Here is a 72,089-nt window from a genome sequence, read left to right on the forward strand (position 1 = left end):
TACATACCTCGTCTGGAACGAGGATCAGGGCGATGTAGTTCCCCTGAAAGGGACTAAATTGCTAACCAGAAACCGAGGGAAAACACGACACTAGGGAGCTGAGACTCGAGCCTAATGTTGTCATGCATCGCTTACCCTAAGTTCGGTTTTCTATCCTACTTGCATAAGCAAACTAACCTAACCAGGAAAGAAGCTAGCACACAAGCATACAACATATATCAAATGAGAACAGGCATCTCAAACAAGCATGTCAATCAGAGATTCACAGAGCACGCACTATAGCCAAAACAAGGGCTCACACAATAGGTTTGACTGCCTCAGCAAGTCGTCTGTACGGGCTGTGTTTGCTCTTAACCTTGCCATTACGAGGCTAAGGTGAAGCAGATGAAAGGATGAAGTGAGGATCAGACCTCACAGCTCTTATCCCTAACCAGGGAGAGCTGACAAATGAGCATGGGTCCAGAATAGGGGGACCCTTCTATACTCGATGACTCTGACTCAATGTGCACTGCACAGGATCTTGGGCTTTTGATCTCAATGCTACAACCATGTAACGGGAGCAAGGAGAAGACTCACTGAATAGTGGGGGACAGGTTGCTTGTCCCTACCTTCCACCAATTGCCTTACTTGAAGGACTTTTCCTGCTTGGGCTTAAAAATAAACATACACAAGCATTGCCTCTTAAGGAGGACTTCAGACAATTTGCCCGGCCGGTAACAGCCGGGTCTCCAGACTACATGAAGTAAGAAGGTTATACCTCAAATGCAAGTTGCTTAAGCAAAGCAAAGCAATAGTTCACAAGGAACTGAGCAACTAAAGTACCTGGAAACAATCAAACTCAGTCAGTACTCAAGCAGACAAACTGTAAACAACAAGTGTACAATCAATCAGTTTAAACAAACTATGCACAACACAAGGCAAGCTCAAAGCTCAAGCCTAAAGCTCCACAACCTACAAAACAATGTTATATTAGTGTACAAACATCAACAACACCAATTAAAATTGATTTGGATCATTCTCCATGTGCATTATGCTTTTGGTCCTGAAAAATCAAGCAAATATTAGCAACTAGACCACTAGGCCAAGCCTAGGGTCCAAAAGCAAGAAAAAACTTAAAACAGCAAGGTATCCACCATCCAACATCAAATTATCATCAAACAAAAGCAAACATCATTGGTCTCATGTTTATATCATCCATTATGTTCAATTCATGCACAAAACAATCCAAATGGGCTCAAATGAAGCACCAAGCATACAAACAGAACTATTGCATTCAATTCCATATCAAAACACATCCAAAAATTCTCAAATTAATTACACCTAAACAGGGGTCAATCAAATAAAACCCTAGGCTTGCACTTTGACTTCCTTCTTCTGATCAAGACTTGGGAAGATGGCTTGCACTATGTAACCACATGTTATGCAATATGAAGTGCCTAATGCCCTAAAATGATATGCAATATATGTTAATGCTAGTCCCAAGAGAGGAGGGCAATTTTGAGGTGTTACAGCTGCCCCTATTCAATCCACTGTGAACCTGTCGATACGAATAGCCTCGGCTTCCGGATGATCAGGATGAAGAGTGATTGAATACAAGAACAGACGAACAATTTGCACTCCGATGGGATGAATAATTAAACACGCCTGTCAGCAGCAGCGAAGGAACAAACTCTTGAAACGTCGACCTGGATACCAAAATAAATGGTAACACAGGGATAACCATGGCCTGATCACCACACATCCACTCGGGATTATCATCCTCTCCCTTTTTTTCTCTGCTTTTCTTGGACCCCGAAATTTCTCTATTTTTTTCATTTTCTTGAACCCCGAAAATTTTCTCTGCGCAAACGATCCTCAGATCTCTGCATTTGAACCCCGCTCTCCTGTTTGCCAAATAATGAACCCCAATCTCCAGTTTGAACCCCAGTCGCCTGACGATAACTCTCGATCGCCAGAATGAACCCCGTTCTCCAGAAAATGTATCCACATTTCCTTTTCTCCATTTGAACCCCGGAACATGCCTCAGCATTTCTTTTCTCCATTTGAACCCCAGAACATGCCTCAGCATATCCTTTTCTCCAATCTCTCGTGATAATTCCGCTGGCAACATCGGAAATTACACCACACCACTCTGAGGGCGACATGTCAGAGGGTAAACCTTCACAAAGGAAGGTAGCATGTGTATCTCTTCCTCAGAAGACACCTATAACGACCTCCATTGGCATCCGCCAAAGCCTAAGGTGACACATGAACAGAAGACGCTCCTAAGGACCTCATCCCGGATACAATCTTCAACTCCAATCTCCATTTGAACCCCAGAAAATACCTCAGCATTTCTTTTCTCCGATTGAACCCCGCTCTCCAGAAAATGTCGCAACATCTCCTTTTCTCCATTTGAACCCCGGAATCGCGCTGATCGCGTAACGTCTTCTGATATCATTTCCATCTCTGTCCGACGGAAACATTTCCTCCAATATCGCACTACTGGGGAACATCGTTGATCTGACGTCATGGTACCACACTCCTCAGAATAACACTTTCAACCAGACACTGACTGATGACTGGGAGAAAACTCGACGTTTACTGGACATCGAACAATGATGTTGACAGGACATCAAACAATGATGTTGACAGGACATCGAACAATGATGTTGACAGGACATCGAACAATGATGTTGACAGGACATCGAACAATGATGTTGACAGGACATCGAACAATGATGTTGACAGGACATCAAACAATGATGTTGACAGGACATCGAACAAGGATGTTGACAGGACATCGAACAATGATGTTGACAGGACATCAAACAATGATGTTGACAGGCATCACACAATGATGTTGACAGGACATCAAACAATGATGTTGACAGGACATCAAACAATGACCGACCAGACATTAAACAATGACTGGGAAATAACTCGACGTTTACTGGACATCGAATGATGATGTTTACTGACACCAAACAATGGTCGACCAGACATTAAACAATGACTGGGAAATAACTCGACGTTTACTGGACATCGAATGATGATGTTTACAGGACACCAAAGAAAGCTCGACCAGACACTTACTGATGACTGGGAAATACTGTTGTTCCAAAATCCCGATGCTGAACTCCTCGGAGTATCGTCTTCACTGTCCGGCAAACCAATCCCAAGCGGTAACCACGGCTTGAATCGCGCTAATCGCGTAACCTTTCCATCTCTGCCCGACGGAAGAATTCTTCTCCAGTGTCGTACCACTGGGACAATACCTTTGATCAAATCATGAGGCTATACTACTCGGAGTAACACCTTCACTTTCTGGCAAAACACCTCTCAAACAGTAACCACAGCTTGAGACCAGCTTATGCTTGCAATATGATGCATGATTGATTTTTTCTGCGTAATGCTCCATAATTATGGAAATGCTACGCGATTTATTATTTTCTATGCAATATGCTATGCTTATTTACATGATGAATGCATAAAAAGCATCCCCCTCAAGGGACTCTGCTGAGGAGCACGAGACACTCTGCTGAGGAACTCGTCATTACTCCGATCTCCACCCCGCTGGGGAATAAGCACTGCTGCTGGGAAATAGGCAACCCTTGCTGGGGAAGAACTTCCTTTGCACCCAATCCACTCGAGAAACTGCGGGGATAAGCACCACCAACACTCTGTGGGGATACAACAGTCTTTGACTTGCTGGGGATATCAATCCCGACTCTGCTCCAGGAAAACCCTCATAGATACCTGCTGACTTCACTGGGGAAACAGCAACCTCCAGTCGTGACGACTGGGAAAGCATCGATCTGAAACCTGTTGGGGATAACCATCCTGACCCTGCTAGGAAACCGCATACTACTCCGCTGGGACAACCCATGCAATCCATATGTAGGATCAACTCAGCTGGTGATGCAAAAATCCGTCCGCTACGGGAACTGGTTCAATCCACTGGTAGGATGAACACTGCTGGAGATATATTTCATTGAAAAAGACCCGCTCCACTCGGGGAACTGCTGGAGATATATTTCTTTGAAACCCGCTCCACTCGGGGAACTGCTGGAGATATATTTCTTTGAACCCGCTCCACTCGGGGAACTGCTGGAGATATATTTCTTTGAAACCCGCTCCACTCGGGGAGTAGCAACCTTCTGGCCTGGCTGCTGAGGAAACACCGTTTACCTCTGCCGGGGATAACCATCCTGACTCGGCTGGGAAAGTCACAGATCTGGAATCCGCTGGGGAGTTAGTCCTCACCGCTCTGCTTGGGGACCTAGCTGGGAAATGAGAAAAGTTGGTACAGAACACCCGTCGACTTATCGAACCATGGTATCACCTCCCAATCTCGTATCGACTTTCCATTTTTGAGAATTTCCAGACTCGTCTGGACCTTTTCTGCTCCATCATCTTGTATTCCCAATCGCCCCGCGCTCGACGAGAAACGTACTCCTGGGATTTATACAGAAATTTCAATTTTCCGACTTTGAAGAGTCTTCTTGGTTAATTTCAAAGGTCGTCGACCGTCTCAACGTCGTCTCTCCGTTCCTCCTTCACACACTCGTCCCTGAGCGGACTCTGCGGGGAATTACACACTTTCCAATCTTCCGATTTTGAAGAGTCTTCTTGGTTACCACCAAGGATCGTCGTACGTCTCAACGTCTTCGCCATTTCTTTCATTCCTGAGCCAACTCTCTGGGGATCTTGTTACAAAGCTTCCACATCACAACCTGCAAGCGAGTGAAAATATCTAACAGTTCCTGCAAAACAGACCGTTAGATAAAACCGTGCCCCAGGCGTGTCAAGATTTCAACACTTGGGTCACTCAACCTTCCAAATAAGATTTCAAGCTTTCAATCTTATAAACATGCATTGGAAGGAAACCTGTATGTGTTAAAAATGCAAGATTCTTTATCAAAAATATCCGGATGTTTTTGCAATCAAAGCGGTAATGAAAAACAAAAACAAAATTATTTGACTGAATATGCATTTTATTGATTTGAAAAGTGTGTGGCTCAAATTGAGCAATACAAAAGGAAGCAATTCCTGAAAAGAGGTAATTGCGCTCAAAAGGAAAAATCTATCCTAATGGCAATGTGAAACCCGTGATCTCATCGAGTTCCAACTCGGTTACACCCCATATGTCCTCAGACTCTCCATGCTTTCCGCCTTCTGAACAAGACGCTTCTGACTGATCCCTACCGGGTATTATCCGTGATGCTTTAACCAAAGCGCAAACGATCATGCTAGACGCAGTTGTTCGTTTCAATCCCTCTTTTGCCTGGACCGCCCTTTCGGGTTTTCAGTCCACCGGGATACCCATTTTTGCCCAAGTCGCCTTTGTGGGGTTTTCGACTTGCCGGGTGTACAATTTTCTCATTTTATCCCTAATTTTTGCCCGAACCTTTTTCTATTTTTGGTTCGCCGGGATGCCCATTTTTGCCTGGACTATTTTGTTCTTTTCGTCCAGCGGGTCTCTTTATACGAAGTATTTTTTTAACTGCGTCCGCATTCACAGGGGATGGAAAATCTTCGCCATCCATGGTCGTTAACAACAAGGCTCCGCCAGAGAAAACCTTCTTGACCACGAATGGACCTTCATAATTCGGTGTCCATTTGCCCCTTCTATCGTTTTGAGGAGGAAGGATCCTTTTCAACACCATATCACCCATGTGATACACCCGAGGTCGCACCTTCTTGTCAAAAGCACGCTTCATCCTTTGCTGGTACAACTGCCCATGACAGATGGCTGCTAGCCTCTTTTCTTCGATTAGGCTCAACTCTTCATACCGGGTCCTTACCCATTCAGCCTCTTACAACTTCATGTCCCTCAGGACTCTTAAAGAGGGAATCTGAACCTCAACAGGTAACACCGCCTCCATCCCATACACCAATGAGAAAGGAGTTGCCCCAGTAGATGTACGCACCGAGGTTCGATACCCATGCAATGCAAACGGCAACATCTCATGCCAGTCTCTGTAGGTTACCACCATTTTCTGCACAATCGCACCGTCGGTGCATTCAAACGTTATCCGGGCAACAAAATCTTATTCTCCTTAACCTCCCCATCAGACATCAGAATCCGTTCGGATTTGGGGTCAGGCCCCTCCTCCGGGATCGGTTACTCTCAATCTTTCGATTAGAGCACCTCGAGATGTCCTCATCAGGGAACTCAAACTTCATCGGTTGATCATCCTCAATGGGTTGCGGAGCGATGTAATCAGACAATACGCTCCTCCCTTGATTGCTTTCTGAGAGTATCCAAAATCAGTTAACATTCTTTTGCTCTTCTCGCAACCCGTCCGGTCAATGCTAGATTCTCAAACCCATACTCGATCGGATCCATCTCGGAAATCCACAAAGTGGCATGAATCAGCATATACTGTCTCAGTCGGCGAGCAGCCTATGCCAAAGTACATCAAGTTTTCTCGAACAGTGAATGTATTGTTTCACAGTCGATAAACTTTTTGCTAAGGTAAATTGCATGCTCTTTTCGACAAGACGCGTCATGCTGACCCAATACACCTCGTAGACCCCTCGAAGGCCGTCAAGTACAGATTAACAGTCTCTCTCCATAGGAGACATCGGAATCAGAGGTTCCTGCAACTTTCCTTTTATTCTTTCAATGCCCCTTGGCAATCATTATTCCGCCTGACCGCTTGATCTTTTCAATGGCTTGAATATAGGTTCGCACGTGGCTATTAGATGAGATGTGAACCATGACAGGTAGTTCAATCTATCTAAGAAACCACGAATCTCTTTTTTCTTCTCGGTTCAGGCATTTTTTTTTTTTTTACTTTTTTTTTTTTTTTTTTTTTTTAGCGGGAACCTCGATTCCTCCCTTACAATAAACCCCCACAGCTTACCGGATCGCACTCTGATAGTGCACTTATCTGAATTCAACCTCAGTTTGAATTATCTCCACCAGATGCCCCACTCCCGTTTGGGACTTTGCTATCATGTCATAGCATCCAACTCCACGATGAATCATATCCTGAAACAAATTCACCATGGCTCTCTGATACAGGCACTGGCGTTCTGCTTCTTTAGAGGACAGTCTCCTTCCCATGGTAGCTTGTGCACCATGACACCAATATTCGACCCTGGCATATCCTGACCTGACCAGGTGAAGGCATCCACATGCTCTTTCAACAAGGCTACCATTCTGCTCTCGATTCGCCTCTGAAGCGGCCCCAATTTTTTCCTTTCTGACCTCGGTGCTTGGAATAACAACCTCAATCCGCTCCTCATGCGGCCGAATCACCTTCTCCCCTGGTTTTAACATCCTGGTTAATTCCAGCAGTTCACAGTCTTCTTCGCCCTTTTCTTCAGCCTGATTGCTCGGATTGTCGAAGTCATATGAGGGGTAACCAAATCGTTATCAATGAGATCCGGAGAATTATTTTTGAAGTTGGGACGAGACAAATCAAAAAGGAAAAATGAAAATAAACATTGCCATTTTTATTTGTTTTTAAACTGCAAAAATAAGTGAAAAACAGGGAACACCGCTTTGTGACTGAAAAACATCCATTTATTAATGATGCAGAAATGCAAATTATGAACATGAGGTGGCCCTTACAATGGACCATTACGTGTCGGGCAACACGTATGGCTTTCATGCAAATAAAACTGAAAACAAGAAATATTACTCTTCCGGACGAGTGACAGTGATGATCCTTTCAGGCCTTGCAGTTCTGGATTCCCATCCCTGATACGCACGGCTTTATCCAACCACTGAACTTGCAGTCACTGTTGTTCTCTCCACCCATTGCACAGGCGTGATCCGAATCTTCACCAATTGCACTCACCATCGCCTGACCATGTGCCGGCATGGGATTGGCATTAACATTCGGAGATGGTGCGAAGTTAATAGCCTTGGAATCCACCAGGTCTTGGACTACGTGCTTAAAAGCTTTGCAGTCCTCTACACTGTGCCCGGGAGCACCCGAATGGAATTCACATTTGACATTTTCATCAAAATTGGCTGGCCTCTGATCAGGTTTCAACGGAGTCAACATCCTTGGCCGTACCAATCCAAGGTCCATCAACTTTTTAAATAGAGAGGCGTAAGTCACGGGCGGCTTGTCAAAGTGGCGATCAATCCCTCTTCCCCTTACTTGATACCCAGCTCTCTGTTGAGGTGGCCGACGTTGCTGTCAGACTGATTGATTACCAGCAGGAATGGTTACAGCAGCAGTGTGCTGGTAGTAACGATCCCTACCGTGTCCTCCTTGGGCGTACACAACACTTGATTCGCCCTCATTCTTGCGCTGACCATTCCCGAATGGCTTCTTCGATCCTGATGATGAAGCAATACCACCCTGGATTTTCCCCATTTTCAGCCAACTTTCAATTCTCTCCCCTGCCACCACAATGTCAGCAAAGTTGGTTACCGGACAACCCACCATCCTTTCAGCAAAAACCCCTTGCAGGGTACCCATGAAGAGATCGGACATCTCTCTGTCCACTAGCGGAGGTTGAACTCGGGCAGCCAACTCCCTCCATCTCTGAGCATACTCTTTAAACCCCTCGTTGTTTTTCTGAGACATACCCTGCAGCTGGGTACGACTCGGAGCCATATCAGCATTGAACTGATACTGTTTAAAGAATGCATCTCCCAGATCCTGCCAACTCTTGATGTCAGCAGATTTCAACTTGGTGTACCACTCCAAGGATCCTCCAGACAGACTGTCCTGGAAAAAGTATATCCACAGTTTCTGATCAGTCGTGTATGCAGAGATCTTGCGGACGAAAGCTTGAAGATGAGTCTCTGGGCAAGAACTTCCGTTGTACTTGTCAAATGCGGGCGCTTTGAACTTCTGTGGGATCACAATCCCCTCAACTAACCCCATGTTGGACATATTGACAAACCCCGGAGTAGCATGGCTTTCCAGAGCCCTTACCTTCTCTGCCAGCAACTGAATTTCTTTGCTCTGTGGCTGGACACCATATTGACCGAATGGCTCATTGTGCATGGAGAATTGATCAGCTTCTCGATCCTCCTCTTTATCGTCATCAGCCCCAAAAAGGGAGGGAACAGACTATCCTTCAGATTATGCCCCAGACCAGGTTGACCACCTGTAGCAGTACCGAAACCAGCAGCATTGTCATTCACCAAACCCACAGTCGCTCTTTTACCACCATCCCTGGATCCACCCAGCCCCTGATTGGAGACACCATCCAGGTTCACACCGCTGTTAGCAGCCGAAGCTCGCTCGAGCTTTTCAACTTTGTCTGCTAGAGCCTTCTGACCAACTGCAAAGCCCTGCATGATGTTGATCAACTCAGTCATCTTGTCCTTCAGCTCAAGGAGATCAGTACTCGGAAGATCCATCAGCCTAGGAGTGTTGCGTCTGGTGAAGTATCTGTGAGGACGGGTTGAGTGCAAAGGGATGACTCTACGAGCGCGAGCAATGATTCCTGCAAAACAGCAAACAGGTTAATATGCATGAATGCAACGTCTATCCATATGAGGAAGCTTCTGTCCTTTGATTCTGACTTCATCGAGACAGACAACATTTTGACATCCATATTCTGAAATTCAAGATGTCTCTCAACCAGATTCTCAATCCATAATTCTCCCCACATGGCTAGACATAGGTTAGGTGCAGATGAATGCAAAATGAGAATGATGCAGATGTATGCAATGCACTGGGCCGTCCTCCAAGTCCTCTGATCATTTGTTGCTCTGAGTCACAGCCTTGATTTCTGAACTGATCATAACCATCTGAGGGAATATGTAACCACCAATCTGACCCACGGGTTCCGAAATAAACGGAAGACAGATACATCATCATCATCATCTGACAATCTCTGAGCAGACATTCTCAACCATCTGAATCGGCCCGGGGAATCCTGAAATAAACGGATCCCCACTGATAAATATCTCGGCCCGGGGAATCCTGAAATAAACGGATCCCCACTGATAAATCACGGACAGCACTCCGGCGTCTCTGAAATAAACGGCCATAAATCCGACTTATAAATATGACTCGGATCCACGGAACCAAAAGTCACCATCTGAGTCACCATCAATCACCAACAGTCACCATCTGTACCTGTTAAAATGATCATTCCCTCCCCACTCACGGGTGTCATCTAGGCCAGGGTAAGGTCAAGAGAAACGCAGCATAAATAACCTTTCGCAGAATACCATCATATACACACCCGAAGTATGTAACGACAGTATCCCACCAGGGTCTGAACTGCTCGTGATATCAATGTTCCGCTAAGTGGCGCCATACCACCCGCTTCCCATGAATCACTCTATTCCTAGGTCTCCTAGATTTCACTCATAGCCTGGGTGTTGGGCCTTTTACCTCAACTGACTCCCACCCCAAAACAGAGGAACCACCTGTACAGAGGACGGCAACAACATGATAGTATGATGCATGCAGACATTAATGCAAATATATACACACTGGTTAGAATAATAAATGCAATAAATAACACAACACAAGCAACCTAAACTAATCCTAGAACGCTAGGAAGGACTCGCTTAGGAACGATGGACCAGCATAGGTCTACATCAGAATTTCCCCAGCAGAGTCGCCAGCTGTCGCATCCTGCGAAAAATCAACCGGCGAACTAAAAAATAAAACACACAGAGCCGCCACTAAACGTTATTTATCCCAAGATAGGGAAAGGAAACGCTCAGAGAAACCTGGAAAGACATGGTCTCGCGACCAGAGAGAAAGGGTAAGGGAGTCGGTTACGCAAGGGGAAGGTATTAGCACCCCTCACGTCCTAGGTACTCCTAGGGATCCACGTCCTAGAATAAAGAAAAGGTTGCTAAACATCACACACACACACAGGGAACGCAGGTGGGGTTAAGAGAAGGGAGCTCGATAAGGTATCGCACCTTATGCCTACATATCTTGTCTGGAACAAGAATCAGAGCCACTGTAGTTCGGCTTACGCACGCCAAACAACACAAAACAATCAAACAAGCAAGGGTGGCAAACATGGAGCCCGACAACCACTGGATGGAATTACGTCGGCATCCGAACCAAAACACACTCAAAAGGGCAAACGTGGAGCCCGACTGCCAATCACTGGACTTACGTCGGCATCCGAGCCAAAACACACAGTCAGATAACAAGTAAACACACACAAAAAAGAAAAAGGTTGCCCGGAGTGGTCTCGCACGACCACCTGCCTACATACCTTGTCTGGAACAAGGATCAGGGCGATGTAGTTCCCCTGAAAGGGAAGAAATAACATGCAAACTAGTAGGGAGTCTGGAACTCGAGCCTACAAGTCATCAAGCAATCCAGAAGAGACGCTGAGACGTCAGAAGAAACGGCACACACAGACTAACAGGGAGTCGGGAACTCGAGCCTGATAGCTGCCAAACAAAACACACGCAAAAAAGAAAAGGGTGCCCGGAGTGGTCTCGCACGACCACCTGCCTACATACCTCGTCTGGAACGAGGATCAGGGCGATGTAGTTCCCCTGAAAGGGACTAAATTGCTAACCAGAAACCGAGGGGAAAACACGACACTAGGGAGCTGAGACTCGAGCCTAATGTTGTCATGCATCGCTTACCCTAAGTTCGGTTTTCTATCCTACTTGCATAAGCAAACTAACCTAACCAGGAAAGAAGCTAGCACACAAGCATACAACATATATCAAATGAGAACAGGCATCTCAAACAAGCATGTCAATCAGAGATTCACAGAGCACGCACTATAGCCAAAACAAAGGGCTCACACAATAGGTTTGACTGCCTCAGCAAGTCGTCTGTACGGGCTGTGTTTGCTCTTAACCTTGCCATTACGAGGCTAAGGTGAAGCAGATGAAAGGATGAAGTGAGGATCAGACCTCACAGCTCTTATCCCTAACCAGGGAGAGCTGACAAATGAGCATGGGTCTAGAATAGGGGGACCCTTCTATACTCGATGACTCTGACTCAATGTGCACTGCACAGGATCTTGGGCTTTTGATCTCAATGCTACAACCATGTAACGGGAGCAAGGAGAAGACTCACTGAATAGTGGGGGACAGGTTGCTTGTCCCTACCTTCCACCAATTGCCTTACTTGAAGGACTTTTCCTGCTTGGGCTTAAAAATAAACATACACAAGCATTGCCTCTTAAGGAGGACTTCAGACAATTTGCCCCGCCCGGTAACAGCCGGGTCTCCAGACTACATGAAGTAAGAAGGTTATACCTCAAATGCAAGTTGCTTAAGCAAAGCAAAGCAATAGTTCACAAGGAACTGAGCAACTAAAGTACCTGGAAACAATCAAACTCAGTCAGTACTCAAGCAGACAAACTGTAAACAACAAGTGTACAATCAATCAGTTTAAACAAACTATGCACAACACAAGGCAAGCTCAAAGCTCAAGCCTAAAGCTCCACAACCTACAAAACAATGTTATATTAGTGTACAAACATCAACAACACCAATTAAAATTGATTTGGATCATTCTCCATGTGCATTATGCTTTTGGTCCTGAAAAATCAAGCAAATATTAGCAACTAGACCACTAGGCCAAGCCTAGGGTCCAAAAGCAAGAAAAAACTTAAAACAGCAAGGTATCCACCATCCAACATCAAATTATCATCAAACAAAAGCAAACATCATTGGTCTCATGTTTATATCATCCATTATGTTCAATTCATGCACAAAACAATCCAAATGGGCTCAAATGAAGCACCAAGCATACAAACAGAACTATTGCATTCAATTCCATATCAAAACACATCCAAAAATTCTCAAATTAATTACACCTAAACAGGGGTCAATCAAGGTCTACCATGTCAAATTTGAGCTTAATTGGGAAAATGGAACCATGTCAATGAAAATCAACAAAAACAGTCACAATTATAGGCTCCAAATCACAACATCAATGCATACATCCACTTCAAAAATTCATATCTCATTGAAAACAACAAAGAAATGGATGAGACCAAAACAGGAATGTCACATTATGTGTCTAGTTCATGCATATCAAATTTCATGACCATACCATACCACATGAAGATTTCACATCAAAACTACAAACCTAGGTCACATGGACTTGCACATTCAACAACCAGAAATGAAAAATAGCAATCAATTTGAAAATGCCACATAAATTTCCACAAAAATTCACATAGCATCTTAACATGTTAATCAACCATCATGCAAAATTTCACATTAATCCAACAAGTATAGGTCACTCAAAAAAATCCAGCAAGTTGACATAATGAGGTGTGACACAAATTGTCACACCTAAGTTCCAGAATTTGCTGCTCATTGACCAGGTATCAAAAATGCATGAAATTTACATATAAATGAACATCAATGAGTCTACAATCATCACAAAAATTTTCAAGAATTTATTTTACATTTTGTGCATTTCATGAATCAAATGGTGAAATGTATCAAAAATGGACACATATGAAAGAAGCCTAGGTCAAACAATATTTTTGCCATGCACAACTTTGACCAACAGGTCAAACAAATTCTACACACATCAAGGAAGCCATAGAAAAAAACTCCATATTTTTCTGAATTTTTTACTATTTTTTATGAATTTTTTAAGGTGTTAGCAATTTTTTAAGATTTTTTAATGAATTAACTAAATTAAATAAATTAAGTCCAGTGGCAGAAACGTAATTAATTTGGCGCGGGAGGGAAACACGGAATTTGAATTTTCAAACAGTTTTTTGGATCAAACTCATCTCTCTCATCGTCTTCAACACACACATTTCCAGAATTTCAAAAAAAATGATGAACAACCAAACTTCACTAAAATGGACATGGCCATAGTCAAACGAACCGTCTAAACTCCTACAATCCGAATATGAAACTCATTTGTCCTAATTGTTCCTCTATCAAACAAATCGATTGAGTTAGGGTTTATGTTCATACTTTCAATTCACGATTTCTCCCTACACAGTCCACTATTCTCAAAACCACAAACATATCCATGACCTACGTGAAACACTCTTTCTAACGCACATAATTATTGAACAAATGGTGAGAGTCGATTTTCACTCAAACCTGGAAGTTGCAGTGTAATGCGCGCGGCTTTGAGCTCCAATTCTCCAAAACAGTTGCACTAGAAGGATATAGAAGGTGATAGGAGATGCTAGCTTCAATTGCCACGGCTTCTAGTATCCACAATTTGCATTTGCCATTGATGATGAGCTTTGGAACAGTCGTGATTCAGCGCCCAATTCCTCTCAATCTCCCAAAACAGATGCGCAAGATGATGATTATGAGTGAATGCAACAAAAATCGTGTGAATTGGTTAAGGAATGATGAAGAATTTTGAGATTGAAGGAGTTTGTGTTCTTGAGGGTTTTGAGAGAATGTGGAAGTTTCAGATCTGGTTCTTGGAGATTGTGAATTCTGTTAGGATTAGGAAGTGATTTGGAATTTATATGGATGCTTAATTATCCCTTAATCCACTTGATTAGTTAAATGGCATTGTTAATGAAAATGGTCATTTTGCAAATAAGGGCAAAATTGTAATTCCACTATGCCAGCTCATGCCAGCTGTTTTGACAGCTCATGCAAACCCCAAATGTCATATGTGAACCATAGAAACTTGTCCCATTCCCATTGGTAGTGTATTTCTCAAATTCACATGTGTGTGGTAATTGTCCAATTTTCACCATTCCATTTTCCAAACCAAAACTCAAACCATATGCTTTGGCCACAAAGTGATGATTCAAACAAGCTCAAAATGCCATTTATGAGGTGTAGAAAAAAGTCCCATTCAAAAATTCCAATTATTTTGAGAGTTGGACAATTTTGCCCCTGGTCCAATTCAGCTGTCCAGTTGAAAAGTGACTTTTTGCCTTGGCCATTTTTTGAAAAATCCAATGATGCACCCTTGAAGTACATGTCAAATGGAGTTTGTGCATATAAAGAACTTGCAATTTGGACAAAGTATGTGGAAATTATGGCCTCCTGATTACGGGTCATTTTTGAATTTCACTGAGCCATAACTTTCCAACCATACATTGGATTTTCAAGTTCTTGGACTTTTTGGAAAGGTGAGAACAAGATCTACAACTTTCATGTTGAACAAATTTTCATTTGAAGCTTCCTTGGACACGTGGCCTTGAGGTCCAAAACTTTCCACTTTTGGAAACTTCAATTACAAGTCACTGTCTATTTTTGGCAGTTTTTGTCCTGACTTGATTTTCTTCATTTTTAAGCTTTGAGATGTCATTTAACACTTGTTCCAACATGTATGAAGTGTCTCCAACTCATTTCCACCTCCAAATCCATCAGATCATGTACAGTTGACCACAGTTGACTTTTCATCTGATAGATGAATTTGGCAATGCATAGATCAAATTGAGCCCCAATCTCCAACTGAAATGGCTCAAGGGTGAAACCCTAGCCTCAATTAGCACAATATAATCAAAGAATGCACCTCATAACCATCATAAACCCCATCTCCTGATTATGCCCTGATTGGCCCAATGCAACTGATTAGGGTTGACCAGTGGTCAAAACCCTAATCTCAAGGAATCTTCTTCAATCTCCTGATGACATCCAACCATGATGATGATGATGTATCACTTCAATCAAGATGAAGACCAATATCCACTGAGAATCATGAAACCCTAATTCACAACCCAACCCTCAGATGGTCCATGATCAGTCAATAAAACCCTAGGCTTGCACTTTGACTTCCTTTCTTCTGATCAAGACTTGGGAAGATGGCTTGCACTATGTAACCACATGTTATGCAATATGAAGTGCCTAATGCCCTAAAATGATATGCAATATATGTTAATGCTAGTCCCAAGAGAGGAGGGCAAATTTTGAGGTGTTACAGTCATCAATAACCTGATGCTCAAGAAACTCAATCAACGCATCCTTCTCCTTAATCTGCTGAAGCAACTCTTCACGTTCACGGATCCAGGCACGTGAACGGTCTTCGTCTCTCAACTCCTCTACTCCTTGATTAGGGAGGGTTGAAGGCCCAGCCATAATCATAGGTGTAGGTCTCGGATACTCGTAAGGCATGAGATACTCATATGCCCTCTTCCTAACCCAAACAGTGTAAGGCTCCAAAGCGATGCAATTCTTAGGACCCAACTCTTTCCTTCCTTTCTTATGAATCTTGCGCCAAGCGCGGGCCATCCTAGCTTTCAAGCCTTGGGGATCTTTACCATTCTGAAAGAATACACCCTCTACCAGAATGTTATTGGGTTTATCCTTTAAGGGGAACCCAAGCTGCCGACGTGCCAAAATAGGATTGTAGTTAATCCCACCACATGTACCAAGAAGAGGTACATTGGAGAATTCGCCACAAGAGTCAATAATCCACACACCATCATACACATGGTTATACCAAGAGATATCATCATTAGTGAGAGACATAAGTCTCGTGGACCACCGTAGACATTCCTTGTTCTCCTTGAAAGCGACCTGTAACACGGTGGGAGAACTGACTTTAGTTAAATGTTGCGGATAGCAAGAGTCGCCACCGACTTTTATTTTATCCAAAAGGAAAGGACATAAAAGAACAGGAAAGACCTTAAAAAGATTTTGAGTTCGGGGGGTAGGTTATACAAAGGGAAGGTATTAACACCCTTTATATCCATGGTTATCCATGGGCTCTTAGTTACTTAGCTCACTTTGTTTGTTTGCAAGAGTGTAGTGTGTGATTAGAAAAATTTCTTTAAGTACCTTGTAATGACCCTCGTATGGGTGTATACAAAGCCTAGTTTAGAAATTGTGAGGTGTAAAAGTAATTATGAAAAGTGTGAGCAAGTAACTATGAGATACCTACCCTAGATTAAGTCTTTCGTGTTCTCGTATATTCTTTCAATGGTAAGACTGTCCCTATTATTAAGGAATAGGTAGTCATTACCTTGGAGGTGTTTAAGGGACGGGCATAGGGTCATCGTATGGTCAATGAAGGCAACATAAGGGGTGTCTTTAGCAACTCGTAGGGACTATCATCATATTTACCGAAGGGACAAGATCATTATATCGTAGGCAACCTCGTAGGGACTTGATCTTTTAAGTTTATAGGGACTTGATGATTTTTCTGTTTGAAGGGACTTTGCTTAAGACACCCCTATTTTCGAGGGACTTGACCATTTAAAGAAGGCAACCAAGAGGAATACCCTAGGAAGTACAGATGGCGATCAAAGATCGACCTACGTGTGTGAGTGTTATTTTTCAGATATTTGTCTTGAATTTAATTTTCTAAGTTCAATTATTTACAGTTAGTTTTTTGCACTCCCTAAATTACTAACCACGCAATAAATATTTACAAAAATAAAAGCAAGAAAAATAAATTCCTAAACTATTACATGGCTATGGGACAGATACATAATAATCAGGCGAGAAAGAATAAATTTACAACCTATACATTTGTTCCTAATATTATAAATAAAACAAAATTAAAATAAGGAAAATAATGAAGCAAAAATAGAATAGATAAAAGCAAATAATAATAAAATAATAAATAAACAATGGTAATAAAGCAATAATAAAATAACAATAATAATAAAGTGATAATAAAAAGGTTAGAATTTTAAAAGAAATTATTTTAGGTTAAACAAGTTAGATTTTTTTAGAAGTTATTAGAAAAATATGAGTTTAAAATAAATTAGTAATAATAAAAGAATTTAAAATACATTAATGTACAAATTATAAAATAAAAGAGTTATATGAAAAATATTAAGTTAGTTATTTACAAAATAAATAAAGATTATAGAAAATATCAAATTATTAGATTAATAGGTTTATTATTATTATTCAATTAGAAAAATGGTCAATTAGATTTTATTTACAAAATATATAAGGATTTATTATTATAAGTAAGTAATAAAAAAAAAGTTATTAAAATAGTTAGTATTTATTATTTATTTACAAAAAATATAAAGGTTATAGAAAAATATTAAATAATTAATTTAGTAGGTTTTCACGCCCTACATTACTAAACCACGCAGTTAATATAGGATCAATGGCAGGAATTTAAATGGCAGAAAAATAAATGGCAGAAAAATAAAATGGCAGAAAATAAATGGCAGAAAAATAAAATGGCAGAAAATAAAATCCTAATTATTACAACGCTTTGGTGCAGTTACATAATAAAGATGGCGAAAAGTAAAACTGAAAATATTACAAGTTAAAACTTAAAATATTACAAGGGCGAAGCAGTTACAGTGTATGAATAACATAAATATGAGCGAAAATAGGAAATAATAATAAGGTTTGTTAAGGTTTAAGAAAAGGTTTATGGTTTAGAGGAAATAACACGGTTAAAGTTTTAGGTTTGAAATTTAGAGTTTGTGGCGAAATTGTCAGGGTTTAGGAAAAATCAGGGTAGTTAGTTATGAAAAAAAATGTGCAGATCTAAATATATGTATATATAAAAAAAATATGAATTAAAAAAAACAACGGCGTTGCTAGCGCAAAATTGCGATCATCGCAACTGGATCGGATAACACAAATGTCACGCCTCATACACGTATATGTGAAAACGGCGTATTGACACGATCCGATCCGAAAACACAATCAAATTATAACATAAAATAGAAATATATTTAACACACTAGTTACATATTATAAATTATATATTATATGATCCATATGCATTTTTATTAACAACAAAATTATTATTATATTATATTATATATTATGAGACATGTAAAACTTATATAAAAACAAACACATCAAATACATAATACAATGAACCAAATTATTATACATGTTATACTTATGTGCATAAAAAAAGCAAAACGGCGATATCCTGATATATTTAACCAAACCGCATGTATCTGGAATACATAACACAGTCACACATATGAACATGTATTTGAAACACAGTAACAAATATATCAACAAAATAGATAAAGTATATATCATATATAAACTATTACTAAACTGTGTGTACGATAGTATAGATCAGCCACTCTCAGTTTCTCTTTTTTGTTCTGTCTTTTTGCCTCCCTCTATCAGTCATGCTAGTAAATATATATAGGAACAAATTAGGTTAATGATAATGGGCCTAAGTTTATTTTGAAACCCAATATTAAATTAAAAACTGAATAAAGTTAAATAATTAAAATAGTTAAAATTAAAATAAAAACTAATTAAACTATTTATTTATTCTAGACCCAATATAAAAATAAATAGACTCAAAAAAAAAAAAGTCGGGCACCAAAATGCTCGAAAAAATTAAATGAACACGTCAAAATAATCAGCGCGAAATAAATGACTCGGAAAAAATACAGCGTTTGGTCGGATTTTGAAATAAAAATTATGACCGTTTAAACTGCTCAGACTGATCAACATATGACCAAAAATAGTCGTAAAAATATTTTTAGCATGTCAAATTAAACCACGCATACCGCAAATTAATGTTACCGACATTTGCAAACTTAAACTTGACATTTTTTCGTTGACTAATTTTAGGCACAGTTAAAAAGTTAATTTGACCAGTCTGTTTGTAAATTCCGAGAAATTATTCCGGCTAATATTAAGACAGAAAAAAATGTTATGCTATGAAGATGATGCAAATGAATGTGAAACAAAAAATTGGTTAGAGTTAAAAATAGAGGGTAAATTTTGGGGTGCAACAGCTGCCCCTGTTCAATTTTCTGAAACCTGAGGAGTTAGATTGGCCTGTGTGCCATTCGTGACTTGGAAGGTTGAAGGGGATTGAACACAAAAGCCCAAAAATTTGCACTCGCCGGTGCGTAAAGTAACACTGATGACTGGTTGTATATGCTTAAGTGGGCTTGAAGATGCCACTTGGAAGAACTGGAGATGGGCTTATAGATGCCATCCATAATATCAGAAGGTGATAATATCTTGATGTTGATACTGGATATCAGTACTAGGTCTTCGTATAGGCCGTCTCTGAATCGTATCTAAGAACATACTTTTAATTTAAGTGTCAGAACCAAATCTTCGTGGCGATTTCTTTCTGAATTAAGTATCAGCACTAGACCTTCGTATAGATCGTCTCTGAACTGTTTTGAATTGTTGAATAAACCGGTAGAAATAAATCTTCGTGATGATTATCTCTTCTGGAAATATCCTGGGTTAGGGAATAGATCTTCGTATAGACCGTTTGCCTAATATCCAAGAACAAAAGAGTGTCAGGATGAAATCTCCTAAAAATATCCTGGACTAGGGAATAGATCTTCGTATAGACCGTTTGCCTACTATCCAAGAACAAAAGAATATCAGGATGAAATCTCCTGAAAATATCATGGACTAGGGAATAGATCTTCGTATAGACCGTTTGCCTACTATCCGAGGACAAAAGAGTATCAGGATTAACTCTCCTGAAAACATCCTGGACTAGGGAATAGATTTTCGTATAGACCGTTTGCCTACTATCCAAGGACACCTTGAGTAATGATTAAGTATCAGCACTAGATCTTCGTATAGATCGTTTCTGACCTGTTGTGAATTGTTGATAGTATTTTATCTGTATATAACCATCCTGCAAGGAAAAGGTTAGTTTATGCAATATGTATGCATGCATGGCATGGTGCATCTAAGTAAATGTATTATGCACTTATGGATATGCCATGGTATGATGTAAATGATGTATGTATGAATCATGCGGCCTGAAGCGTCCGGATATCTTTGTATAACAACTGCTGGCTAGGGAAAATAAATCCCGAAACGTTGCTGAAGAATATGAGGAACTCGTTCCCGTCTTGTTTGATAGTATAGTATTTGTCACTTCCCGTATTCGTTCGTCGTACTTCTATTGAAGGAATAAGTTCCTGAGTATCCCGACTAAGGATAAAAGAGATGGACATAAATTCAAGGGGAGACGTAATTCGAAGCATCTATAAAGATAGATTTGCTCTACTGGGGATTTGTAGTAGGGATGAACCGGCGAAGCTTCGTTGAACTACTACCCTCGTTCGTCCTTAGTAAATACTATTACTGTATTTTATGCATTTTTGGTAAACATCAATCGTATTCAAAAGCATACATACATTCAAACACAACCAATGGACGTTTTCGCTTATGTAAATAGAGTAAAAGTAAATCTGGATTCAAAGATGAAATTTTATTTATATCACAAAGTGACCTATACATAGGCAAGTTTGTACAAGGAGACAGAAATCCTAGTAAGAGGAATTCGTCGTAAATCTTTTATAAAACAAAGAAAACAGCTATGTGAAAAATGATCCTATTGAGTTTCAATTCTACTATTGCCATTATCTTCAAATATCTCATCTTCTGCTGTTGAGACAGAAACGATTGGATTGATCTTTATCTGTTTGAACTTGATTTAGGTAGCACCATCAGTTGAAGTTACATGAGTGATCCAAACGAGACATAGTCATACGCTTTAATCCCTAACTTTTGCCTGGATTGCCCTTTCAGGTTTTCAATCCACCGGGATACCCTTTTTTGCCCAAGCCGCCTTTTCAGGTTTTCGACTTGCCGGGTGTACATTTTTTTTATATATATCCGTAATTTTTGCCCGAACCCTTTTGGTTTGCCGGGATGCCCTTATTTTTGCCTAGGCCAGTCAACCTAGCGGGTCTCTTTTTATGCGTAGTATTTTTTAACTATGTCTGCGTTTACAGGCTGTGGAAAGTCTTCACCATCCATAGTAGTAAGCATCATGGCACCTCCTGAGAATACTCTTTTGACCACAAATGGTCCTTCATATGTAGGAGTCTACTTGCCCCTAGGATCACCCTGTGGTAGTATGATACGCTTGATTACCAAGTCACCAGCCTGATATACCTTTGGCTTAACCTTCTTATCCACACAACGAAGCAAAGTTGAATCATGATTGCGTTTGTACAAAATTCCATTACTCAAGAAGAACTTAGCAGAAAACCTCCTCAAAAACTTCTTATCTTTGACAGATGCCCCTTCAGGGAACTCCTGAGTTTCAAGATATCTTTTTACTTCATAGAACCAAGGCTTTTCCTCTCCTCCTTCAGTATCAATCTCATTGCAGTATGCAGGCTTCTCAAATCTATCAATAGTAATCTTGGGAGCTTCATCATCCCAGCTAATCTCAAACATAGATGCCATGGTGGCTAATGCATCTACCAACTGATTCTCTCCTCGTGGAATGTGTCCAAAGGTAATCTCTTCAAAATGTGGGATCAAAGACAGCACATGCTCTCTGTAGGGAATAAGATTTTCATGCTTGGTATCCCAATCTCCTTTAATCTGACTCACTACCAGGGCTGAATCTCCATATACGTCCAGGAACTGAATTTTCATATCAATGGCGGCTTTGATGCCCAGGATACATGCCTCATACTCAACCATGTTATTGGTACAATAGAAACAAAGTCTTGCAGTAATCGGGGTATGACAACCTTCAGGGGAAATGATCACAACACCAACACCATTACCAAGTGCTTTAGAAGCTCCATCAAAAACCATAGTCCATCGGGATCCTTGTTCAGGTCCGTCATATTGTCCAGGTTCTTTGGTAATAATCATAATGTCTTCATCGGGGAATTCAAAACTCATTGACTGATAATCATCCACTGCCTGATGAGCCAAATGATCAGCTACAACACTTCCTTTAATGGCCTTCTGAGTAGTGTACTGTATATCATATTCTGTTAAGATCATTTGCCATCTCGCTATTCGTCCGGAGAGAGCAGGTTTCTCGAATATGTACTTGATTGGATCCATCTTCGAAATCAATAAGGTAGTATGAGTCAAGATATACTGCCTTAGTCGGCGAGCAGCCCATGCCAAAGCGCAGCAAGTTTTCTCGAGCAGTGAGTATCTTGTTTCACAGTCGGTAAACTTTTTGCTAAGGTAGTATATTGCCTGTTCTTTTCGACCAGACTCGTCATGTTGCCCCAACACACACCCCATTGAGTTGTCTAATACTGTTAAGTACATAATCAAGGGTCTTCCATCAACTGGTGGCATCAAAATTGGAGTTTCTAGGAGATATCTCTTGATTTCATCAAAGGCTGTCTGGCACTCATCATTCCACTCCATTACCTGATCTTTCTTTAACAACTTGAAGATTGGTTCACAGGTAGCAGTTAATTGGGAAATAAATCTTGCAATGTAATTCAATCGTCCCAAGAAACCTCTAACTTCCTTCTCAGTACGGGGAGCTGGCATCTCTTGTATAGCTTTCACTTTTGCAGGGTCTACTTCAATACCTTTTCCACTGACAATGAAACCCAGGAGTTTACCAGACCTAACTCCAAAAGTACACTTGTTTGGGTTCAATCTCAATTTGTATTTCTTCAACCTTTCAGACAACTTATGCAGATGATCAAGGTGTTGCTCTTCATTCTGGGACCTGGCTATCATATCATCCACATATACCTCTATCTCATTATGAATCATATCGTGAAACAAAGCCACCATAGCACGCTGATATGTTGCCCCGGCATTCTTCAAACCAAATGGCATCACTTTATAGCAAAAGGTACCCCACTGTGTAACAAATGTAGTCTTCTCCATATCTTCAGGTGCCATCTTGATTTGATTGTAACCAGAGAAACCATCCATGAAAGAGAATACTTTATGCTGAGCAGTGTTGTCTACCAAAACATCAATATGAGGCAGTGGAAAGTCATCTTTGGGGCTGGCCTTATTCAAATCCCTGTAGTCTACACACATACGTACTTTACCATCTTTCTTAGGTACCGGTACCACATTTGCAACCCATTGAGGATAAGAAGTCACAGCTAAGAACCCTGCATCAAATTGTTTCATTACCTCTGCTTTAATCTTTTCTGACATTTCAGGACGCATGCGACGAACCTTCTGCTTCTTTGGACGACAATCTTTTTTTACCGGTAAACGGTGAACCACAATGTCCGTATCCAACCCTGGCATATCTTCATAGGACCAAGCAAAGATTTCCACATAATCACGTAACATTTGAATTAATCTGCTCTTGACACCATCTTCTAATTCAGCTCATATCTTGACCTCTTTCCTGTTTTCTTCAGTTCCCAGATTCACAACTTCGATTGGCTCTTCATGTGGCTGTATAGCTTTCTCTTCTTATTGTAATAACCTAGCAAGCTCTACAGGTACTTCACAATCTTCATCCTTTCCATCTTCAGCTTGATAGATCGGATTCTCGAAATTATAATTGGCAATAGTAGAACTGTTATCAACAGGATCCAGAATGGATGAGGATCTGCATTTTAGTGATGTGGGTGTGTGTAAGAACACATAGTTGATGAAAATAAAATAAAAGAAAACCAAAGAGCCCAATATTTACGAAAACGAAACGTCCATTGATTTTTATTGAATGAAGTATGCAAATGAAATGACATCCCGAAACAAGCATACCATTGTGCCCCGGGTAAGGCACAAGGCTTAAAAGTTTAATTGTTCAAACAACACAGTAATAGTATTTACTCCTGACTAAAGGAGATAGGAATAACGTCTTCAATCTTCCAATTGTTGAGCCCATCACCCACAGTAGGAAAAATCCAGTTATCCAGATTGTAGTCTTCATTATAGTCATCCACAGCATTGATTTGATCTTTCATGTTCCCTGGATTGGTGATACGAACAGCACGAGCACGACGAACAGCCTTCTGGGACTCTGCAGTGAAACCCAAACCAAACTTGTCAGACTGTCGCAACCTGAAAAATGCGAAAAAAACACAACCGGCGAAAGAAAAAGACAAAAGAGTCGCCACCGTGCGTTATTCATCCTAAAGGAGGGAAAGGAAACGCTCGAAGTAAACCTGAAAAAGGAAAGGACAAGACGGGGTCTCGCAACCAAATCTTGGGTTCGGGAGTCGGTTATGCGAAGGGAAGGTATTAGCACCCGTACGCATCCGTAGTACTCTACGGGATCCACTTTTGTAGTTTTTGTCTAAAGGGTGTGGGTTTATCTTGTGCTGTTTACCAAAAAAAAGGGTTAAATGAAAATGACTCGCGCGGATGTCGCATCCACTGCATACGTATCTCATCTGAATATGAGAATCAGAGTCTTCGTAGCTCGGCTGACCTATGGGTTGGGATGTGTGCTCGCTAAGACATCGCGTCTTATGCCTACGTATCTCATCTGGCCTGAGAATCAGAGCAAAACGTAGTTCGGCTAACTACGGGGTTATGGATTGGATTTTGGACGAACGACGTTACTACGCAATCTACCGGATGCTCGACCTTTGGAGACTTACTCGCCTGTAGTAGAAGGAGTTAGCGTGTTGCTTTGGGTTTTAGGGTTTGGGATGCTCGAGGGAAAAAGGGCAGTCCTTGACGAAGGAACCGCGCTACCTGCAGGGATATGAATACAAAACACAAAACATGTATCTCAAAGTAAAATGCCACCAAGGGGCTCAAACGTTGCCTCCTATCGAGGTCTTCCAGCTAGGAAAGCAGTAAAATGCGGGAAAAATGTAAAAGTACCACGCGGATAAAGATCCGAAGTAACAGCAATTAGAGGAATGGGAAACCCTGAGATCCTTCCAAGCTAATGCCATCAAAGAAAAGTGAGTCAGTACAGGTAATCGGAATGAAACTCCAGGGGTTATCCCACAAATAAAGTGGGAAACCACGCAAGTTATCCCTGCAAAAGTCATGTGAGCCCTCACAAAAATTCAACAAAAGGGTTAGTGAAACACCATAAGCATTTTTTTCATGATCAACAGTATGGTTTCAGAAAAAACTCAAACCCTGTGGCATACACTCAAAAATTAAACGGTTAAACATTCAAGGCATTGTTTATACATTCATATACATATTAAACCCATGGGCAAAGGTAATGGGAATAATGGCAAACCTGATTGGAGAGCTTGATTGAAATTGAGTTGCACCCGTGAGGTTTACAAAACAATCTTCAGGGTTTATGTGAGGCAGAGGCGATTCTGTGTAGCTGAGTTCCCTTCGGGGTTTGGAGGCTGCTCTGAACTCCGTTAGGTCTTCTCTCACTATCTTTTTCCTCAGGGTTTTGTTCCAAGGAAACCTCAGAGTATTTTGCTTCTCTTCCTTCTTCTCCTCTTCTGTGTGTGGCTTTTGTTTCAATGAAACTCTAGTATTTATAGGCTAATATTGGTAGCTTAGTGGGCTTTTGAGAAAGGTCCAAGTCCAAAATTTTTTATTATATTTTATTTATTTAATTATTTATTTAATTAATTAATTAATTAATTAATTAATTAAAAAAATTTATTATTATTATTTTTTTTTGTTTTTTGTTTTTTTTTTTGTAAAAAATTTTTTTTTTTTTGGATCTAATTCTGATTGACATGATGAAATGCAATATGAAATGCTAAATGAATGCATGAATGAGGAGGGCAAATTTTGGGGTGTTACAGCTGCCCATATTCAATCATCAGCTAAACCGAGTAGGATGAAAGCGAACAGCTTATCAGACAAACGGGGTGAGCTGTGATTGAATACCAAAGATAGACCGAAAATTTGTGCTCCGAGAACACCATAAAAACGCGGAAATACACCGCGCTGTTTATTTTTCTTCCGATCCTCTGGCTGGATCTGAATCAGTCTTCTGGCTTAGTCTGGAGTGTCGATCCTCTGGCTGAACCTATACTCAATTTAGTCCTCTGGTTGGATATTAATTTTGATCCTCAGGCTGGATACGATTTTGATCTTCTGGCTAGATCTTCTTCGATCTTCTGGCTAGATCTCCTCCGTTTCGATTCTCTGGCTGAATCTATTTCCTTTGATTCTCTTGCTGAATCCATTTTCGGTCTTCGGGCTAGACCTGACTTTGATCTTCTGGCTAGATCTGGAGTGTCGATCCTCTGGCTGAATCTGAACTTAATTTGATTCTCTGGCTGAATCTACTTCGATCTTCTGGCTAGATCTGAATTGTTTCGATTCTCTGGCTGAATCTATTTCCGGTCTTCGGGCTAGACCTGACTTCGATCTTCTGGCTAGATCTTCTTCGATCTTCTGGCTAGATCTCCTTTGTTTCGATTCTCTGGCCGAATCTATTTCGATCTTCTGGCTAGATCTGGATTGTTTTGATGATAAATTCCCATCATTAGGATCCCGCATCTGAGGCATGCGCTGGTTGACCCTCTTTTGAAATCTACACCCAACCTTCATATTAGATATGCAGCTTCGAGCATATTCCACTTTTGGGCTTCGTACATATTCTTCGGGCTAGGACATGTTGTAACGACTCCTCAATTAGACTTGCTAGGGAAATAAAGCTTGTAGGCGACTTCACTGGGGAATCTTCAAATTGAGCCTCAGGCTGACTCTTGGGAAAATGATTCTCAGGCTGAATCTTCAAAAATGACTCTCATGCTGGATCACGGGAAAACGATTCTCAGGCTGAATCTTCAAAAAGTGACCCTCAGGCTGAATCTTCAAAATGACCCTCAGGCTGGATCACTCACGCTTGATCCTCTGGCTGGATCTCATGACCTTGGTTGTAAAGTAATTCTTCAGTCTGCTTGGAAGAACCTGTTTATCAGCTTATGTGTATGCTTGATATGATATGCATGCGAATGCAAATGCTATGCATGGTGTAAAAGAAAAAAGAAATCTGCTAGGGGAAGCAAACTCCGGTAGGGAACAGATCATTGTATCAATCCTTGAATGCTCTGTGGGGAATGATCCGTCTGCCGGGACCAATGAGCCACCAAAAATAAATTGGCTGCTTGAAAAGTCGACCTTGCGGGGGGAGTATCAATTATGGAAACTTGGTTCGGCGAGGCTCTGTGAGGAGAGTCTGTGGGGAAAACACTTCCTGGGGAAATGTCGTAGGAAACGACCTTTGCTGGGGATATGAACTTGCTAATCGTCCTCAAGCTGGGGATTAGAACAAATCTGTTAGAAATAATCTGCTGGGGATGAGATGAACACTGGGAACACCACCCTCTTGTCTGTTGGGCATGCAACCACTCCGCTGTTGCTAGGAAGATACAGTCTGACACTGTCAACTCTACTGGGGATATATAGTCTGGATACTGTCAACTCTACTGGGGATAGACAGTCTGGATACTGTCAACTCTACTAGGGATAGACAGTCTGGATACTGTCAACTCTGTTGGGGAACATGCTCTGCTGAGGAGAGACTTTGTCAACTGCTTGGGGATGAGGATTCATGACTTGGCATCCGGTTCCTGTGACCTGCAACCAAAAATACACGTATGCCTCGGGGGAATTACTCGGTTTGAATTCACCGTTCAGGATTAAGCACATTCAAAGCAATTTTAAATGTTTTCCTGTGCAAATCATCTACAAAAGCCACCATTATGTTCATATGCAATATGTTTTATCAAAAATTCGGACATTTTTGCAAACAAACTGATAAATGAAAAATAAAGAGGCTCTTTAACTGAATTATTCGACTCTTACTGGGGAGAAAATTTGTGCCAGGAATAGGCGAGGGTATCAGAAAGCTGATCCCTGAAAAGAGGTGATCGCTATAAAAAGAGAACTATCCTAATGACAATGTGGAAACGGGGTCCCACTGAGTTTCGACTCTGCTATGGCTCGTATGTCCTCAAGACGCTCTGCTCATCTTGCTTTCTGAAGTGGATGATTAGTTGATCTTTAACCTTCGAAGATTGCCGGATTGAATGAAACGGTGATATAACACTGATGAACTCCGATCGCAGTCGTTCGCTTATTCCCTAACTTTTGCCTGGATCGCCCCCTTTTCGGGTTTTCAATCCACCGGGATACCCATTTTTGCCTGAGCCGCCCTTTTGGGTTTTCGACTCACCGGGTGTACTCTTTTTTTTTATATATCCCTAATTTTTGCCCGAACCTCTTTATTCTTTTTTTTGGTTCGTCGGGATGCCCTTTTTTTGCCTGGACTATTCTTTTTATCGTCCAGCGGGTCTATTTTATGCGAAGTATTTTTTTTTTAACTGTGTCTGAGTTAATAGGGGACGGGAATCCTTCGCCATCTATGGTTGTTAGCATCAAAGCTCCGTCATAGAAAATCCTTTTAACCACGTACGGACCCTCATAGTTCGGTGTCCATTTGCCCCTGTGATCTGTGTTGGGAGGAAGAAATCTTTTGAGTACCAATTCACCGACTCGATACTCTCGAGAGCGCACTTTCTGACCAAATGCTTTCTTCATTCGTCTCTGACCGAGATACGTCAATTCTGGGTACGTAGTTCCAGCATAGCACCATTTCCCTGTTGGTTTGATTGATGACCAAAGCTGAGTCCCCGTATACATCCAGGGTTTTAATCTGTATTTTGACGGCTTCCTCGAGTCTTAGGATACAAGCTTCGTATTCGGCTTCATTGTTGGTGCAGGGAAAAGTTATTCTGGCACCAAATGGCATATGAACCCCCTTCCGGTGTGATCAACACTATACCAACTCCGCGACCATTGACGTGGACCGCCCTATCAAACATCATAACCCATTTGGATTCAGGGTCAGGCCCCTCCTCCGGGAGTGGTTCCTCTCAATCTTTCGATTTGAGAAACATGATGTCCTCATCAGGAAAGTCAAACCTCATAGGTTGGTAATCATCAATCAGTTGCTCTGCAAGATAGTCTGACAAGACACTTCCCTTGATGGCTTTTTGTGAAGTGTATTGGACGTCGTACTCTGTCGGTATCATTTGTCGCCTAGTAACCTTTCCGGTAAGTGCTGGCTTTTCAAAAATATACTTGACTGAATCCATTTTTGATATCAATAGAGTCGTGTGAGTCAACATATACTGTCTTAGTCGGCGAGCAGCCCATGCCAAAGCGCAGCAAGTTTTCTCGAGCAATGAGTATCTTTGTTCACAGTCGGTAAACTTTTGCTAAGGTAGTATATTGCATGCTCTTTTCGACCTGACTCGTCATGCTGACCGAGCACACAACCCATTGACCTTTCTAACACAGTCAAGTACATGATCAACGGTCTTTCCTCTCGGCCTGTAGACTGGCCCCGATCTTGATCTCTTTTAGGTACCGATGTTGACGGTCTCAATCACCTCCTGATAAGGTGTAATAGCTCGGTCCTCCTGTTTCAACAATCTGGCTAACCCTTCAGGCAATTGACAATCTTCCTCAGCCCCTTCTTTGGCTTGATAGATAGGATTGTCGAAGTCATACTTGGCCATAGCAGTGTCGTTAGCAGTGAGATCCGGGTGGTCGGCTCTGCATGATGGAGGATCATGCTTTACCTTAGAATGAGAGATTTTTTTTTTGAAAGAAAGGAAAAACGAAAAAAGAAACATTGCCATTTTTTTTGTAAAAAGTAAAAAAACTGAAAGAAAGAGAACACAAAATTGTTTGCAAAAGCCGTCCTTTATTGATGATAAAAATAATTGCGAAATGTAACTAAATGGATGGCCCTACAAATGAGTCATTACACCTTGGGAAAAGTGTAAGACTTTATTATGCATGTAATAAAAGGAAAACAATAAAAATCACTCTTTCAGCCGAATAACCCGGACGGTTTTTCGGACGACCAATTGTCGAGCTTTTCTCCCGGGACACACGGGCGAATCCAGCTATCTAAGTCACAGTCGTTGTCAGCCTTGTCTTCATCTGCAGCATTGACGATGTGGGGGGAAACCAAACCCCCGCTGGAGAGAGTACCGGTTTCATTCTTCTGAGATCCCGGAGCATACCCCAATCCAAACTTGTCTTCTTTGATGACTGGCTCCACAAATTTGCCCCAGCCTTGGGCATTACCAGCTTTAACCACTTCGACAGCTTGCTTGTATGAAGAGATAGAAGTCCCGACCTTCTCAAACTCAGGTGAAAAGACAGCTTCGGGCGCGACCTCATTGATGTTTGTAGTTTCGAAGCCCTGACACAGCATCTCATGCATCTCGCCATCCATCTCTACATACTTAAATGTAGACAGGTGGCTAACAAAAATATCCTCTTCACCACATACAGTGACGATCTGACCTTCTAGTTCATATTTGAGCTTCTGGTGGAGGGTAGAAGTAACAGCACCGGCAACATGAATCCAAGGCCGACCTTGCAGACAACTGTAGGCAGACTGGATATCCATCACATAAAAGGTGATCTTGAACACCTGCGGTCCAATCTTAACTGGCAACTCAACTTCGCCAAAGACAGCTCTCTTAGAGCCATCAAAAGCCCTCACAACTAAGTTACTTGGCCTCAGGATGATGCCATCGCAATCCAACTTCATTAAGGCTTTCTTTGGAAGAACATTCAGAGAAGAGCCTGTATCAACCAAAACATGGGAAAGCACCACCCCTTTGTACTCCATTGTGATATGCAAGGCTTTGTTGTGATTCCTGCCCTCAGGTGTCAGGTCATTATCGGTGAAACCTAGCCCCCGGCTAGCGTTTACATTGGAAACTACCGACTCCAGCTGGTTAACAGTTATCTCCGGTGGAACATAGGCCATATTCAGTACTTTCAACAAGGCTGCTCTGTGCGCCTCAGAGCACAACAATAGTGAGAGAATGGAGATCTTTGAGGGTGTCTGATTTAGCTGGTCGACTACCTTGTAGTCACTTTTCTTGATAATCCTCATAAACTCATCCACTTCCTTCTCGAATGCGGTCTTAGGAGGATCTTCCTCAGTAGTAACCTCTTCGGTGGATACCTGTTTCCCTTTAGCCTTGGCAGCTGCCTCGGCTTCAGTATTCGCGGGTAATGTTGATGGTGCAAATAGGCGTCCACTGCGAGTGAAGCCACCAACTCCTCCGACATTGTCTACAGCGGAGCTACCGATGTCAATGTCTTCTTCGTTAACTTATATCAGCCTCATAGTGCCACGGGATAGCACTGTCTTTCTCATACGGAACAGGTCCTGGTACTGTGATGGTGATTGGACCAACCAAAGTCGGTTGAGGGCTGTCAGAGTAAATTGCGACTGGTGCTGAACTTTCGATGTTCACCGCTGCTGGTTCTGTACTTTCTGGGAAATATATTGTTGTCGGAGCGAGTCTCTCGGGAACATATATTTCATCAGGAGTGAAATAAAACGTCACTGTCGACACATCATTCTTCACTGGACGGGCCTGATCGAACTGAAGACAACCTTCATCTATCAGTTGCTGAATACCCCTTCTCAAACTGTCACATCCGTTCTCGGCAGCTTGACAATTTCTGCACTCTTCCCCACAGCCCGGGAAAATCTGTCCTTTCAGAAGTCGGTCTTTAACCACCGATAGCGAAGTCTTCACCTTAGTCACATCAGAAACCAAATTCAAAGTTTCCCCACTATCAACAGCATTAATCCTCTGCCCGCCGTGAGCCGGCATCGGGTTCTGGATAACATTAGGCACCAGAGCAAAATTGATAGCCTAGGCATCTCTCAGATCTTGTACCTTTAACTGGAGAGCCTTACAATTATCTGTAGTATGGCCAGGTGCGTTGGAGTGAAAAGCACATCTGGCGTTGACATCATAACCTCTAGGCAAATTATTGGGATCGATTGGTGGGGCCAGAGTTCTCAATGTAACCAGATTCATGTCAATCAGCTTGGGAAGTAATACTGAATAAGGCATTGGGATTGGCTCGATGACCCGGTCCGTCTGCCTTGGACGTTGTTGATAGTGTCTCTGCTGACCCGGATTACCTCCTTGTTGTTGATTGTTGTACCTGGGTTGTTGTTGCGGATGATATTGCGGTTGAGGAACAGGTGTTGGAATAGTGACTGCGGCCACTTGATCTTGATAATAAGTAGGGCGTCCTCTGCCCCTGCCTTTGCTGGCATACCCAACGCTTGCCTCGCCTTCTTTTCTTTGCTGACCGTTACCAGCAAACGGTTTCTTGGAAGCACTATTGTCTTGAATTCGGCCCATCTTCAACAGACTCTCGATTCTTTCTCCAGCAATTACTATCTCTGCAAAGCTGATTGACGGGCAAGCAGCCAATCTCTCAATATAATTGCCTTGAAGAGTGTTCATGAACATGTCCGCCATCTCCCTTTCAGACATAGGGGGTTGGACGGACGCAGCAATCTGTCTCCAACGCTGAGCATACTCTCTAAAGGTCTCCTTGGCAGTCTGGGACATACCTTGCAACAAGGTCTGATTTGGAGCCATGTCCAAGTTTTATTGATATTGCTTGATAAAAGCCTCTGCCAAGTCTTTCCAGCTCTTGATGGTAGTACGGGACAAATGAGAATACCATTCACGAGAAGCTCCAGTTAGACTGTCTTCAAAATAGTACATCCACAGCTTTTCATCTTCCGTGTGAGCTCCCAACCTTCCCAGATAAGATTGGAGATGAGTGCGTGGGCAAGAAGCCCCGTTGTATTTCTCAAAAATAGGGGGTTTGAACTTGTGAGGAATCCTTACTCCCTGAACCAGACCAAGATTTGTGACATCAAAGCCTAAGGAATTTTGAGACTCCAAAGATTTGAGCTTCTCAGCAAGCTCATCCATACGGCGAGTGGTCTCGAGGGCTTCGTCGTGCAAAGAAAATTGATCATACTGACAATCTTCAGTAACGGGGTGCCCGTTAATCCGAATTCCTTGATTCACATTGTATCTTTCACCAATACCATTTCCAACATTCCCTGTGTTGCCAACATTACCCGGGTTTCCATCAGCATTTGCGTTACCCGCGTTACCAGTGTTCACAGGGTTATCAGCATTCCCAGGGTTACCAGGGTTTTCCTCAGCATTTGGTATCTCCAAATCTGGATTGGGCCTCGGTTGCTCAACCAATTCCCTCAGCTTTTCTTGGCCTGCTGCCATACCAGTCATCAATGTCATGAACTGATCCATCCTTTCACGCATATCAGCCAGCTCTTTCTGTACTTGGTCCATCGCTAGTCGTGGACGGTTTTCCTTTGTCGGGTATCTGTGAACTCGCTTGGGACCAATAACTGCCTGATACAGGGAACAAACATTAGACACTGCGGTGACACCTGCAAAACAGACAAGGGTTAATATGCATGGTATGCGATGCACTGCTTGTTCAGTTTTAAGGCACCCCCGTTTTGAAAGGGAATACCCTGCAAATGAATAAGCATGAGATGTTGGATGCAAATATGCAGATGATGTTATGCAATGCAAAGGCATGTCAATCAGAATTGCTGGATCCGCTTGAACATCTGTCAGGTTGCACTGTCTGGAGAGAAATTAAGAGCACACCAAACAAAGGTCATGGGATGGATCATGTTATCCTTAATGTCAACCACCCATTTTGGTGGATTATGGTTTACACCTTATCAACACCCGAGTTTCATTGATATTAAGGATACCTGATCGGATTAACCATGAATCAAGGGTTTGTTGCAAGTCACGAGCATGGAGTTTAGGTTAAGAACCACCCAAAAGGAGTGTACTAAGGTTTAAACCTGCCAAACATGTTCTACAAAAGGTTCCCATAGTCATAATCCCATCTTTCGGATATTATCAGAGGAACGACTACTCGTATTCCAACAATATTCTCAAGAGAGACTCTTATGAGTGTAGTATCGCGTAACAATCGTATCAAATCTCACACTTGAACGACTTTCGCACTACGTCCTACGAATAGGCCAAGATGGGTTTGGTAAACTAAGGTCCTCAGCTTCTTAGGTCTATATTGGAACAAGTAATGTCTAACCACAACTTACTTATGTGACATTATTGATCTCAACATGACCTCCACCAAGTGAATGGGCTTGCAAGTCAACTCGTTAAGGAATAACTCCACACAAGTCGACAAGACTATGCCATTCTCCTATCCTAAGTGCACTCGAGTTCGGGTATAGAACTCATCTCACAAAGATCACCAAGCAGCCAGCCAACAGAAACAGCAATGATATATACACAATGCAATAAGGTAAAGCAGGTAAATAAATAACTGCACAAAAGCATGAACACCCAATAAACAAACAAACTACAAAAGCTAGGAGGGACTCGCTTAGGGCAGATGGACCAGCAAGAGGTCAACTTCTTTCAGTCCCCAGCAGAGTCGCCAGCTGTCGCAACCTGAAAAATACAGTGCAAAAAAAGAACAACCGGCGAAAGAAAAAGACAGAAGAGTCGTCACCGTGCGTTATTCATCCCAAAGGAGGGAAAGGAAACGCTCGAAGTAAACCTGAAAAAAGGAAAGGACAAGACGGGTTCTCGCAACCAAATCTTGGGTTCGGGAGTCGGTTATGCGAAGGGAAGGTATTAGCACCCCTACGCATCCGTAGTACTCTACGGGATCCACTTTTGTAGTTTTCGTCTAAAGGGTGTGAGTTTATCTTGTGTTGTTTACCAAAAAAAAGGGTTAAATGAAAATGACTCGCGCGGATGTCGCATCCACTGCATACGTATCTCATCTGAATATGAGAATCAGAGTCTTCGTAGCTCGGCTGACCTATGGGTTGGGATGTGTGCTCGCTAAGACATCGCGTCTTATGCCTACGTATCTCATCTGTCCTGAGAATCAGAGCAAAACGTAGTTCGGCTAACTACGGGGTTATGGATTGGGTTTTGGACGAACGACGTTACTACGCAATCTACCGGATGCTCGACCTTTGGAGACTTACTCGCCTGTAGTAGAAGGAGTTAGCGTGTTGCTTTGGGTTTTAGGGTTTGGGATGCTCGAGGGAAAAAGGGCAGTCCTTGACGAAGGAACCGCGCTACCTGCAGGGATATGAATACAAAACACAAAACATGTATCTCAAAGTAAAATGCCACCAAGGGGCTCAAACGTTGCCTCCTATCGAGGTCTTCCAGCTAGGAAAGCAGTAAAATGCGGGAAAAATGTAAAAGTACCACGCGGATAAAGATCCGAAGTAACAGCAATTAGAGGAATGGGAAACCCTGAGATCCTTCCAAGCTAATGCCATCAAAGAAAAGTGAGTCAGTACAGGTAATCGGAATGAAACTCCAGGGGTTATCCCACAAATAAAGTGGGAAACCACGCAAGTTATCCCTGCAAAAGTCATGTGAGCCCTCACAAAAATTCAACAAAAGGGTTAGTGAAACACCATAAGCATTTTTTTCATGATCAACAGTATGGTTTCAGAAAAAAACTCAAACCCTATGGCATACACTCAAAAATTAAACGGTTAAACATTCAAGGATTGTTTATACATTCATATACATATTAAACCCATGGGCAAAGGTAATGGGAATAATGGCAAACCTGATTGGAGAGCTTGATTGAAATTGAGTTGCACCCGTGAGGTTTACAAAACAATCTTCAGGGTTTATGTGAGGCAGAGGCGATTCTGTGTAGCTGAGTTCCCTTCGGGGTTTGGAGGCTGCTCTGAACTCCGTTAGGTCTTCTCTCACTATCTTTTTCCTCAGGGTTTTGTTCCAAGGAAACCTCAGAGTATTTTGCTTCTCTTCCTTCTTCTCCTCTTCTGTGTGTGGCTTTTGTTTCAATGAAACTCTAGTATTTATAGGCTAATATTGGTAGCTTAGTGGGCTTTTGAGAAAGGTCCAAGTCCAAAAAATTTTATTATATTTTATTTATTTAATTATTTATTTAATTAATTAATTAATTAATTAATTAATTAAAATTTTTTTATTATTATTTTTTTTTTGTTTTTTTTTTTTTTGTAAAAAATTATTTTATTTTTTTTCGTTTTTTTTTTTTTTTGGATCTAATTCTGATTGACATGATGAAATGCAATATGAAATGCTAAATGAATGCATGAATGAGGAGGGCAAATTTTGGGGTGTTACACAGACTTGTAAGGAATGTCGGGAAGCTGACCCCAAATAGTGCAACCACCTTCTTCAACCACAGCTCTAGCATCTTTGAGGGAAGCCATTGTAGGAGGTACTCTGGTAACCACAGGAACTCTTTTAACCACAGGAGGAGCTTCAGTAGCGGGAACGACCCAAGGAACTACTTCAAATGTCTGGCAAGGAGTCTCAACATATTCACCTTCCACTTCAACATACTTAAATGTATTCACATGACTGACCATATATTCTTCCTCTCCATAAACAGTTATGATCTTTCCCTTCACTGGATATCTCAACTTCTGATGTAGAGTGGAGGTCACAGCACCTGCCCCGTGGATCCAGGGGCGCCCAAGCAAACAAGAGTACGCAGGACGAATATCCATTACATAGAAGGTAGAATCGAAGACTTGAGAGCCTACTTTGATCGGGAGATCTATTTCTCCATGCACCACTCTTCTTGAACCATCAAAGGCTCTCACCACTATATTACTTAATCTTAACACAACATCTTCAGGACTGAGCTTGTTCAGAACCTCTTTGGGAAGTACATTCAATGAAGAGCCATTGTCTATCAACACATGAGACAAGGTAGTGCCCCTACATTCAATGGAGATATGTAAAGCTCTATTATGGTTTCTTTTGGTAGGAGTCAAGTCAGCATCAGAAAAACCTAACCCATTATCATAAGTCAGATGTGCAACACAATTTTCAAATTGATCCACAGAAATTTCATTTGGTACATGAGCAGTCCTTAAGAATTTGATCAAGGCTTTAGCATGAGCCTCAGAACACAGCAACAAAGACAACATGGAAATTTTGGAGGGAGTATGCCCCAACTGGTCAACAATATCATAATCGCTCTTACGAATGATCTTCAGCACTTCTTCCATCTGTTTAGAGAGATTTTCAGCAGTCGGTGCTTCAGCTTGCACAGGTTCAACCACAGGACCTTTGCCTCGAGCATCAGTACTTGGCTCAGAAGTGGAGGTAGTAGTTGGAAGAACTGTATTTTTTGAGGTAGCTGGAGGAGAGAAAATTCTTCCACTTCTGGTGATCTTACTAGATCCAGCAATATTATCAACATCAAGGTTATCATCAGTAACAGGTGTATCAGTCAAAGGTTCCTGCTTAACACCATGGATATAAACATCAGAACCGTAATTCTAGGGTATAGCTTTATCAGAAGTATAAGGAATAGGGCCAGGAGTGGTAATAATCATGGGAGGCACTCTAACTTCAGCAACAGTCTTCACCAGGCCTTCAGCAGTAATTTTGATAGGACCCTTGGAAGTGATCTTGACAGTCTGTTCAAGAGCCATTTCTGCTGAAATAAACAGCGAGAAGATAAGATACCTGTTCATAAGAAACCTGTGATGCAATAATATGGTATGTAGATGCTTATGCAATATTTTCAAGGACCGTAGGATTTAAATTTGTTTAAACCACCAAAAAGTAAACTTTTATTAGTAATAAACTTGTTTGCCCCTTGGGCTTACAATAAAAATGAAATGAATACAAAAAATGGGGTTTTAAGTCTCCCATGGATGTTTCCTCTTTGTGTTGAGGTATGAGTTGAGATTCCGCTCCTCGTGAAGTTGTTTTGTTAGCTCCAGGATTCTTTCCTGACTTGCCTTGTAATGAGTCTCAAAAGTATCTCTTTGCTCCTTCAACTGGATCCAGGACCTCTGTAACTCTTCCATGTCAGTGGGCATGTCTGGATGAAGAATGATGTAAGAAGTATCTCCTTCAGCAACAGGCTCCATGGTAACTGGCAGGATAGCAGGATATGGCATCATAAGAATCTGAGCACGAGATCGTACCCATCTAAGATATGGTTCCATAGGAATAGTGTACTTGGGTTCCAGAGTCTTGCTGTCAACCTTGTTCACTTTACCCCATGCTCGTATGAACCTTTGACGGTAACCTTGAAGATCGTTGTCGTAGTCGAACACAATACCCTGAATAAGCATGTCATGAGGACCATCAGTCCGAGCGTAACCAAACTGACGTAGAGCTAAAGAAGGGTTGTAGGTAATGCCCCCTCTTATGCCAAGGAGTGGCACATTAGGGAACTCCCCACAACGGTCAATGATGGTAACATTCTCCATAGATCTAGAGCACCAATGAATATCTGAATGAGAAAGTGACATAATCCTCTTGGACCACCTGAACCCTTGTTCATTCTTCATCACTGATCGAGGAAGGTGAGAAATAAACCACCTAGATAATAGAGGTATGCAACACATCAGAGTTCCTCGTGCCTTCGTAGTACGGGTATGAAGAGAGTGTAAGATGTCTCCAAGTAATGTAGGCACTGGATTGCGAGTCAGAAATATGTTGATGGCGTGTACGTCTATGAACTGGTCTGGATTGGGGAACAGTACTAAGCCATATATCAATAGGGCTAAGATCTCCTCAAAAGCATCATAACTCATAGCCTTCAGGAATACTTGAGCTTTCTCCATCAATACCTTAGCAAGAATACCCTTAACTCCACTCCTTGTTTCTAGGACAATGTCTGATTTCTTTAAATGTAAGGCTGCAGCAATGACTTCAGGTTTAGGCTCTTTTTCCAAGCCTGTGAAGGGTTTCTGATCAAGAATAGGTATAACCAGAAGCTTGGAGAACTCTTCCATTGTAGGAACCAGCTGATAGTCGGGAAATGTGAAGCAATGATGTTTAGGGTCAAAGAATTGAAACAGGACACTCATCATGTCTTCATTGAACCTTGAAGTGACTAGATCCAGTAGGTGACCATGCCTCTTGATGAACTGGGAGTTTTCAGAAACTTGAGAGACCAATTCCTTAAGCTTAGGAGGTATTCCTACAAAGTTGATCCGGATAGTATTCCTACGAGCAGAAGCCATGACCTGCAACAAAGAACAAAGATAAATCCTTTGGTCCTTGAAATGGTTAGTGAAAATGCTATGCTTATGATGCATGATGATGCTATGATGTTATGCTCAATCACAAACATGTGGCACACACAAACAAGTCACACAATAGCCCTAGGTTTGAAGGCTTGCATGAGGTTTAAAGGTAAGTACCCTCCCCTGAAGTTTAGTTGATTCATCCTGTCCTACAAAAGTAACCAGGTTCTAAGGGATCTCAAAATCATTGATCCTTCACAAGGGTGGTTGTTCAGTAGGCAACTTACTTGCCAACCAAAACCCTCCAAGTTTAGGATCTCAATGAGTGTAGTATCGAGTATCAACCAACTTCAGTCTTCACCAAAGCCGGTTATCTCACTACTTTCTAAAGGCCAAGATGGGATGACTAGGGTTCTAAAAGTCAGTTAGTGTATTGACAACATATGGCAACCTCATATTATCCTCAACTTGCTTAAGGAACATAAGCACCAACCAAGAAGTCACACTAACTATGGCCACCAGATCAACCATATCGATATACGCCATACAGTTTCCTTGGTCTATTGCCATTTACCTAAGGTACACTAGATCCGGGTTAGGGTCTTTCACACATAAGAGCACCCAACAGATAAGTATAAAGCAAACAAGGCAAACAATTTTAAAGTGATCTAATTCCTAAGGGTACCCCTCTTTTATTAAATCCCCAGCAGAGTCGCCAGTTCTGTAACACGGTGGGAGAACTGACTTTAGTTAAATGTTACGGATAGCAAGAGTCGCCACCGACTTTTATTTTATCCAAAAGGAAAGGACATAAAAGAACAGGAAAGACCTTAAAAAGATTTTGAGTTCGGGGGGTAAGTTATACAAAGGGAAGGTATTAGCACCCTTTATATCCATGGTTATCCATGGGCTCTTAGTTACTTAGCTCACTTTGTTTGTTTGCAAGAGTGTAGTGTGTGATTAGAAAAATTTCTTTAAGTACCTTGTAATGACCCTCGTATGGGTGTATACAAAGCCTAGTTTAGAAATTGTGAGGTGTAAAAGTAATTATGAAAAGTGTGAGCAAGTAACTATGAGATACCTACCCTAGATTAAGTCTTTCGTGTTCTCGTATATTCTTTCAATGGTAAGACTGTCCCTATTATTAAGGAATAGGTAGTCATTACCTTGGAGGTGTTTAAGGGACGGGCGTAGGGTCATCGTATGGTCAATGAAGGCAACATAAGGGGTGTCTTTAGCAACTCGTAGGGACTATCATCATATTTACCGAAGGGACAAGATCATTATATCGTAGGCAACCTCGTAGGGACTTGATCTTTTAAGTTTATAGGGACTTGATGATTTTTCTGTTTGAAGGGACTTTGCTTAAGACACCCCTATTTTCGAGGGACTTGACCATTTAAAGAAGGCAACCAAGAGGAATACCCTAGGAAGTACAGATGACGATCAAAGATCGACCTACGTGTGTGAGTGTTATTTTTCAGATATTTGTCTTGAATTTAATTTTCTAAGTTCAATTATTTACAGTTAGTTTTTTGCACTCCCTAAATTACTAACCACGCAATAAATATTTACAAAAATAAAAGCAAGAAAAATAAATTCCTAAACTATTACATGGCTATGGGACAGATACATAATAATCAGGCGAGAAAGAATAAATTTACAACCTATACATTTGTTCCTAATATTATAAATAAAACAAAATTAAAATAAGGAAAATAATGAAGCAAAAATAGAATAGATAAAAGCAAATAATAATAAAATAATAAATAAACAATGGTAATAAAGCAATAATAAAATAACAATAATAATAAAGTGATAATAAAAAGGTTAGAATTTTAAAAGAAATTATTTTAGGTTAAACAAGTTAGATTTTTTTAGAAGTTATTAGAAAAATATGAGTTTAAAATAAATTAGTAATAATAAAAGAATTTAAAATACATTAATGTACAAATTATAAAATAAAAGAGTTATATGAAAAATATTAAGTTAGTTATTTACAAAATAAATAAAGATTATAGAAAATATCAAATTATTAGATTAATAGGTTGATTATTATTATTCAATTAGAAAAATGGTCAATTAGATTTTATTTACAAAATATATAAGGATTTATTATTATAAGTAAGTAATAAAAAAAAGTTATTAAAATAGTTAGTATTTATTATTTATTTACAAAAAATATAAAGGTTATAGAAAAATATTAAATAATTAATTTAGTAGGTTTTCACGCCCTACATTACTAAACCACGCAGTTAATATAGGATCAATGGCAGGAATTTAAATGGCAGAAAAATAAATGGCAGAAAAATAAAATGGCAGAAAATAAATGGCAGAAAAATAAAATGGCAGAAAATAAAACCCTAATTATTACAACGCTTTGGTGCAGTTACATAATAAAGATGGCGAAAAGTAAAACTGAAAATATTACAAGTTAAAACTTAAAATATTACAAGGGCGAAGCAGTTACAGTGTATGAATAACATAAATATGAGCGAAAATAGGAAATAATAATAAGGTTTGTTAAGGTTTAAGAAAAGGTTTATGGTTTAGAGGAAATAACACGGTTAAAGTTTTAGGTTTGAAATTTAGAGTTTGTGGCGAAATTGTCAGGGTTTAGGAAAAATCAGGGTAGTTAGTTATGAAAAAAAATGTGCAGATCTAAATATATGTATATATATAAAAAAATATGAATTAAAAAAAAACAACGGCGTTGCTAGCGCAAAATTGCGATCATCGCAACTGGATCGGATAACACAAATGTCACGCCTCATACACGTATATGTGAAAACGGCGTATTGACACGATCCGATCCGAAAACACAATCAAATTATAACATAAAATAGAAATATATTTAACACACTAGTTACATATTATAAATTATATATTATATGATCCATATGCATTTTTATTAACAACAAAATTATTATTATATTATATTATATATTATGAGACATGTAAAACTTATATAAAAACAAACACATCAAATACATAATACAATGAACCAAATTATTATACATGTTATACTTATGTGCATAAAAAAAGCAAAACGGCGATATCCTGATATATTTAACCAAACCGCATGTATCTGGAATACATAACACAGTCACACATATGAACATGTATTTGAAACACAGTAACAAATATATCAACAAAATAGATAAAGTATATATCATATATAAACTATTACTAAACTGTGTGTACGATAGTATAGATCAGCCACTCTCAGTTTCTCTTTTTTGTTCTGTCTTTTTGCCTCCCTCTATCAGTCATGCTAGTAAATATATATAGGAACAAATTAGGTTAATGATAATGGACCTAAGTTTATTTTGAAACCCAATATTAAATTAAAAACTGAATAAAGTTAAATAATTAAAATAGTTAAAATTAAAATAAAAACTAATTAAACTATTTATTTATTCTAGACCCAATATAAAAATAAATAGACTCAAAAAAAAAAGTCGGGCACCAAAATGCTCGAAAAAATAAAATGAACACGTCAAAATAATCAGCGCAAAATAAATGACTCGGAAAAAATACAGCGTTTGGTCGGATTTTGAAATAAAAATTATGACCGTTTAAACTGCTCAGACTGATCAACATATGACCAAAAATAGTCGTAAAAATATTTTTAGCATGTCAAATTAAACCACGCAAACCGCAAATTAATGTTACCGACATTTGCAAACTTAAACTTGACATTTTTTTGTTGACTAATTTTAGGCACAGTTAAAAAGTTAATTTGACCAGTCTGTTTGTAAATTCCGAGAAATTATTCCAGCTAATATTAAGACAGAAAAAAATGTTATGCTATGAAGATGATGCAAATGAATGTGAAACAAAAAATTGGTTAGAGTTAAAAATAGAGGGCAAATTTTAGGGTGCAACACGACCGTCTGAGGTAAGTGAGAAATAAACCACTTATACAACAGAGGCAAACAACACACAATGGCGCCACCATCCTTGGCATTCCTCATATGCAAAGAGAAGTAGGTATCGCCCAACAGAGTCGGAACGGGATTAAGAGTAGAGAAAATCCTAATAGCGTTCACATCCACAAACTTGTCGATGTTGGGGAACAATACTAATCCATAGATGAGAAGTACAAATATGGCTCCAAAGGCATCCTCACTCATGGCCTTCCCATATATAGTAGCTTGAGCAATGAGGAACTCAGAAGGGAGACCTTGACTTCCACCTTTGGTAGTCATATGAGCACCAACCAGAGATTCATCTATGTGTAACATGCCAGCTATCTCTCGAGAAGTAGGAATACTCTCTAAGCCACAGAACAACAACTGATCCAAAACAGGTATACCCACAAGATAAGCATACTCCTCAAGGGTAGGCAAAAGCTGGAAGTCCGGAAACGTGAAGCAACGGTACAAGGGATCATAAAACTGCACCAATACACTCACCAATCCTTCATCCACCTGAGTAGTCAGAAGAGGAAGAAGTTTCCCAAAACGAGCTTTGAAACCCAAGGGATCTAATACATAAGATGTCAAATTCCTTAACTCTTTCAAGTCTGGTTGTCTAAAAATGTACTTCTTTGTATTCCTTCTTTGTCTTTCCATGTCTGAAAATTTTGAAAATAAACCCCTTAAGTTCCTTGAAATTTTTCTTATTTATTTTGATGATATGAATCCAAATGGGTGCATGAATGCATGAATGCAACAATCACACTCAAGGATCAAGCAAAGCACACCAAACAAAGGTCATGGGATGGATCATGTTATCCTTAATATCAACCATCCATTTTGGTGGATTATGGTTTACACCTTATCAACACCCAAGTTCCATTGATATTAAGGATTCATGAACGGATCAACCATGAATCAAAGGTTTGTTGCAAGTCACGAGCATGGAGTTTAGGTTAAGAACCACCCAAAGGGAGTGTACTAAGGTTTAAACCTGCCAAACATGTTCTACAGAAGGTTCCCATAGTCATCATCCCATCTTTTGGATATTATCGGAGAAACGACTACTCGTATTCCAAAAATATTCTCAAGAGAGACTCTTATGAGTGTAGTATCGCGTAACAATCGTATCAAATCTTACACTTGAACGACTTTTGCACTACATCCTAAGAATAGGCCAAGATGGGTTTGGTAACTAAGGTCCTTGGCTTCTAAGGTCTATGTTGGAAAGAGTAATGTCTAACCACAACTTACTTGTGTGACATTATTGATCCCAACATAACCTCCACCAAGTGAATGGGCTTGCAAGTCAACTTGCTAAGGAATAACTCCACACAAGTCGACAAGACTATGCCATTCTCCTATCCTAAGTGCACTCGAGTTCGGGTATAGAACTCATCTCACAAAGATCACCAAGCATACAAGGAATTAATATTCAAACAATTCAATCATTACATACAATACAGTAATCCCAAATTGCACGAAAATATGTCACACAAAAAAATGTACAATACAATACAACAAATATGAAAAGTAGGCAAAACCCACTAGGGTATCCCCAGCAGAGTCGCCACTTTTCTGTAGCGGGGTATTCGTTACCATTAGAGATATTGACTAAATCCAAGGTAAATCATACAAGTTGAGTCGCCACCACACTTCTATTTATCCAAAGGAATGGTTAGAAAGCGAACAAAAACCTAAAAGTTTTATCGAATCAAAAACTAGTAAAAATGTCAGAGATCTGGGTAAGGGGGTTGGTTATGCAATGGGAAGGTATTAGGCACCCAAAGCATCCTAGGTACTCCTAGGGAGCCCTTTTCATACTTGTTGTAAGGTTGGCATTTTGTGAAAATTTATTTGTGCAAACATGATTGAAGGGATGAGAAAAGTGTGTATGTTTATCTAATGTACTACTTACTAAAAGAAGGGTCAAAAGAAAATGACTCGCACGGACGTCGCATCCACTGCATACGTATCTCATCTGAATAGGAGAATCAGAGTCTTCGTAGCTCGGCTACCTATGGGTTAAAGAGGAGTGTGCTCGCTAAGACATCACGTCTTATGCCTACGTATCTCATCTGGGATGAAAATCAGAGCAAAACGTAGTTCGACCACCTATGGGGTAAGGGTTGAACGACGTTACTACGCAATCTACCGGATGCTCGGCCTTTGGAGACTTACTCGCTTGTAGTAGAAGGAGTAAATGTGTTCTTAGGAGAAGAAAAATCAATGGGTTTGTTTGCGTTGTAGGAACGCTCATGCAAAAAGAGTCCTGGACGAAGGAACCTGCATAAAGTAAACACACAAAACATTGCCTCATATCGAGGTCTTCCAGCTAAGAAAGCAGTAAAATGCGAAAAAATGTAAAATGGGTTAAGATCTACCACACGGATAAAGATCCGGAGTAACATCAATTAAAGAAAACAGAAACCCAGAGATCCTTCCAAGCTAACACCATCAAAGAAAGTGAGTCAGTACAGGCAATCGGAATAAACCTCCAGGTGGTATCCCACAAATAAAGTGGAACACCAGGCAAGTCATCTCTGCAAGAGTCATATGAGCCCTCACAAAACAAAACTCAACAAACAGGTTAGAGTAATATGACGGAATTAGGAGAAAACAATGCCATAACAAACACAAAACAGGTTAGAGCAAACAGGATAGGGTAATCAAGAGTTGCCCCCAAATCAAAATGTAACCACATGAATCATGCCATTCAAATTCACAAAAAGCAACCAAGGGTAAGAGGCCTAAACCTCTTGTCAAACGCATGCATCAAAAGGGTATCAAATTCACCCATAATACCTCATACATTCAGATGATTCAAATTAAGAGCATACAGTAATGGGAATAAGCCAAACCTGACTGGAGAGATCGAATGAAATTGAATTGCCCGGTTCGGTTTGCAAAGCAATCTGAGGGTTTATATAAGAGGGAATTGGTTCTTTGCCGATGAGTTCCCTTCAGTCTCTGGAGGTTGCTCTGAACTCTGTTAGCTCTTCTTTCACTATCTTTTTCCTTCCAGGGTAATAAGAATAGAATATCCTTTTGTTTCACTGAAACTCTGAATTTATAACCTGGTTTTTGTGGACCTGTGGGCTCAAATGAGAGAGGCCCAAGTCCAAAAATTTTCTGTTATATTTTTTTTATTATTTATTTTTTTATTTTCTTTTTATTTTCTTTTTTTCTTTTTCTTTTTTTCTTTTTCTTTTTCTTTTTTAAACACGTGGGCTTCGCCTAGCGAGCATGACAGTTCAAGAAATTCCTCTGAGCGTAGGTGATTCTGGTGGCTTTTCTTGGGACTCGCTAGGCGACCCATTTTGCTCGCCTAGCGAGCATGACAACTCATGAACAAACTTTTGCTCCTTCAAGATTAACGTTTTGACTGACGAATAGACCCCATTTGAACCTGTTGGAAGTATCTCAAGCCATTCCCTTGTGTTGATTGATCATCTAAATAGAACCCACAAAGTGTCTTGGATAATACTCAAGCTTCAAACAATAGATGTTAGTGACACATTTTTGTGCTTTTGGTTAGTAAACAAAAGTAAGAGAAACAATGATGTATAATTCAAGCATGCTTGGTGATCTCAAACCAATCACAAGGAGTCCCACCCAAAGGCAAAGGGAACCAAGATGCTAAAGATCCTTGAGGCAATGCAAATGCAATGTTATGATGCCATGAGGGATCTTAGGGTCAAAATTGGGGTCTTACACCAATTAATCCCTATAAGCCTTCCTTCAACCATGCACTCCCGCACCTGCATAGTCTCAGTATCCCTCTCATTCTGATGTGAATTTGATTTTTCCCTAGAAGGGGCTAGGTGTAGCGGGGTATTCGTTACCATTAGAGATATTGACTAAATCCAAGGTAAATCATACAAGTCGAGTCGCCACCGCACTTCTATTTATCCAAAGGAATGGTCAGAAAGCGAACAAAAACCTAAAAGTTTTATCGAATCAAAAACTAGTAAAAGAGAGTCAGAGATCTGGGTAAGGGGGTTGGTTATGCAATGGGAAGGTGTTACGCACCCAAAACATCCTAGGTACTCCTAGGGAGCCCTTTTCATATTTGTTGTAAGGTTGTTGTTTTGTGAAAGACTTGTTTGTGTAAACAGTGATTGAAGAGGTGAGGAGAGAATATACAAGTTTATTTACATTTTGTGTTTGGATGGATAAACCCATTGCCTACGTACCATCTTAAAAAAGATTAGGATCAAAACCTCGTAGTTCGGGGTAAAAATTCAAAATGAGTTGGTGAATTGATTGGTCCAAAAGCCTTAAGGTCTTTTGTTATCCAAGGGAGAAAACTCAACCTAAAACCAAAAATCCACCATGTGAAGATAGCTTCAACATGCTAGTGAGGGGTTAACCCTATAATAAGCATGGAAGACTCATTGTCCATCACTAAGGATATAGGTGAGTATTACATCTACCACAAGGATAACTCAAACCTAATAGCTAAAGGTTATGGAAATTTTGATTAAGAAAGTGGCCATTGAAACCATAAAAAAACATTTGAATGGGTTGTATTTACCAATGAAAAGTATTTACAAAATGGTCAAAGTTGACTTAGAAGTTCAATTCAAAATAAGTGTTATGAAAAGAAAGTTTGAAAATCAAAAGCATAAGGCTTAGGTTTCTAATGTTGAAATCAATTGTTAAATGTTTGCACAAAAGTTTTGGCTTGGGCTAGAGTGGAGGGAAGAAGAAGAAAGGCTAGAGTCCTAAACATGCAAAGAGATAAGGGACAAGAATTAAAACCACAAAAGGAGTTCCTCTCTTGATATCATATTGATGATCCAAGTAGCTCCCATCCTTTGGAATAAGCAATCACACAAGGAAAAACTCAAGCAATCAACAATCAAATGAACTCTTGAAAGACTCCTCAATGTATCTTGGATCCCTCTCCCTTAGAGGTTCATGGTAATGGTTCCTCAATTGGCTCAATGTTAGAGTCCCTAGCACAAAGACAACACACATCAAAAGGTTCTATTAACAATCAAAGAATAGACAAGAGGGAATTTAGAATATGGTCCTTTCAATGTTCATCTTCAAGCTTTAAGCATTCTAAAGGCATGAGGCCTAGTTGCTCTTTGACATTTAAGCATTCTAAAGGCATGAGGCCTAGTTGCTCTTCAAACTCCATTATCTTGGGTAAAGTCCTAAGATCTAAGTCCATTTTGTCCAATTCTTGGCATCTGGTTCACAACAAACAGACAAACACAAGCACAAAAGATATATATACACAATTATATGCTTAAGTGAGCAAAAGGCAAATGGCATTAGCATAAACATGTGCTCAAATGAGAAAAGGGGAAAAGAAAATGAATAATATGTACAAGAATAATAAATTGCATAAAAGTAAAGTGCAAAAAGTAAATGTTAATGGTTAATGATTAATGTTAGTAGTTAGTGTGCCATAAGGCAAATTTAGCGCTATGTTAAGCAATCGTAATTGGACTTATGTAGAAGTCACAACTATCTGAGGTCGGTCCATAATAATGTAGGCAATAACACAAGTTAGAAGTCTTGATTAGTGAACCAAGTTCCAACAACTTGCCATGCCAAAAAGAAGAAGAGAATTGATCTTGTATTGGTTTAAGTCCTTTGCATGTTTAGGAAACATCCTATTCTTAATGCAAAGCCATTCACTTGATCAATTGATCAAGATGAATTAGATTTGAATCAAGGAAGATTAAGTCTCCCTAATTAATGCTAACTTATCAACCTTTAACTCATTGATCAAAAGAAAGAAGAAGAAGAAGATGAATAATGGATAAGGAAAATGGGAAGAATAAAGTGCATAAGGTGAAATAAAATGTACCAATCCATGTGTGTTGACCAAATGACATTGAAAGTCAAAGTCAAACAATAAGAAACCAGAAATGGGATGAAGATTGGAGGTCAAACAATAAGCAAAATATTTTTGGCATTTTTAATATTAAAATAAACTTGAATTAAAAATAAAAGGAAGGTCAAACTTCAAAATCACTTCAAATCAACCTTGAAAGGTCCAAGTGATTTATCCCAAGTTCAACAAGGTCAAACAAAGTTTGACAAAAAATTTCAGCATTTTTAAAAGTCAGAAACTATTTTTAATCAATTAAAAATGAATAAAAATAACCTAATTGAACTAAAATCTCAAATACATCTCAAATTAATTAAAAAATTGATGAGAATATTTTTCATAGATCCATCATCATTCAAATAGGTTAGGAAAATATTTTTGTATTTTTTGAATATCAAAAACTATTTAAAAATGAATTAAAAATAACCAGAAAAGAGAAAATTCCCAAAAAATATCAAATGACAAAATAAAAAATATTAAAAATCAAAATTAGAAACTATAAATTATTTGAAGAAGAATGCAATTGGTCCCATATTTTTTGGATTTAAAATGAAGAAGATATGGAATTTTGAAAATAATGGAAATAAAAGAAATTAAATCAGAAAATAGAAAAAGAGAAAAAACCAGGAGCGTCTGATCAAGCCTCATTAATTGACGTGGCTGATCAAACGCTCCAGATGCGCGCTTCCATGGTAAGCTTCAGTCCAGGCGTAACACAATGAATTATTAAAAGTCATAAGAAGCAAAGGCCAGGATTAGATCTGGAAATAAGAATGGATGGCCACGATTGGATCTGGAGACCAGACGGTGGCCAGCGCCACCGTCTTCTTCGGCTAGCTCCGGTGAGAGCTCAAATTTGCAGAAGAGCAAATGTGCACCAAAACACACGATCCAGGCATCAATCGAAAGAGGAAGTGATGTACATCACTCCTATACCATTCACTTCCACTCTAGATTCCTATTAAGAGAGAAATCAGAGATGGAAGCTTGATGGTGTTTATCATGAACTTGCTTGATTTTAAAAATTGAATACACAGCAATGATGCCTCTATGGAGAGGACTTCAGACAACACAATATCCAAGTGTCATACCCCAAAATTTGCCCGTTAATTTTGCAAGACATTTTCGAGGCACTCCAACTCATTACTCAAGGCATTGATCTTAAAGGAACAAAGACCCAGTACACAGGTGGTCAAATCCAGAAAATGGCTTAAAATGGCTTGCTCGCTAGGCGAGCAAAATCATTCGCCTAACGAACTCTTCGCTGCACCACTCGCCTAGCGAAGCTTGCGAATACCAGAATTTTTGGGCTTCATTCTGAGCCCATTAGGTCACAAAAACTATTATAAATACCAAGGACCTCATTCAGAAAAGGGGAGAACGAAAAGAGGAGATAGAAAGAAGGCACGGCAAACCCTGGAGGCTAACCCAGAGAATTCAGAGCAACCCTCAAGGAAACCCTGAAGGAAACTCATCTGCACCAAGGTTACCTCCGCCCAACTCAATCCGGCGCCAACCCTAAGAGTGACTTGCCAATTCAAGGTTGCAATTCAGTTGCAAACAGGTTTGCATTACTATTACCGCTCTATGTTCTTAACCTGCATGTGGCATTATGATTGAATTTATGAAAATATCTTAAGTTTTGCATGTGAATTTAAGTATGTATGAATATCTTGAACGTTTAACCATGTAATTTCTATAATGGATGCCATAGGGTTTGGAGCTTTCTGGAATTGTACTGCTATCAAAACCAGAACCCGCAGCCGCTCGCTAGCACATCGCTAAGCGAGTATTCGCTAAGCCTTCGCTAGGCGAGGCAGGGGAGAACGTGACAGTCGCTGATTTTTCTGTTTTGTTCTATGCTTATCTAATCTGTTTATTCTAACCATGCGTTATTTTGCCTGACTTTCCTACCGTTGTGTTTCTTTTGTGGTGTAATTCTCGATTGCACCCTGATTTGGTATTCTGACCTGTTTGCTGAATTTTGTAAGGGTTCACATACTCCCGGAGAAGGTAGCTTGCTAGGTATTCCACTTTATTTGTGGGATACCCTTGGGGAGATTCACCCTAATTACCTAATTGATTATAATATGGACCTAATTACCTAATTGATCACAACTACCTAATTGATTATAAAATATTGCCTTTGAATATGTGATCTTGGACCTCTCTTTGTTGCCTTACGGTATTCCGGTATTATGGTCATGTCCCGCGAATGTGGGGATACACTTAGCAAAGACCCGTCGGTTAAATCATCATGTCCCTATAAGATAAATCATAGTCCCTCGGATGTTGCCTTCGAATATATGATTTTGTCCCTCGATGTCCCGTCGTTGTAGCCTACGGTTAAATGATGATCGCCCCTTCGAATGCTAAGGTATCCTTACAAATGTTGCCTTCAATGACCAAACGATGACCCTACCATGTCCCATTACATCCAAAGGGGTAAGACTACTTACTTCTCAATAGTATTTGGACAGTTTTACCCTCATAAGGATAGGAAATGCCCATAAAGACCTTGGGCGGGTATAACTCTTAATTGCTGGCTCACAACCTAAAACATTTTCCATACCTCACACTTTGCAAATACTAGAAAATCACCACTTGGTATACATTCGTACTAGAATCATTGCCAAGTTATATTTTTCTAAACCGCTTTCAAAATTAAACGAGATAAATACTTTGTATACATTCGTACAAGAATCATTACAAAGTTAAACTCTCTTTTCAAAACATTTTTAAGCAATTCACAAACACTTTTTTTCAGACCAACATAAGTGATCAAGCAATTAAGAGCCCATGGATAACCATGGATACAAAGGGTGCTAACACCTTCCCTTTGTATAATGTACCTCCTGAACCCAAAATTTAATTAAGGTCTTTCCTGTTCTTTTCCACCTTTCCTTATGGGATAAAAGAAAAGTCGGTGGCGACTCTTGCTACCCGCGACATTTGCTTTCCAAAGCAAAACACACAAAGTCAGTTCACTGTATGACAGAACTGGCGACTCTGCTGGGGAATAGAATTAAAAAGAGAGGTTACCTTAAAAAAAACAAGATCATTTATTTAAATTGTCTGATTTACTTTTAAGGGATTGCTTGGGTATTTTATGCTTGAGTGAAAGATCCTACACCCGGATCTAGTGTACCTTAGGTAAGTAGCAAAAGATCATCGCGACTATCCGGCGTATACTGGAATGGTCAAAATGATGGCTACGGTTAATGTGACACTTTGGATGTCCTGATGTTCCTCATGTTTACTTGAGGAAAAATTTGGCTTCCGCGTGGTGTCATCAAAGCATTAACCAGATCTTTAGAACCCTAATTGACTCATCCTAGCCATTAGAAAGTAGTGAGATAACTGACTTCGGTTCCGACTGGGGTTGGTTGAGACTCGATACTACACTCTTTGAGATTGGACTTTAGGGAAGCTTCGGTCAACCACGTGGTGTTGCACTGAAGTGGACTTAAAGGAAGGTCAATGATTTGAGATCCTTCTAGAACCCGGTTACTATTATAGGACAGGTTGAACCAACCAAACTTCGGTGGGGAGGGTACTTACCTATGGAACTCATGCAAGCCTTAAAACCTAGGAATGATTGTTGTGTGACTTGTTTGTGCTTGTTGTTTACTTAACATCATAACATCATAACATCATAACATCATGGCATTGTACTAAGCATTTCAAGGACTTAGGGATTTAACTTTGCTCTGTAACAGGGCTATGGCTTCCAGAAAGACCATTCGGATCAATTTTGTAGCGATCTCTCCTCAACTAAAGGATTTAGTGTCAGAACTTCCTGATCAGACTCAGTTCATCAAGAAACATGGTTCCCTCCTCAATTTGGTTACCACTGGTTTCAAAGAAGATATGATAAGAGTCCTATTCCAGTTCTTCGATCCTAAACATCATTGCTTCACATTCCCAGATTATCAGTTGGTACCCACATTAGAAGAATTTTCCAAGCTGCTTGGGATACCTATCCTTGATCAAACGCCTTTCAGTGGTTTAGAAAAGATTCCGAAGTCTGAAGAAGTTGTCGCGGCTTTACACATGACAAAGTCCGATATTGAAACCCATTGGGTAACAAGAAGTGGAGTTAAGGGTTTACTTGCCAAATTTCTGATAAATAAGGCCCGAGAATTCCTCAAAGTTATGAATGTCCATGCTTTCGAAGATGTTCTAGCATTACTAATCTATGGTTTGGTGTTATTCCCTAATCCAGACCAATTCATAGACGTGAATGCTATTAAGATATTTCTCACTCATAACCCTGTACCTACCTTGCTGGGAGACATTTTGCATTCCCTTCACACTCGTACTATGAAAAGACAAGGGACTCTCATGTGCTGCATACCTTTATGGTCTAGGTGGTTTATTTCGCACCTTCCTCAATCAGTCTTGAAGAATGAGCAGAATTTGAAGTGGTCTCAAAGGATAATGTCGCTCTCCCATTCAGACATCCGTTGGTGTCCTCATCTCGAAGAAAATGTTATCCTCATCGACCGTTGTGGAGAATTCTCTAACGTACCACTCCTGGGGATAAGAGGAGGTATTACTTATAACCCAGCTTTAGCCCTACGTCAGTTTGGTTGTGCCCGAAGAGATGGTCCACATGAAATAATTATCCAAGGCACTGTGTTTGACTATGACAACGATTCCCAAGGTCTCCGTCAAAGATTTGTATGAGCTTGGGGCATGGTGAAAAGAAGTACTTTAGGGAAGAAAAACTTTATCCCTATGGAGCCTTATCTCAGATGGGTACGCGCAAGAGCTCGTGAACTTGTCATGCCATATCTGGCAGTCGGACCGCTGATTGTTGAACCAGGAGTTGAAGGAGGTACTCCTCGGATCATTCCTTATCCAGATATGCCTACCAATGTTAAAGAACTGAAGAGATCCTGGATCCAGTTGAGAGAGGAAAGGGATACTTTTGAGACTCAGTTCGTTGCAGAAAGGAAGAAAGTATTAGAGCTCACCATCCAGCTTAATGAGGAACGAAGACTCAATGCATATCTTCGCCCAAAAAGAAGCCGTCCCTGGGAGACTTGAGCTTTCATTGTATTTTTATTATTTCCTTTTTGTAATGAACATTGATTCAAGAAATTATTAATAAAAGTTTCCCTCTTTTTGGTGGTTTACGCAAAGTTAAATTCCAGAAGTCCTTGAAAACATTTCATACATTGCATAGCATAACATAACATTGCATAACAGGTATCCTAAAAGATCAATATTCTCACGGTCTTCCTTCTAAACAGAAAAATGGCTCTCGAACAAACTGTCAAAGATCTCCAGGCTCAGAATGCTCAATTCCAGGAGATGATCTTGAGCTTATCCAAGGGGCAGGAAGAACTGAAGGCTCTCTTGCTCGAGAAGAAGAAAGACAAGAAAGCTGTGAGTTACATCAACCCGGGAAGAAGGCTTAAAGGACAGGCCGCAGGAGTCAAGATTAGAATTCCGAAGGATCAAGAAGAGAAGACAGAGAATGATTCAGAAGAGGAGAATGTTGATCTCTTTAACCATGAGGATGACGATGAAGTTTATGAGAATGAACAGTACTCTCCAAGAGATGGCAAGTACAAGTTGCTGGAAGAACGTATGCTAGCTATGGAGGGTCAGAAGGCGCCCGATCTGGATTTCGAAAGCTTGGGACTGGTCTCTGATGTGGTCATTCCTCGCAAATTCAAGATCCCCACTTTCACTAAGTACGATGGTGCGTCTTGTCCTCAGATGCATCTGAGAGCTTATGTGAGAAAGATTCAGCCGTATACCACTGATAGGAAGCTATGGATCCATTTCTTCCAAGAGAGTCTGTCTGGCACACAGTTGGAGTAGTATTATCAGCTCGAGAGCTCTAACATCCGCACCTGGACTGATTTAGCAACAGCTTTCTACAAGCAGTACCAGTATAACTCTGAACTAGCGCCTACTCGGTTACAGTTGCAGAATATGACTATGGGATCTAAAGAAGGCTTCAAAGAATACGCTCAAAAATGGAGGGATTTGGCTGGCAGAGTCAAACCCCCTATGACTGATCGAGAATTAGTGGACATGTTCATGAGTACACTGACTGGCCCATTCTACAGCCATCTACTGGGAAGTTCTTCATCGGGTTTCACTGAACTTATCTTGACAGGTGAACGTGTTGAAAGCGGCATTCGAAGTGGAAAGATACAGGCGACTACCTCTGCAAGCACCAAAAGGTCCTACCAAGGAAGGAACGAATCAAATGTTGTGTACGGTCAAAGGGGTCGTAACAAGAAAAATCGTGACCATACCATTGGAGCAGTTACGATTGCAGCACCGCCATCTCAAAACTTCTAGCACAGACAAGACAGGCCAAGAAGGCAGTTTACCAAGATCAATATGACTTTAGCGCAGGCACTGCAGGGTATGCTAAAAGCAAATTTGATTACCCTCAGAGATCCTCCTACGAATCCCAACACTACTTCTCCTCGTTATAATCCCAATGCCAGGTGTGCATATCACTCCGATAGCCCCGGGCATGATACAAACGATTGTTGGTCGTTGAAGAATAAGATTCAGGATATGATCGACGCTGGAGAAATTGAATTTGATCCTCCAGAGATTCCTAATGTCATCACCGCACCTATGCCTAACCATGACAAGACTGTTAAAGCTGTGGATGACAATTCTCACATTTCTAATGTAGCTGATTTAACATCTTCTCTCCTGACCATCAAGAAGAACTTATTGCAAACTGGTTTATTTCCAGGTTGTGCTGAAAGTTGCGATCTCTGTATACTCCGACCCGATGATTGCTTGAAGTTGAGAAATGGTATTCAACGACTGATGGACGATCGTACAATTCTCTTCGAAAAGATTCCTAAGGTGGAAAACCCTATTGAAGAAATATCCGTGATTGCTAGGTCCAAAGTTCCAGTGAAGATTACCGCTACTAGGGCGCCTGTGAAGATTACTGCTGAGCCCAAGGTGGCTCCCCTAATCATTACTGCACCTGGCCCAGTACCGTATTCCTCAAGCAAAGCTATTCCGTGGAATTATGGAGGTGATGTTTACATCCATGGCGTAAAGCAAGTTGATAATTCTGCTAATCTTGATGGCATTATTGGGACTAGTAAAATTACTCGAAGTGGAAGGATCTTCTCTCCAGAAATCTCACCTCCCGCCCCTGAAACTCGAGGAAAGGAACCAGTCAACCCTTCTCAGTCAGAGACACCGGTCGAAGTTACTACCGAAGATGTTGCTAAACAAGAAATGGAAGAAGTGCTGAAAATCATCCGCAAGAGTGATTTTGATGTGGTAGAACAGTTGGGGCATACCCCGTCCAAGATCTCGATGTTATCCTTGTTGTTATCTTCTGAATCTCATGCCAATGCATTGATAAAATTCTTGAAGACCGCTCATGTACCTCAGGAGACATCTGTCGATCAGTTCGAAAATTATGTTGCTCACTTGGCTGTTGACAATGGCCTAGGCTTTTCCGATGCTGACCTGACACCAGCAGGAAAGAATCACAATAAAGCTCTGCATATCTCCATTGAGTGTAAGGGGATCACTTTGTCTCATGTGTTGATCGATAATGGCTCTTCTTTGAACGTGCTACCAAAAGTTGTGCTCGATAAACTTGACTGTAAAAGCATTGAACTAAAACCTAGTGACGTTGTGGTGCGTGCTTACGATGGTGTGAAGAGCGTTGTCCACGGTGAAGTGGTCCTCCCTATCAAGATAGGACCTCAAATCTTCAACACTATCTTCCACGTAATGAACATTCGTCCTGCCTATTCCTGCTTGCTGGGACGCCCTTGGATTCATGGGGCAAGTGTTGTAGCTTCGTCTCTCCATCAAAAGCTGAGGTATCCAATAGAGGGTAAGATCGTCACTGTGTATGGGGAAGAAGAGTATATTGTCAGTAGTGTGCATACCTTCAGATACGTCGAGATGGATGGTGAATTCTTTGAGACTCCTTCTCAGTCATTCGAAGTAGTTCCTCCGACTAATCCTGTCCTTAAGCCAACTTCCTGTGTGCCCAAGGTTATTCGTGCTCCTCCTGCTATGATTTCTCTGAAGGACGCTCAAGCCGTGGTGGAAAATGGTGGTCTTACTGGTTGGGGTCAACTGGTCGATGTCCCGCACAAGTCTGATAGATTCGGCCTGGGATTTAGCTCTGAAAAAGTGGTCAAAGATCAAATTAATGTTGTAGAAGATGCTGATAGCGATTGCGACCTGGATAGCTGGATCTTCCCAACAATTGGTGACGGACTCAATAATTGGATGGCTGAACAAACTATCCCGATTTCCTTTAGTCAGGAGTAATTGTTATTGTCTATTTTAGTGTTGCAAATTTTTAATTTTTACAATTGAACTTCTTAAAGCATTGTGTCTATGCCCGGGGCACAATAGCTAATTTGTTAAGGGTTTTGTCATTTTCATAAGCATATTCACATTCAATAAATCAATGGACTTTTGGCATTCAAATATTGCGCTCTTTATCTTTCCTGTCATCTTCCAAACAAGCTATGTTTTCTTACACACACTCACGTAACAAATTGCAGATCCATACCCACTCTGGATCCTATTGATAATAGTTCTACTACTATTCATTATGACTTTGAAAATCCGATCTACCAAGCCGAGGATGGAAGTGAGGAAGATTGTGAAGTACCTGGAGAACTTGCCAGACTATTACTGCAAGAAGAAAGGACTATACAGCCGCATGAAGAGTCAATCGAAATTGTAAACCTGGGTACTGAAGTGGACAAGAAAGAAGTCAAAATAGGAGCAGGCTTGGAAAACAGTGTCAAAGGAAGATTGATTCAGATGTTACATGACTATATGGAGATTTTTGCTTGGTCTTACGAAGACATGCCAGGACTGGATACTGATATAGTAGTGCATCGTTTGCCAATGAAGGAAGATTGTCGTCCTGTTAAGCAAAAGGTTCGTCGCATGCGTCCTGAAATGTCTGAAAAAATCAAAGCTGAGGTGATGAAACAGTTTAATGCCGGTTTTCTAGCCGTTACTTCTTATCCTCAATGGGTTGCTAATGTGGTACCGGTGCCGAAGAAGGATGGTAAGGTGCGAATGTGTGTCGATTACAGAGACCTGAATAAAGCGAGTCCCAAAGATGACTTCCCACTTCCGCACATTGATGTTCTGGTAGATAACACCGCTCAACATAAGGTATTCTCCTTCATGGATGGATTCTTGGGTTATAACCAGATTAAGATGGCTCCTGAAGACATGGAAAAAACTACGTTTGTGACGCAATGGGGCACTTTTTGTTACAAAGTAATGCCATTCGGGTTGAAGAACGCCGGGGCAACGTACCAGCGTGCTATGGTGGTTTTGTTCCATGATATGATTCATCATGAAATAGAAGTATATGTGGATGACATGATAGCCAGATCTCATACTGAAGAAGAACATCTCGATCATTTGCACAAACTGTTTGAGAGGTTGAAGAAATACAAGCTGAGATTGAACCCGAACAAATGCACCTTTGGAGTAAGATCCGGTAAGCTCTTGGGATTTATTGTCAGTGGTAAAGGAATTGAGGTTGACCCGACTAAGGTGATAGCTATTCAAGAAATGCCTGTTCCCCGTACAGATAAAGAAGTCAGAGGCTTCTTGGGACGCTAGAATTACATTGCCCGATTTATCTCCCATTTAACTGCTACCTGCAACTCATCTTCAAACTATTGAGGAAAAATCAAGAGATGATATGGAATGACGAATGTCAAGAAGCTTTTGACAAAATCAAGAAGTATCTCCAGGAACCTCCGATCCTGATACCACCAGTTGAAGGAAGACCTCTAATCATGTATTTGACCGTGTTAGAAAATTCAATGGGGTGCGTGTTGGGGCAACATGACGAGTCTGGTCGAAAAGAGCATGCCATATACTACCTTAGCAAAAAGTTTACCGACTGTGAAACAAGATACTCACTGCTCGAGAGAACTTGCTGTGCTTTGGCCTGGGCTGCTCGCCGACTAAGACAGTATATGTTGAATCATACCACTTTGTTGATTTCTAAGATGGATCCCATCAAATACATATTTGAGAAACCTGCCCTCTCCGGAAGAATAGCAAGATGGCAGATGATTTTAACGGAGTATGATATCCAGTATACTACCCAGAAAGCAATCAAAGGAAGCGTGCTAGCTGATCATTTGGCTCATCAAGCAGTGGATGATTACCAATCCATGAATTTTGAGTTCCCAGATGAGGATGTCATGCTTGTTACTGATTACGAAGAACCTGGACCAGATGAAGGACCCGAACTGGGATCCCGATGGACTATGGTTTTTGATGGATCTTCTAATGCGTTGGGCAACGGTGTTGGTGTGGTCATTATTTCTCCCAGGGGTTGCCATACGCCTTTCACCGCTAGACTATGTTTTGATTGTACCAATAATATGGCTGAGTATGAAGCATGTATTTTGGGACTCAGAGCTGCTATAGACCTAAGAATCAAGTTTTTGAGTGTGTACGGAGACTCAGCATTAGTAATCAGTCAGATCAAAGGAGAATGGGACACTAAACATCCGAATCTCATCCCTTATCGAGAGCAGGTGTTGACGTTAATCCTACACTTTGAAGAGATTACGTTCGAACATATTCCACGAGAAGAGAATCAGTTGGCGGACGCATTGGCTACCATGTCATCCATGTTCAGAGTCAGATAGGACAGTGAAGCTCCCATGATCACCATTGAGCGACTAGATGAACCAGCATATTGTTATGAACTTAACGCTGATGAAGTAGAAGAGAAACCTTGGTTCCACGAAGTGAAAAGATATTTAGAAACTCAGGAATACCCTGAAGGGGCATCCATCAATGACAGAAAATTTCTGAGGAAGTTCTCCGCTAAATTCTTTTTGAGTAATGGAATATTATACAAGCGTAATCATGATTCGACTTTGCTTCGTTGTGTGGATAAAAAGGAAGCAGAAAAGATTATGGAAGACATGCATGACGGTATTTTTGGGACTCACTCTAGCGGACATACAATGACCAAGAAGATTCTGAGATCAGGGTATTATTGGTCTACCATGGAAGCCGATTGCCACCATCACTCCAGAACTTGTCACAAGTGCCAGATCTATGCGGATAAAGTACATGTGCCTCCTGCTCCATTAAACGTGTTGACAGCTCCTTGGCCCTTTGCAATGTGGGGCATTGATATGATCGGGGAGATTAAACCTACCGCTTCTAATGGACATCGTTTCATCCTCGTTGCTATTGATTACTTTACAAAGTGGGTAGAGGCAGCCTCATTTGCTTCTGTCACCAAGAATGTGGTGGCACAATTCATCAAGAATAATCTCATTTGTCGATACGGCATCCCTGAAAGAGTTATCACTGACAATGGCACTAATTTGAACAACAAGATGATTACTGAACTCTGCACGCAGTTCAAGATAAAACACCATAACTCTTCTCCGTACCGGCCAAAGATGAATGGCACCGTAGAAGCTGCTAATAAGAATATTAAGAAGATTATACAAAAGATGACAGTAACATACAAAGACTGGCATGAGATGTTACCATTTGCTCTTCATGGTTATCGCACTTCAGTACGCACTTCGACAAGGGTAACTCCTTTCTCTTTAGTCTACGGAATGGAAGCCGTCTTACCGGTGGAAGTTCAGATTCCTTCTCTAAGAATCATGAAAGAGACAGGTTTAGACGAGACTGAATGGATTCAAACTCGACTCGATTAGATAAATTTGATTGATGAAAAGAGACTTGCGGTTGTTTGCCATGGGCAGATATATCAGAAGCGCATGACCCAGGCATTTAACAAAAAGGTCAAGAGACAGGTGTATCAAATTGGCGACTTGGTGATCAAGCGTATCATTCTACCACAAGGTGATCCCAGAGGCAAATGGACTCCCACATACGAAGGGCCATTTGTAGTTAAGAAGGTATTCTCTGGTGGAGCCATGATACTTGCTACAATGGATGGCGAAGACTTCCCACATCCCGTGAATGCAGACATAGTCAAAAAATACTACGCATAAAAGAGACCCGCTAGGTCGACGTACCTAGGCAAAAGTAAGGGCATCCCGGCGAACCAAAAGGGTTCGGGTAAAAATTAGGGATAAACATATAAAAATGTACACCCGGCAAGTCGAAAACCTGAAAAGGCGGCTTGGGCAAAAAAGGGTATCCTGGTGGACTGAAAACCTGAAAAGGCGGTCCAGGCAAAAATTAGGGATTAAAAGCGTATGACTATGTCCCGTTCTCAGTCAGCTTCACCCAAGTCAAAGGGACTGAACAAGCCAATCACTTCTATCCGACAGCAGGAGATGAGACGCTTGAAGACATAATGACAGTAGTGGAATTAAAATCAATAGGACTTTTTCTTCATAGCTTTTTCTTCGTTTTCTTGGCAATTTCCTCTTACTAGGATTTCTGTCTCCTTGTACACAAATTGCCTGTTTATAGGCCCTCTTTCAAAATCAATACAATTTTGTTTCCAAAAAAAAATAAAAAAAATGCTTTTGTTTTGCTTTCTCTGTTTTGTTTGCGTAAACGTCCATTGATTTAGATTGAATTGGTATATGCATTTGAATATGATCGATGTTTATCAAAAATACATGCATAAAACGGAAATAGCAATTACATAAGACTTCAGGATCGAGGAGAAGGTCTAACCATGCGTTCCAATGAATCCGGTTGCTAATTCTATTCCCCAACAAAAACCAGCTATTTCCCAGAAGAGGTTGGCATCACCAGACAGACTGGTCATCTCTTCCATCCCCAGCCAGACTCTGTTGAGTGTTTCCACCATCAGACAGAAATCAAGTATCCCTAGCTAAGAAAGGGTCATCAATACAAGTATCTCCAACCAGAAGATGGGGATTTATTTTCCCCAGGGAGTCGCCAGGAAAAACTTTTCTGACGCATAATTCATTCATTACATCATTTCACAGCATACGCATGCATACATTATTCGCATTTATTTTCATAAGCATAAAATATCTCATGCATCATGACATGGCATGAAGCTAACTTTATTTTTCAGGTTAATTATCCTCCGGATACAGTCCAAATAAAGATCCATTCAGACGGACGTCTTTATCGATTACATTTACATCTTTCAGATATAATCCACATGAACATCCGTTCGGACAAACACTCTGATATTCTCCTAATGGTGGCATCTTTAAGCCCATCCCAGACATTTATTGCAAATCCAACATGTACAAATATTGTCAGATATAGCCTAACGTACGGTTCATTTCGATTCAGCCTAACGTATGGTCCCTCCAACTGCTCCAATACGGTCTAGCGTACGACCCATTTGGATGTTCATCCCCTCGGATACGATCTAGCGTATGATCCATTCTGATCTTTATTCCTCCGATACTACCCAGCGTACGGTACATTCTGAAACATGGTCTAGCGTACGACTACCCTTTCATCCTCAGATACAGCCGGATGGACAACTCATTCTGCAACTCGGATACGATCTAGCGTACGATCCATTCTGATCTTTCATCCTCAGTGAAGTCACGGCCTAAGGGACAACTCACTCTGCTATTCAGATACGGTCTAGCGTATGATCCATTCTGATCCCTTATCCCCAGCAGCGTATAACACACTCTGACTCCCCAGCGAAGTCGACATCCTAATGGATGACTCACTATACGGTCTAGCGTATGACCCGGTATGACACCCATGTCTTCAGATATCGTCCAATGTACGATGCACTCTGAAGCTCTCATCATCAAACTTCCTGGATGGCATCTTTAAGCCTATCTTCATCAAGACTAACTGTTGATTAACAAGTGAAAATTTTGGGGCATTCTAAGTGTTCAATAATCTTCCACCTCCAGACCACGAATGGCGTACATACCATTCTAACTCTCTCGGTTCAAGAAAATTGAACAGGGGCAGCTGTCATACCCCAAAATTTGCCCGTTAATTTTGCAAGACATTTTCGAGGCACTCCAACTCATTACTCAAGGCATTGATCTTAAAGGAACAAAGACCCAGTACACAGGTGGTCAAATCCAGAAAATGGCTTAAAATGGCTTGCTCGCTAGGCGAGCAAAATCATTCGCCTAGCGAACTCTTCGCTGCACCACTCGCCTAGCGAAGCTTGCGAATACCAGAATTTTTGGGCTTCATTCTGAGCCCATTAGGTCACAAAAACTATTATAAATACCAAGGACCTCATTCAGAAAAGGGGAGAACGAAAAGAGGAGATAGAAAGAAGGCACAGCAAACCCTGGAGGCTAACCCAGAGAATTCAGAGCAACCCTCAAGGAAACCCTGAAGGAAACTCATCTGCACCAAGGTTACCTCCGCCCAACTCAATCCGGCGCCAACCCTAAGAGTGACTTGCCAATTCAAGGTTGCAATTCAGTTGCAAACAGGTTCGCATTACTATTACCGCTCTATGTTCTTAACCTGCATGTGGCATTATGATTGAATTTATGAAAATATCTTAAGTTTTACATGTGAATTTAAGTATGTATGAATATCTTGAACGTTTAACCATGTAATTTCTGTAATGGATGCCATAGGGTTTGGAGCTTTCTGGAATTGTACTGCTATCAAAACCAGAACCCGCAGCCGCTCACTAGCACATCGCTAACCGAGCATGTAGCGAGTATTCGCTAAGCCTTCGCTAGGCGAGGCAGGGGCGAACGTGACAGTCGCTGATTTTTCTGTTCTGTTCTATGCTTATCTGATCTGTTTATTCTAACCATGCGTTATTTTGCCTGACATTCCTACCGCTGTGTTTCTTTTGTGGTGTAATTCTCGATTGCACCCTGATTTGGTATTCTGACCTGTTTGCTGAATTTTGTAAGGGTTCACATACTCCCGGAGAAGGTAGCTTGCTAGGTATTCCACTTTATTTGTGGGATACTCTTGGGGAGATTCACCCTAATTACCTAATTGATTATAATATGGACCTAATTACCTAATTGATCACACCTACCTAATTGATTGTAAAATATTGCCTTTGAATATGTGATCTTGGACCTCTCTTTGTTGCCTTACGGTATTCCGGTATTATGGTCATGTCCCGCGAATGTGGGGATACACTTAGCAAAGACCCTTCGATTAAATCATCATGTCCCTATAAGATAAATCATAGTCCCTCGGATGTTGCCTTCGAATATATGATTTTGTCCCTCGATGTCCCGTCGTTGTAGCCTACGGTTAAATGATGATCGCCCCTTCGAATGCTAAGGTATCCTTACAAATGTTGCCTTCAATGACCAAACGATGACCCTACGATGTCCCTTTACATCCAAAGGGGTAAGACTACTTACTTCTCAATAGTAAGGACAGTTTTACCCTCATAAGGATAGGAAATGCCCATAAAGACCTTGGGCGGGTATAACTCTTAATTGCTGGCTCACAACCTAAAACATTTTCCATACCTCACACTTTGCAAATACTAGAAAATCACCACTTGGTATACATTCGTACTAGAATCATTACCAAGTTATATTTTTCTAAACCGCTTTCAAAATTAAACGAGATAAATACTTTGTATACATTCGTACAAGAATCATTACAAAGTTAAACTCTCTTTTCAAAACATTTTTAAGCAATTCACAAACACTTTTTTTCAGACCAACATAAGTGATCAAGCAATTAAGAGCCCATGGATAACCATGGATACAAAGGGTGCTAACACCTTCCCTTTGTATAATGTACCTCCCGAACCCAAAATTTAATTAAGGTCTTTCCTGTTCTTTTCCACCTTTCCTTATGGGATAAAAGAAAAGTCGGTGGCGACTCTTGCTACCCGCGACATTTGCTTTCCAAAGCAAAACACACAAAGTCAGTTCACCGTATGACACCAAGCAAATAGATCAAAGAATAGTGAGTTTCGAAGAGAAAACCAGTTGGAGAGAACCTTTGAATTGTGGTGATCTGAGCTTGCTTCCTTGCTTCCTTTGGCCAAACAGAAGTACAATGGACTATGAGAGAGAGGTCTAGGAACTTTAGATCTAGAAATTCAACCAGATTTAGTTGAATTTCAGATCTGAGAAATTTGAGTGAAAATGAAATAGTTCCTTTGGTGAGAGGTTTGGTTTTCAGTTCAGCAGCATTTCAGGTTGATTCATGGATGGAAATTGAATGGAATGATGCTTCTATTTATAGCCAAGCATGGTGCAAGCAATGAGAAATCCGTGTGTGCATGGCAAGTGGATACTCTTTGCATGGGCTTGCATGATCATTCAAAAGGCCCAAATTCAATGCCAAATGCAATCTGCAGTATAATTGAGCTGAAATGGACGTGTAATTGGCAATGCACAAGCTTGTGTAATGAGTTCCAACATGTTATGCACAATTATGCCGAAAACTTCTCCTCTTCGAAAATGCCATTTGCCAAATCCAAACATGAGCATGTGAGTAATGGTTGGAAAGGTCTTGATGTAAGGAACAAATGTTATGTTTGGAAAAAATCTATTTGAAGTGTGGAAATTAGTGAATTTTGAGTTTAAAGTGTAAGGTGCAAAACATGCAAAGGCAAAGTTTCCAAATTTGGACAATGTTCAAGCCCTTCTGTTTTGATGATGTAAGCCCAAAATGAAACAACCTCCAACATCAAAGTTGTATATATTTTCAAGACAATCAAAATGGACTTAAATTTTGCATCATTTGGATTTTTGGTGAAAGAGTTATGGGCACTTGAAGTTGGACTTTTTTGCCTTTCAAAGCATTTGGTCCAAAGTGACCTATAATTTTTTGCATTATCACATGTATTTCCTTTGAGATTTTGAAATTTTGTTCAACATAACATTTGAATTAGACATCTTAAGCTTTCCAATTAATTTGACCCCACCTCAAAATCATAAAAAATGAATGAGTTATGTTCTTGGGAAGTTGACCCAAAATTAGGGTTTTAGTCAAAATGACCTATAATGTCTTGGAATGGGAGATAACCTTACAAGCTTTAAATCAATTTTTGATGAACATGAAAGTTGTTCATATTATCCTTAAGAACAGTTTTGATTTTGGGATCATCTCCATTTGACCAACACATAAAAAGTTAGGTCTCAGTGCATTTCAGAATAGTCAGATGAATTGACTGATCAACTTCTCAAGTCCATGACTCATGTCTTGATGAATTGATGATTGAGGATACTCAAATAAGTTCAAATATGCATGAAATGATGAATTAAAGAACTTCCCTTGATTGTATTTGATCATGGGCTGAGGTTGCTTCAAGAGCAAGGCATTGTGGATGATCTGATGAACTAGGGTTTCCTTGGGGAGCAAACCTCAAACCCTTTGACTTGCTTTGATAAAAATGATGAATTGAGATGCTAGGGAGGCATATTTTATGAAGGATAGCTTTGGGAACCATTATCATTCTTGCTATCCTCTTCACTTGGCCATATCTCTGCACAAAGGATCCTCTTGAAGCTCTTGACCTTGAGATTGCTCAAGCTATAAACAAAAGATGTTAGTGACATATTTTTGTGATTTTGGTTAGTAAAAAAAATAAGAAAAGCAATAATATACAATTCAAGCATGCTTGGTGATCTCAAACCACTCACAAGAGGTCCCACCCAAAGGTAAGGGGAACCAAGATGCTTATGATCCTTGAGGCTTTGCAAATGCAATGTTATGATGCCATGAGGGATCTTAGGGACAAAATTGGGGTCTTACACTAGGAGTGTCTCATTGTCATGCCTCATGCACTAACAACCACTCCCTCGCCCTCGGGTGTAACATATAACCACTCTCTGGTCTCTCTGGCCTCGGGTGTTACATGCTCACCAGCTTCCGTTTGGTTCGTCCCTGAACCACATCGTATTGGAAGAGGTATGGCTCTGATACCATTTGTAATACCCCAGACTACTTTATGGATTACCGACTGCCACAAACCAACATGGGTCTTTTCAGCATGTTTTGTCCTCACTTACATGCTTTCCGGGAAACTTTCCAGAAGGTCACCCATCCAAATACTACTCCAAGTCAAGCACCCTTAACTCTGAAGTTCTTATCTGTTGGGCTACCGAAAAGAAGATGCATCTTGTTGATATAGGTAGTACCAATTAGTCCTTATAAGCCTTCCTTTAACCATGCACTCCCATACCTGCACAGTCTCAGGATCCCTCTCATTACGATGTGAATTCGATTTTTCCCTAGAAGGGGATAGGAGTGTCTCATTGTCATGCCTCGTGCACACCACTCCCTCACCCTCGGGTGTTACATGTAACCACTCTCTGGCCTTTCTGGCCTCGGGTGTTACACTCACTAAGAGGCACCTCATCTTCATCCAGAAAGGTAGCAGCCTTCTTCTTCTTCTTCTGAGGTCTTGAAGATCCTTTTTCTCTAGACTCTTTTTTCCTCTAGACTCTTTTTTCCTCTTCCCATGCACATATGGATAAGTTTCTGGCAGGTTGAAAGGATCAACCAATGGATCTATTTCATCCTTAAGACAACTTTCGAGGTAATACTCCAGAACTTCCGGAGGATCAATCTTGGTGAAGATTGGAAAGTTGTCAACTGGAATCCTCATTCCACAAATATCATCCTTTGAAGGAATGAAATCTGGCTTGACTATCTTAGAGATAAGAGTCATGCTCTTTATATTCTTCCCCTAGAAGATCTTTCCAGCATCCTTCACTAACTCGTCAGTTAAACCACTGATCAGAAGGTCATCCACAAGACCATTCTCAACAAGAATATTAGAAATTAACCTTCCATTTGGAATGAACCTACCCCTCTTGGATATACTTCCAGTTCTAGTTTCTCTAATGGAATCCCTGAGAAATTTGAATAGAATCGCTGGAAGTGCCAATTTGTACCCTTTTTCCAAGAAGAACATCATATTCTTCTGGATAGTGTTGATGTAGTCGGAGGAGTTTATACTGGGTCGATGATGAATGCATCCCAGAATGATCTTGAACCAAAATCTTAATCTATCAGTTAGGTCTTTCGCACTAGGACCTTTTCATTCATCCAACTTGGTTCCTTCCTTGAAGATGACAAATGCAACCATAGTTTATCTTCTTGCATCAATTTTAATGTTGTTGACCCTTTTTCCATAACCGTTATGGAAAATAAGATCAGTGATAGATTTCTCAGTGACAACAATTTTCCTGTTCATGATGAAGGAAGAGATTCTGTCCTTTGTAGCCACAACATGTATCCAAAAATTGCTTCACAAGCACTGGATAAACAGGATCAGTTAACCTTTCAAAGAAACCCTTCCATCCTTGGAATTCCAATGTTTTAGAAAAATCAAAACCATTATCCTTCAAATTTTTGAAGTCCATGATAGTCTCACAAAGAACCGTTACTCATCAACAGGAGTACTGAGAGTTAACTCAGGAATCCCTTCCATAACAAGATGATTTTCGTCAACCATGAAGCGACTGGGAGATTAATGTTGTTGAATATGTTATTAAAGAGCATACATTATTGAAGTTTTAAGGAGAGGAAGAATAGTTGCATAGAGTGTGTTTGAAGGTTTCAAAGAAGAAAGTGTGGGAATATTGTGCGTGTAATGTGAAAATGTGAGTGAAGTGGGTTTATATAGAAATTTTTGGCAATGATGACAAGTTAAAATTACACAGACATGGGGGGAAGCGTAAGAGATTTTAACCTAATTCCAGAAAATATGAAACCCAATGTGTTACGCTATCATCACACATGTTCAGAAAATGGGACAATTGTCACCATTTAGAACCACATGATATCAAACGATACGACAAACATTTAATGCAATTATTATTCAGAAACAGGAAGACAAATTGATAAGATTGCTTTTGATCAGAACCTTTATGATTTATGAAACTTCCTTACTTCAGAAAACTCATGTCTTAGAGTCAACAAATAAATTCTCAGAATCTAATCTAGAAATCTGAAGACTTAAACATTCTAAAGTTCATCTTTTCATTCTGGACAGAAATCCATAAATAAGTTTTTCATAATGAAAACAAATCTATCTTCGACAAGGGGTTTTGCAAAGATATCAGCCTATTGATGACATGTATCAATAAATTTTAAGTGAAAAATATCCTTCTGAACATAGTCACGTAAAAAGTGATGTTTAATTTCAATATGCTTAGCCCTAGAATGCAAGATAGGATTCTTAGACAAACAGATAGCATAAGTATTATCACAGAGAATAGGAATGTTACTCTCAGATATCTAATAATCTTCCAGCTGACTCTTCATCCAGAGTATCTGAGTGCTGCATCCAGAAGCTGCAGCATATTCAGCTTCGGCTCTTGAAAGCGCAATTGTTGAATGTCTCTTGCTGGGCCATGAGATCAGATTGTCTCCTAGAAATTGACAACTTCCAGAAGTATATTTCCTTTCTATTCTGTCTCCAGCATAGTCAGAATCATAATAGCCTACTAATTTATATTCACTTGATTTTCTATAAAACAAACCAAAGTTAGTAGGTACCTTTTGTAAGACCCCAATTTTGGCCCTAAGATCCCTCATGGCCCATAGCATATCATATCATGGCCTCAAGGATCATTGCATACCCTAGCTGCCCTCCTAGTGGGTGGGGTACCTTCTGAGTGTGGTTCTTGATCACCAAGCATGTATTGCATTTGTATATCATTGCTTTTCATATGTTTACTAACCAAAAGTACAAAAATATTGTCATCTAACCATGTTGCTTGCAGATGAAGCAATCATCAGTCTGTCAGTTAAAATCAGGCATTGAGCATTAGAGGGTGACCATTCTTGAAGAATTTGGACACCATGATCATTCATAAAGAGTTCATATAACTTGTGATATCATTTGGAATCAAGGTCTCAATTGAAAGAGGCTTGGAATTCATCAGAACATGCCCCAGTCAAGAAAAGTCAACTGTGGTCAACTGTGCATTTAATCAGGGATTGGAAGGTGTGAGATGGTTAGAAAGACCTCATTCATGTCCATACAAGTCTCATTTGGAATTTCAAAGATCAAGGTTGAAGGATTTGAAGTCAGACAAAAAGTTTCCCAAAATGGAAATGACCTGTAATTCTCACCTGCCAAAAATGGAAAGTTTTCTCCCCAAAATTACTTCATCATACAAGCTTCAAATGAAAATTTGTTCAACATGAAAGTTGTAGATCTTGGTCTAACCTGTCTTTTCGGAATATTCCCGAATTGGCGTTTTGTCAAATATCTTGTGCTTCCCAGTGGGTTGTTCCCCAGCGGAGTTTTCGGGCCTCTACCCTGATACCGGTAGTTGTAAGTCCTATTGTTCCTCCTTTCCTCTTGGCGGAATTTGTGGTTATATACCTTTTATTCCTCAGCAAGAGTCGATTGGCCTCTACCCTGATACCGGTAGTTGTAAGTCCTAATTTTCCTTGCCTTTTGATGAATTGGTGGTTATATACCTTTTATTCCTCGGCAAGAGTCGTTGGTTTTCTGCCTAGTTGTGGGTAGTCGTAAATCATATTTTCTTACTCTCCAACAGAGTTTGTGGTCTGTTATAAACCTCATTTTGGTTTCTCGTGCGGATTCGTGATTTATTCTATCCCCACGCAGAGTTTTTGGTTTTCTACCCCGTATTCGGTAGATGTAAACCCTAATTTGTGGTTATTCCCACCAGAGTATGGCTTCTACCCCGTATTCGGTAGTTGTGAGTCCTATCTCTTTTCCCTTAGCGGAGGTAACCCTTTGTGGTTCGATCTGACTATTGGTGAATTTTCTGTTGTTGTGGTTTTATCCCTAACAGAGTTGGTATCTCCCTGTGGTGATTTTGATCCCCAGTTGAGTGTGTGGTCTTCTACCCCGTATTCGGTAGTTGTAAATCCCGTGTTATGGTTTTGTTCTCCCCATCGGAGTTTGTACCTTGTGGTGCAGATGGATAATTGCCGGTTGCCTGCAATTTTATCCCAGCTGAGTCTTTGGTTCTACCCAGTAGTCGGTATTGTTAACCTCTTGTTTCTTCAGCCAGATTTTTGGTGTTCTACCCCGTATTCGGTAGACGTAAACCCTAATCTCTTTGTGGTTATCTTCATTCGTTATTCGATGTTGCTATTCCTCCTTTCTTCTGGGTAGTTGCTCTTGAGTAAGCACTTATATCCCCCGTAAGTCTTCTGGATCATTGCCGTATGCTTGCGATGTTATCCCTTTTGAAGTCGCCAGTGGGTCTTTTCACCGTTTGCTAGTGATTCATTCCCCGGATTATTGATTGATTCTCAATGTATCCCCAGCCAGTCCCTGCGGATAATTGCCGGATGCTTGCAATTTATCCCCAGCGGATCGTCTCTCATTTACCCGTTTGCTTGGTAATGATTGTTGCTTTTTGATTGGTCATCTTTATATACCTAGTTGGTATCCCGATGCCTTTCTTTTCGGTCGATTTATCCTTTATTAACCCAGTAACCGGTTGTGGATAATCTTCCATGCGAGTGTATTATTCACGTTCTGACGGTAATGAATAATATAGCTCATGCACTCTTCAGCTGAAGCCTTGTGTTGCCCTGATCGAGTAAGATTCGTATTTCCCTTTGCGGAGTCGAATATTTGTTTGTTTCGGATAATTGCCGGATGCTTGCAATTTATCCTCCTTTGAGTTGTCTTTCGTTTACCCGGATGCTTGGTATCGATTGTCTCTCTTTTTTGGTTAGTCACCTATTATATACTTCGGTATCTCTGGTGTCTTTTCCTTTCGAGTATATTATTCACGGTCTGCCGGTAATGAATGATATTTCTCATGCGCTCTTCAGTTGGAATCCTTTGTTGATTTTCCCCAACTGAGTAAGATTCGTATTCTTTGTAGAATCGAATATCCATCCTTTAACCAGTTGTGTTTTGGATGATGTGTGTTTTGGCATATATACCAATCCACGTTTTCGGTAGATCACCTATTATATGCTTCGGTATCTCTGGTGTTTCTTACCATGCGAGTTTATTATCTACGTTCTGACGGTAATAGATAATATATCTCATGCGAGTATTCTTATCCACGGTCTGCCGGTAATGGATATTATATCTCATGCACTCTTTGGGTTTGTGTCCCCATTTGAGTAAGATTCGTTTTCCCGTTGTGGATTCGAATGTCCATCTTGTAA

The 72,089-nt window shown here is 40.5% G+C and overlaps 1 protein-coding gene across 1 annotated transcript; it reads right to left on the reverse strand.

Moving 5' to 3' along the window:
• Positions 1–12,249: 12,249 nt before the first annotated feature.
• LOC127104212 (uncharacterized) lies at positions 12,250–22,222 on the reverse strand. Its single transcript, XM_051041410.1, has 2 exons — positions 21,744–22,222; positions 12,250–12,262 (listed from the first exon to the last, which is right to left on the reverse strand). The coding sequence occupies exons 1-2, from the start codon at positions 22,220–22,222 to the stop codon at positions 12,250–12,252; spliced, it is 492 nt and encodes a 163-aa protein (XP_050897367.1).
• Positions 22,223–72,089: the final 49,867 nt, after the last annotated feature.

This window comes from Lathyrus oleraceus, chromosome 7, assembly GCF_024323335.1.
Source record: "Lathyrus oleraceus cultivar Zhongwan6 chromosome 7, CAAS_Psat_ZW6_1.0, whole genome shotgun sequence".
Classification (NCBI taxonomy): Eukaryota; Viridiplantae; Streptophyta; class Magnoliopsida; order Fabales; family Fabaceae; genus Lathyrus; species Lathyrus oleraceus.

Coding starts and splice junctions, on each gene's coding strand:
- LOC127104212 (XM_051041410.1), bottom strand. CDS start 22,222: ATGGTTGAGTATGAGGCATGTATCCTGGGCATCAAAGCCGCCATTGAT.